Source organism: Athene noctua, chromosome 2, assembly GCF_965140245.1.
Source record: "Athene noctua chromosome 2, bAthNoc1.hap1.1, whole genome shotgun sequence".
NCBI classification, from domain to species: Eukaryota; Metazoa; Chordata; class Aves; order Strigiformes; family Strigidae; genus Athene; species Athene noctua.
In genome coordinates this window covers 63,704,601-63,776,689 of record NC_134038.1, presented here as the reverse complement: position 1 = coordinate 63,776,689, position 72,089 = coordinate 63,704,601, and positions in this window count along the sequence as shown.

The window sequence follows — 72,089 nt, the reverse complement described above, 5'->3', positions numbered from 1 at the left end:
TTCCCAAATTACCATGTGTTAACCAAATTTTCCCAAATGACCATTGTGTTTCAAGTCAAACTTGTGCTCTGGGATATAAATGGCTAAAGTAGAACTTTTGTTGGATGTAAATGTCTATGTCTAAAACCAAATTTCAGAAAGAGTTTTCTCAGCTGGCATTTAATGTTGGACACAAGTAGTTTCCCAGATGCCAAGTGTTGTTTCTGTAAACATTTGAGGAACAACTGTAATCTTAACAGTGATGTATAGCTAAATTGCTAGCTTATACCTTAGTCTAACTGGGATCCAGAAACTGGTTTTCTTCTAAGTTCTTCATGGGATGCAAAACATGACCAACATACCATGAACAGCAGGATCAGATACAGTGATGGTAGTCACCTGAAGGAGAGGAAGATGACAATATATTCTTATTGAGTAACTGTGTCCAGAGACTAGAAGTGAGATGTATCACGGTCTTTGTCTGAAAAGTAATTTCAGCTCTGCTACCTCAATGATATACAAACCATCTTGGACATGAAAGAGGTGGAGTTCACCCAAATTTAATTTATCTGGACTTATTCAGGAATAATATTTGGTTGCTCTGTTGGTCTTGTATCTGAAATGAGGAGGGTATGTGTAGAGGATTTTCCAGTGAGGTGTAGAAGAGGTTTTGGTACTGCTGACCAGTGCTACTTGGAACTTGTTTCTATTCTTTGGGAATACAAAGGGCTTGAATTTGGAGAACAGTATGTGTATTTTCATGGTTGAGACTAATCCTACTATGAGATATGAGACTTATCAGGAACACTGCATTATATAACGTCCCTTCAACACAGGGCAGTTAACATTTAGTTATTCAAAAAAGGGTCCAGGATTTTTTATTACATTTAGTTATACTGGCTCCAAATTTCTACTTTTTCCCCTGCATTTATGCTCTTCTTGTATTTCCGGGCAAGATACTTATGAATCATGAAGACTTGGAAAAATGTTGTGACTGAAAGGAGGATGGTGATAATGGGCAAGTTTTTAGTCTTTAGAAGGGTATGGGAAGCTGTCATGGATGACATGACAGTCAAGAAACACTGAATCTTTTTGCACAGAGTAGAATTATTTCTTCAGAATGTTACGAGGAGGCAGGAAGGCTGGATTTCTTTTCCATTGTGTCAACAGCATCTGGAAACAACTACTTGTTTTCACCATGGATAGACATGTGCTGCAGTTGGATGGGCAATTTAAATCCACTTTTAATCTAGCCACTTTGCTTATAGTATACAGGAAGGACATGGAATACAGTTCAGAATGGCCCGAGCGTCTGAACATAAATTGCATGTTTCATTAATATTTTATTATACTGCTGAACTCACAAGAATAGAGTCAACTTGGACACTTATGTAATAATTCAAAGCAGGTTTCAGAGCAGGTATGCACTGCTGGCAGATATCAAGAATGGAAATGGAAGGAAAGGTGGGCAAGAAGAAAAACAACAGTAAAGTGCGGGAGTTCTGAAGGCTTAATCGGAGCAGAAAGCGGGATAAACTCTGAGGTATCGATCTATGCTCTTGATGAGAGTTTTAAAAGCCCTCCATGTTGGTCTAATGCTACTTCAGCTGAAATTAACACTGCCAAAGATGGAGCAGCTTGCAAATACCCAAGACTTGTCTGCAGTGTACAGCAGGATTTTGCAAGAATTCTCGTTCTATAGCAAGGTACATGGATCTGTAATCATTTTATAACAGGGCCCCTGACGTGGTCATTGAGAACAACAGGGCGGTGTCACTGTTGGTTTGCTTTGGCAGTAATTTCAGAGATGGAAGTCTCCTGGTGGGTGAACTCTCTTGATTTGTTCTCAAAATTGTTAGAGCAAAAGAAGTTTGTGAAAGTGGGCTTCATTTGCGTTGCACAGATGAGCACTCAGAAGGAGACTGTGTTATAGAAACAGTTTATTAAAGAACCAAAGCACAATGCTCAGTTTCTCCAAGCAGTCTGTTGATGATCATAGAGCATTATCACATTCTCTGTATTTTGACTGGACTTCTTTTAAATCAGGGTATTTGACTGAACTACAGCAAGATTTTTTTTCCTCTGCCGAACAGATTGACTACTGCTGTTTTTAAAGCCAGGTTGTCAGGCTACACAGCTTAAACAAACTGTCTACTTGGAATTAATTTTCCTTTATCTCCTGTTTATACATTTTGGCAAAAATCTGAGAATGTAAACTTTTTTTTTTTTTTTTAAATTTCTGTAAAATTTTCTGTTCCCAGTGGTAGAATCACGTGAAAGAAAGCATGATTTTTGCGCTGATGTCTTGAGAATTTAAATCTCTGGTTTCTAGGACTGCACTCCTCTCTTTCTTTTTAAATTTCAAAATCTGTCTATTTTCATACATTATTTCATTGCTAGGCAGCCTTTTACTCTTCTAGCATGCCTTTAACCAATTTTTAGTCCATTAACAGTTCTACAGGACATAATCCTTCTTTCATATTGTTGCAAGATAACCCAATAAAAGCAATTATACATCTCAATTATTGCCTGGTTATTTTTGATCAAGATTATTTGAAGACATCATTGTGTTCTACATTTTGTGGGAAAAATGACACATTCAGTTCTCTTTTGCATTTTATATGATTTCTGTAGTCCCCATGTCTGAATGGACAGAAGCATTATAAATGTCTCTGTGAATAACCCTTCTAGTAGTTTGGGTTTATTCCTTTGCGTGTAATACTGGTTTTTACAGCTTTCCATCCCTCACGTAGTGACTCTGAAAGCTTTGTAGGAGGTAGATTTGCATGAACTTCCTTTTTCCTTCTCTGGCTTCATCCTTCCCTCTTCCCTTCAATTTTTCCTTCCATATTGACAAAGTGATTTGACTAGAATGGTTATATTAGGAACCTTTAGTCTTTGTTTTGTATCAAATGATTATGACAGATACTTTCTATCCTTAGAAGTGAGATTCCACCTCAAATGCCACTACTAGCAAACTGATGATTTGAACTTGCAACCAGAATAGTTTACCAAATGTAATGAAATATTTATGTTATAATTGAAATATTTATGTTGTAAGTACTGCTACATCGTAGCAGTAATGTTGTAGATTAGAAATGAGGACAGATGACTGGGAGGAGAGAGGAGAGGAACAGCTATGAGCAAAATAAAAGCATTTTTTTTTCCCCTCAAAATTAAATTAATCCTTTCATTCTAGATGTCCAAATACTTATAATCTTCATTATTTTTGCCCTACTTTTATAGTTGTGCCTGGATCTGAAGTCAGGAGGAGAAAAATAATGTGTAAATTGCTGCTTCTTGTTCTGACAAACTAGCCGGAACCACAGGTTGCAGAGGTAGCTATGGAAATACAGTGATCATAGTGATTACATGAAAAGCAAATTCTACAAAAAGTCAGACTGGCTAGAACCTGTGGGTTTCTCCTAGTGCAGAGCCCTGTCATGGTGCCTGTAGATTTATTTTAGATTTTGTTTGTCATTTCACTAAACTTAAAAGAAGGCATTTTCATTTAAACAACAGACCTGCTTGCTTTTCTTAAAGGGCAAAAGCTGTTACAGTAAAGCGGTGGTTTTCCTCTATCATTTCTTGCAAGCAGCATATATCAAAATCGTATTACTAATGCGTACAGTTTGATTTTATCTTCAAGGAAGGGATATGAAGGAAGCTTTGTAGCAGCTTTCTGTGTGTATAGTGTCATTATCTTTTGAAGTCAGATATGGCAAAAGCATAGATGCAAGGTATTAGGCTCAATGGCACTACAAAAGAGAATGTGATCAACCAGGTTTGGTTTTACATCTCTGAACAGCCATCAGAGAGAAAATCAGAGAATTATCAAAGGTATTGAAAGAGATACTCACTCATCTCAGACAGGCACTATATGTACTCAGAAAGAGTAGCCACTATTTGGCTACTTTGACTGCCACACATTGCAACAAACTTTAAAGGGTAGAGACTTAAATTTGCCGTGTCAGGCTAAGTCTTCCTGGAGGTTAAAAGTAAACATTGGAATCAAATGATAAAAAGTTGTGATTTAAAAGTAAGCTTTCAGGAAAAAGTTGAGCTTTGTGGCTGGATTGGTAGGGAGAGCGACATCATGCATCAGAGGAAGGATCTGTAATTGGTCAGAAAAAAGATCTGGGTAAGAACACCTTGTGTAGTGAAACCCACTTAAACAGTGGATTACAACATGTTGTGCAAACATATATAAAATTATCTGAACATAAAATCAAGCTCTATGAAGTTTCCAGAATAAATAAAAAATAGAATTTTGCTGCTGAGTAGGAACTACGTTTCAGATGTTATTTTCTCATGCTCAATGAAAATATTGTTCTGCATATGTTTATCCTATCAGAACAGTTGTATTTCTGTTCTCTGTCGGTTTTACTTTCCTATTCTACTCTTTTCTCTCTTTTGTGTACCTTTTTCTATATTCTTCTCTTGCCATTTTCTCTATTACAGCAGTTTATTTCCAGCAGCTACAGGCTTCACAATTATGCTCTTATTTATCCCACTAAAATAATAAGCACCAAAACATCTATACTAAAGTAGACCCTGTTTGCACACTATCATTAGAATTCAGAAACTATGCCCAAAATTAGCTGAATGATCCATATTTCTATGTTTCAATGAGACTAGTTAAACACTAAAACAGTTTCTGCAGAAATGTTGTAGCATCTCTGTGTTTAGAAATCTTCAAAAGTTGACAGAAAAAGACCCTGAGCAGTCTCATCCAATTTTGAAGTTAGCCCTGCTTTGAGTAGTAGAACATCCAGGTGTCCCTAAAACTTAAAATATTGGACAACTCTAGTGTTTTTTTATTCTAGTTTGAATAAACATCAGAAATATAACAGTTGTATTGGCTTCAATCAAAGCAAAATGGGAAGCTTTGCTTTGTCAGAATCCATGTACATGAAAGCTAATAGACTGAGGAACCTGCTGGAATCATGTGGCCTTTTTACTATATCTAACACATCAGCCATTTGCCATCATGGTTTAGCTTTTCTTCTTGTTTTCTATCTCCGAAAGTGAAGAATGTCATCTTGTATTCTAACAGGTATTTGCTAGACTTTCAATTCATTTAAATAAGCTGTTTATTCCATTGCTCTTATTTTAATTTAATGAACTACTTGTAATTTTCTTTTAAAATAATAATAATATAGCAAAAAGGTGGGGGAGAGGAGAGAGTGAGTGAGAAGTTCAGAGAAATTTTTCCTTGGATATGAATATGCATACCCTACTAAATTATATTGATGAATCAGAGCAAAAATCAATAGCAAAACAAACAGTTCTGTTTGTCCTTACATGTCACAGAGGCATAATAAGCAAGGTTATCCTAGCAAAGAAATTTTCCATGAAGAATTTTCCTGTGCAGAAAAAAAAGATATTGGGAGAAATCTTACCTCCAATAAGGAGACCCTAGAAGAATAAAATTATGGTAATTTTCTGAAGCTGATTAAAGCTTTTTGATGATGTTCAAGTGGACACAGTTATTCCCCTAGAGAAGCCATATGGAACTGGAAGATTTATTAAAAGAGTCTTTATTAATGGCTATGACTTGGACATATTTTGGATTACTAGTGGAGAATGCACTATGACAAGCTATTTTGTAATTCTGCAGTCTCTGTTGTGGGAATGAGCAATTCACAATAAAACAACAAAAAGTGATTAAGGACCTAAATATTTCAGATATTTAAATTGCTTTAATTTTCCATCTGTTCACCCATTAATAATGTCCTAATAATTTTTAGGAGAAAAGGCATTTTTGTAGCAAAATGACCTGAAAGTGTGAGCATTGAAGTAGTATTTACCAACAGGGAGAGTTTTTATTACCAACTAACATTTAGGTTTTTTGAAAATAGTTTTAGAACCTATATTAGACATGTGCCTTCATTTTACTGTAGGTTTTGGAAGCTGCTTGAATAACTGTCAGGCTGGCTTGTATTTGGTTCAAGGAAAGTCACTTCTAGCAAATAGCTTGAGTAGTATTTTAGGTTTGGGCATGAGTCTGATACTGAGAGAGAGTTTTGTCACCACTGTGTGATATCATGCTAAATCATGCTCTCTAGGATGCATAAGTCTTTGAATAAATAAGTGAACTGTGATCTTTTCTTTCCTTAGTCACTGTGGTAAAGTTTTGCAACGAATAGACTTTGTGTCTGGGTTTCAAAACAAAGCTACAAAGAGTGTTATCTCTTAGCAAAAAACTTGCTGACAGTTCCTTGATGCCTGTCCCATCACAGATGTGATGATGAAGAGGATGTCCATATAGAAGAGGGAGGAACCTGGCAGAAAAGGGGGTTTAGGGGAAGAAGTGCTGACCTGCAATGTTCTGTACTTTCTTGCTTCCATGTGGAAACAGAGGCATGGGAAGTATTGGACAAATTAATCAGGCTTTATTAAACAATAGCGAGCATAAATGCACACATTTGAGAGGAGAGAGGAATGACAGCTTGGATGAAAAGTACAGAAGGGTTGATCCAGGCATTTTTCCTTGATTTCTCCTGGATGATGGTCGTATGTTCTGCTCTTCTCTCATTCAATGAAAGTAGAAAAAATTTAATCGAAATAACACTGTATTTGTCCTTTATTTTTAATATGTCTATAAAAATGCAGTTGATATCTTTCAGATTTAAGATGACTCATTTTTACTGGGTTGATGCCAGTAACTGAGGTTGTTAGTGGCATAGACTGGGAAAAAAGTAGTAGTTTAGAAAAATCTTTCTTGGCACACAGTTCTCTGCATCATCCATAGACATGCAACAGACTTTCTGCTAGTCCATCACAGAGGTTGCAAAAGCAGTAGGAAATATTTTTTAAAAACAATGACCAAATAAAAGTATTAGCTATGTATCTTTCAACTTCTCTTTATATTAATGAATTGACAGGCAGATAGTACATTGCAGTTTATAAAATGTTCCCATTATTTTAAAACATGAAACTGGTGATTAGTCATTGAAATAAATTGTAATTAAATGACAACATTATGATTATATTATGCTAATGATAGAAGTGTGCATTAAATGTTTGCAAGTTATTCAAGGGAATGTATTAGGCAATTAGAAAAAAAAATAGTGTTTTTCACTCTGAAGCTATCAAATGACTTGATTTGCATTAACAATTTTAAAGCTCTGCAGTCTCATTCATAATAAATTGCTGCTAAGTAGGAGATTTTCCACCAAATAGAAGTACAGGAAGGAAGGAAAGAAGGAAAGGCCAGAATTTTTATTTTAAGTGTAACATAATTACTAAAGCAGTCTTGAGAAGCTGAGGGATTTTGACTTTTATGATAAGTTATTCATTAATGATACAGCGTTCTTTCATAGCTGTCATGCAGTTCTGTAGGACCTCCTCTGAGAATTGCTGGAGGACCACAATAAACATGGGTTATCGATGTTTTCCAGTTTGAAATGTATGAGAAATATTCTGTGGAAATATCTTAGTCTTGATTCTTGTGGATGTATTATAAACAATAGATTTAAAAATACAACACTTGTAGATATTAAAAAAAATCAATAAAATATCAATAGATTATTTTTAATATCAAAGACAAATGACCACGAAGTAATGAATTTCTGTATAAAGGTTTTGAAACAAGAAAATAAGTAGAAAAGAGTGGGAATAGGATACATAGTAAAAACAAATTTTTATTCTTTTGAGGTAAACAACAGTAAAGAGGGAAGAAAATTATGTCAGAATAGAAGTTTTGAATGCTATTCAAAGTAAGAATATGACTGTCAAACATGTGCAAGAATTCTTCAGTTAGACCAAATTTTTGTTCTAGGCCTTCTGTGTTTATAACCTTTTTTTTTTTTTTTTTTTTCTGATACATAATTAGAAACAATCTGAAGAGAAAAGCACTGATATTCTGTATGTTCTTAAATTCCCATAGTCTGCATCTAATATAATTGTCTTTCTGCAGAAATTAGTTTGAAGTTGATTACCTGTTAACTATCTATTATTGATGCTTCACATATGTGAAGAAATGGAAATAATTTTTAATTTTCAGCGTGTAATAGATAGTAGACATACTGTAGGAAGGTTGCTGCCAGACTTTCCTTAGTTCATAAAGTTCCACATCACCCTAAAATACAGGTCATTCCTGGTATAGATCCCTTACTTTTGTGGTGCAAAAGCTCTGGTGAATGTTAATATCTGGGAGAAAGATGCTAAACTGTTGGAATGTGTGTGAAAGAGGTGATCTTAGATTTGCAAAACTTCCTAGCTGAGTTTTAATGAGATGTGGAAACTTTACTTTTTTTCCTTATTCTAAAACTCTACAAAGAATATTTCAGGGCTTGTTGCTCTTTTTTTCCTTCTTTTCTTGTTGTCACTCTTCAGTAATGTTATGTTGCTAAGAGCTAGTGGAAATAAAGGCATATCATGTTCTAGATTAAAGCTTGCAAGAACTGTATAGGATAATGTCTGAGCAAGTGAAATGGCAATGTTAAACCTTTTTGATTTTTAAAGTTTAAAAACTTATTAATGAAATTCAACTGAAATATGCCATTGATGGCAATGGTTTGGGGAATACAACATTAGATGCAAAGATAGTGTTGCTATCAAGCACAAGGATTTTGCAGTTGGTAGCCTGAAAGCCACGCAAATCAATAGAAATTTGATTATTCTACTTAACAAGCCTTGGACATGCAGACCAGAAAAATAATGTAGTATCGAGTCCATAGTATGATAGTGTCACAGTTTTCTGTGGTAACTTTGAGCAGATTAAATTCTTTACTGTGTTGGGTTTGAACTAATCTGAAATGAATATATTTAATGAGCCAAATTAGGCCTAACTGTTTGCTTGGGAATAATAATTAAAACCGTTAACGCATTAATTTATATCTTGGGGTATTTTTGTTCTACAAATAGAGCTAACTAGGAAGCACTTTCCATTAATCATATTGAGGGAAAACAAAGTAATTTAGGTCTTTATAGGACATGGGAGATACAGATTGAATTCCCTGTACTACCTGAATAATATAATGTATAAAGATGAGATCTGTTACTCTCCCATTGAATGTTGTGCTAACCAGCTGTTAGCTTCCTGTTGGACTTGTACACTGTACGTATTATACTGAGCAAAATTTTATATCTGGGTCTTTTCCATCTCACTTGGTTTTCCATGCCACTAGCCTAATATGTAATATTTTCTTCAAATACTCTAAATATTTATATAAAAATCAAATATTGACATATAAGAACCTAATCAACATACTGTAAAATACTCATTGATGGAGATCTCAAGCTACTCTCAGATAACCTAGGCCAGATATCTGTTTTACTGATTTTATTTACAAGCTCTATTTTAGACCTAAAGACTTTGTGATAGAAGTTGACTAGAAACTAGAACATCTTGCAGCCAATCCATAATTCAGCATGTGATTATTTCCAAATAGATATTTATTAAGTGTAACCCACATTTTGAAAGAAACAAAAAAAATAGTGAAAGTGGGTGGTGAAATACCAGAATTCAGATCCTAATGTGTAAAACTGTATAACAACGAAGCTGTCTCTTGTTAAACATTTACAGTGTTCATTCATGGAAGGCTATGTATCTACATCTGTCTTCTCCAAAAATTGTAATAAGTCTGTATCAGAAATTCCAGAAATTATAAAAAACTTTGTCAAGGAGCAGATTTCATGCTGGAAAAGTTAGTTTTCTCATTTACAGAACAAAGTACATTATTGACAGGAGTGAAACAAACTTCATTTCTGGTTTCTACAATTGATTGCTATGGTTTTCTCTTATGCTGCACACTATATAGACTGATACGTGGAGAGAAAGCAGTCACAGTAAAGTTTCACGCAATGGGAAATATCTGAAAAGAGCAACATTCTAATTTTAATCTTGGTATCCTATGTATAAATATATACACAACTTTTAAGCAATGCTGCAGGCAGATGCTGTAAGAGGATTCCTCAGACTTCTCTTGCACTGACAGCTGTGATTCACCTCTGTGATTGCAGAGTAGCTGACATAATGTCAAGACGAACTATAAACTGAAGAACCATAGAATCTAGATTAATTGTATATCGTTGCGTAGCACTTTTCAGTCATGTACACAACCAGTGTTTATTAGATGTGAGGCTTTATCTTTCACTGTGGGCAGATTTTAGTAAGTTCTAGAATCATTTGCGATGTTAATGACCCAGAACATTTGACCGATCCTGTAAGAGATGGCTGTTCAGTTGCATTGTATTTTGTGACATACATGATTTATTAAGGCCAGTATTATAAATAATGTAGTATCTGAAAATGAAATACACCATGCAGTCACAAGGGTAAAGTGACTTGCTTTTATTGTAAACCTTTTAGCGTGCGAAAAGACATGCCCAGAAAAAGTCAATAGAATATCTATGAGCTAGACACCCCACAACGTAGTGTATTGTCAGTGAAAGGGGCTGACTTTCAATGAGATTTGTGTTTCTGTATCCTTCATGATGCCTTGAATATTTTAAATTTGAGACCCACTTCCTGTCTGGCTACTGATACTCTCCTCATTATATCTTTGTTCTCTGTTTATAAAGTAATGATTAAACCCCCCAAAGAATTTGAGGAGGCAACTGTGAAGATTAATTTGTTCATGGCATGCGGTGTTCTGAAAATGCAAAATGATACAATAAAAACCTCTGTATCTTATTCAATATTTAATACCGCTCCTTCTCTCCAGATAACTGCTTTTTCCCCAGGTAAAGAGCCCATCACTTTTTTCCCCATCTGATCTTTGTTAACGGATTTATGTGGAAAATGGGTCCTTAAATTGCAATTTTTTTGTTTGGTGTGTGCTGTAATTAGCCTACAACACATTATTTGAGATTTGTCATTCAGAGAAAAGAATACCGAAGTATCTTGTAGTTTGCCAAACAGCTTCAGAGACTGTACACCTATTATTGTGCTTGTTATAGTTACTCAAGCATGACCAGTGTTTGGTTGAGTGGTGTAGAGGCTTTTTAATGCTTGAAGACTTCTAATAGCGCATTTGAGAGAGTTTCCCTGTTAACTTCCTCAGGATTCAACTGATTGACATTTCTACAGGCTCCCGTACAATTATGCTATGGCTTTATGGAATATTTCATGGTTCATACACTGAATCAGTGTTCTCTGTATCTGATATTTAATCTTGTATCATCAAAATTAAGAAAACAGCTGAGGTTTTAGGGTTTTCTGTCTTTATATGAGAATGTCAATTTGGTAGGGAGAAAAATGTATTCTCTCCTATTTTTTACATTAAAGATTAACTGTTTCTCACTCTAAAAGAAGGTTTTAATTAATTTTGTTGTTCCCAAATTAATCATCTGGGGCTGTTATGAATTGTCATTGTACATTTATTTATTTTGTTTTTAGAGGTTTTAAATTCACTAGACTATATTATGCGCATCCTCCTATGTAGATCTGATGAACCGCTTTCTCTCCTGTGGTGCTAAAATGAGACTTTTTCAGGTTAAGCTGTTACAGTATGTTGCTCTATGTCAGTGGTGAAAAGTGGAAATTTCCATTGCAAGTGTGTGGTTACATCTGATATGGTTGTGAAAGACAATCTGACATAATTACTTTTTTAGATTGTTTTTTAACTTGGTATTATTAAATATGTTGGATTGATTTCAGGTACCAAGAATTAATTGGTCTTGTTACTGCTGTCAATTGTCCAGAAGCTGAAGATAAGATCTGTAGGATTTTGGGTCTGTTTTCCTTGCACCTTTGCCCTGCTTTTTACCACTGTGTTGTCCTTTGTTTAGCTCATGTTGCCTCTATGTGCAGCTCTTCCTGGAAAGCTGCACACGTGATTGGTATAGAACATGCAAAATACATATCAGTTAATATTGTTTGAAGATCACTAAAGATAAAAAATAACATCATTTTCAAACGTGATTTAACTGATGTTGATCTTAGCATACCACTAATTCAGTATTTAGCACTTTGAAACTAGATGATCTTGTGTGTAAATTCAGATTCAGACAATAGAATAATTTTCTCTAGGTACTACTTGGACTAAACTACCATGAACTGAAGAACATACGAATTGTAAACTTAAAAGAAAGGTCAGTTTTGCATTTTGATAAGACAGAAACAACAGTAATATTTTGGTGCAGGGTTATGGACTTATTTTGAATGGCATGACCTGCAGCAATGGCTGTATGTCCCAAAGTAATAGCTCTAGAGCAGACCTTGTGATAGTTTTTGTAATGAAGCAGCTGTATTTTTCTTAAATTCTGAAGTAAGATTTGCTAAACCCCCTTTTTTACCATTTTATACTATCTCCTTTTTACCTATTTTTATTGGTATGCAGTCTCAAAGTAATTTTAATAAGATACTTTTCTTCAGGCAGAACTTGCAGCAGTATCATTTTTTCTTTGCTTTATATCCTTCTTTCTTTTCTTAGACTCCTCCCCTCACTGACTGTCTTCCAACTTCCATTTTCCCCTGATCCATGTAGTTCATAACCATTAATATCTAACAGGTTTGCAGAATTGCCATCGCATCACTGTTTAAACTCTGAGCTCTTCAGGCTTCTCAGGATCTTCTAAGTTTTGTAAATTCTAAGCTCCAATTTTGATTCAATAATTACTAGCATGCAGCTAAAAAGTAGGTACAGAAACCAGAATCAGGTGAATTCACACCCCTGTTGTACTAGAGCAGAAGAGAGAAAGTATCATATATGTGATCGAATTACAACAAAAAACCTTGTTCCCTACATGCACTATACAACAAACCTTAACCTAACAACGGTATTCTGGAATCTAATTTGAATTTTGTTATCTATATCACAGTTGCTAATGTTCTTCATTAGTCTTTTTCCATGTTTTTCTGAGAAGCTTTTGAAGTCTGTGTAGATTTAACCAGTCTACGCACTCCTCTGATCTTTTATTGTAATTTCTTTGAAGCTAATTAGATTTATCTCATATTATATCCCCTTTTGAAATCCCCACTGAAAATTTGAGGATTTTGTATATATCTGAGTGTCCTTTTCTTGGAATATTAGGTCTAATGCTGTAACCAAAGAAATCCTATTTCTTATTTCCTTTTTATATAATGGTGTTATGTTGAGTTCCCCTTGCCACATTAGGGAAAAATCCCATACAAAATCCACTCAGATTTGGAAAAAATGCCTGCTCTCAGGAAATCTTTACACAATTCTGTCATATGGAATGCATCACAAGAGTACTGTCAGTTGCTACTAGCTCAGTGAGTATGGCACAATATCTTGGAGACCTTTCACTTAAAAAGAAAAAAAAGTGTATTGTGTTGCTTGTTTATTTTTGTAGTCACGTTTATTTTTGTAGTCACAGACGTTTGGTTTTGGTTGCGAAGGGTAAGCAGCCCATAGCCAACCTGGGAAAGACTCCTGCTGCATACGTGCATATTCTAGTACCCAGGATGATGCATGAGATCTAGAGGAAAGAATGTCAGTAAGTGTAGAGAAGTCAGGGCTTGTTAGGAAATGTTTTTCCTATCCTATAAACACCTACATCTTCCTGGAAATACCAGTATGAGTTTATAAGTGTATTAGGTGTCTATATACTTCATCATCACTTGTTCACTTGATGTGATTAGTGCTTTTCATGCTTGCTAAAAACAGCTTCTTAGAGAGTAAAGCTTTGGGACATCTGCAGTTTACCTCAGGGACAGAAGAATTAGTCGTATATAAAGTTTTGCAGCCACAGAGTGCTGTTTATATTAGTTACAAAGAAGATTTAGTTTTGCCCTAGAAAGAAAGCAGTGGGAGATATCTTGCAGGACACTTTTTTATTAGTTTTCTTGCTGACAACCTCTTCCTATCTGTGTGGCTATTCTGGGTCCTAGATGTGAAAGGCCTTGAGGAAGCTGAAACCTTGTAATGAAAGAGCGTCTGTGTAGCTGCTCTTAAGTGAGGCAGGCATCCAGATCAGGCCTTGGTTTCCTCTCTCCTCTCAGTGCCGAGGATTTAAAAGCAGTATTCAAATGCAGAGCTGAGTGATCACATCTCTTGAACTGCAAGAGTCAATAGTCCACTTTACCATTTTGTCCTTATTTTGATAGTGAGGCAGACTTTGAATGACAGGTACACTATTTATTAAACAATTATTTTTCTTTAGAAATAAAGTTCTCGTATCATACTTCTTGTGCAGTCTAATGGTATTTGCTTGCATTTAAATACTGATTTTGGAAAAACTTAATAGATATCTGATTTTATTGTCTGACTGTAAACAAACCTGTTTTTCAGTAAAAGGATCACTTTATTTTCGAATCTGCTGCTTGAATTATTTCTAGGAAGAGTTTTTTTTCTTGCAATGTAAAATCTCTTATCTCTAACTGATGTATCATTTCTTTTCTATAAATGTCTCCTTTTAAAAGTCTTTTCACTGCAGGCTTCCTGTAAATTTTGTGCAGTGATTTTAAAGTCCTTTTTCAAGGCCCTGAGTGGCTGCAGTATATGACTAAATTTCTTTTCTGTATTTTCAAAGCTGCTAATTACAGTCTGAATCATAAGGTTACTTTTTTTTCCCCTATACTGTAATTTGGTGAGTTGTGAGTCATGAAGTTTTTGTAGCTTTACCCTTTTAAAGATATTGCAGGATCCTTCCCTGCTGCCCACTTGGTGTTCTTATTTAAAAATAAGATTGAAGAAGGAAGTCTTTGCTGCTACTTTTAACTCACTAGTTAGCTGTACATGTTTAGTGCTTTATAACTTTGGTTTTTTGAAGGATAACATGCTTTTTTATTGTTAGTGAGTTCCATAATTTATTATATGAAATATAAGATGTGTAATGACATGTATGTAGTGATACGGGCAAAATTGTTCACTAAAATCTTTTTTTGACAGATTTTTTTGTAGAATATTGTCCAGTAAAATAAAAATTTCATTATTTCCTGACATTACCATAATTTTCTCATTATGTTTGTATAGCATAGAATCATAGAATGGCTTGGGTTGGAAGGGACCTTAAAGATCATCTAGTTCCAATCCCCTGCCATGGGCAGGGACACCTTCCACGGGACCAGGTTGCTCAAAGCCCTGTCCAGCCTGGCCTTGGACACTGCCAGGGAGGGGGCAGCCACAACGTCTCTGGGCAACCTGTGCCAGTGCCTCACCACTCTCATAGTCAAGAATGTCTTCCATATAGCTAACCTATATCTACCATCTTTTAGTTTAAAGCCATTACCCTTTTCCCTATAACTACATGCCTTTGTAAAAAGTCCCTCTCCAGCTTTTCTGTAGGCCCTCTTTAGGTACTGGAAGGCTGCTGTAAGGTGTTCCTGGAGCCTTCTCTCCTCCTTGATGAACAACCCCAACTCTCTCAGCCTGTCCTTATAAGGGAGGTGCTCCAGCCTCTTCCTCATCTTTGTGGCCTCCTCTGGACTCTCTCCAACAGGCCCATGTCCTTCTTGTGTTGGAAGCCCGAGAGCTGGACACAGCACTCCAGGTGGGGTCTCACGAGAGTGGAGTAGAGGGGGAGAATCACCTCCCTCAACCTGCTGGTCATACTTCTTTTGATGCTGCCCAGAAAACACAAAGAAAAAGCTGAGTGTACGTGGAAGGCATGGGTTCTTCATAACCCATGTAACTGTATCTCTAAGACTGCAAAATTTATTCCAGTTATCATATTAAAGCTAAGCAAATTGTTGTCTTTAAAAGTAATATCTCTTATTGGCATATCCAAATGCTTGAGGTCCTGTCTTCATTCTTATTCAGAAAAATAGAGATATATTTGCCATTACAAGAGAGTAATTCAGATTAAAAAGTGATAGTTTTGAGAAGCAATTACAAAAGAAACCTGAAATTCATACATTTGATTTTTTTCATATTGAAAGAGGAAATAAGTTTAAATGTTGATAGAGAATAGAGGGTCTAACTTATTTATGTGACGGAATGTTGATTAAAAATGCACATAAATCTAAAAAAAGAAAATAAAAACAGTTTTCATAAATCATAATTCAAACTTTTCTTCCCTTCCAAGATTGTCTTAAGAATATTTGATTTTCAACATTGAGGAGAATATTTGTTTTTTTGGTGTTTTCCACTTATGAACTTAAAGTTTTTTATGTTTTTTCTGAGCATGTTTTTGGGTATTATCTTGGTTTTAGGGATGGGAGATTTCAAAATAATCATAACTGTGTGACACTTGAGATAATTGGTGTCAGCGGAACATAAAAAAACCAACGGGATGCATACATTTCTCACTTGCCGTAATAGTCTACTTTACTCTTTTTCCACTATTCTAAGCCTGATAGTAACCACTATATTTAACTTGCCTAACATTTTCTTCTATGAAAGATGTTTCTGTTCCTCTTGAACAGCTTTGAGGTTTCCACTATTAGCAGTAGGCCTCTGTAGTTTGGTGGACTGAGATGCTGAGGGCTAGAGGTGGACTGTGCTCTCTTCCCAGGAAGTTCTGCTGGGCTTAACTGAGGGCTGGCGTATATAAACAACTCATTACAGGTTAACAAGGTTACCTGAGTCAGCTCACCCACTGCAACTGTGCATGTGAAACCTCTTAGCCTAGGGCAAGCATAAAATTTAAATAGTGAGTCAAAGAACAAAGCAAAAAAGTATTTATTAAACAGAAAACTAGTATTTTATTCTGCAGAGGGACAGATAAATAGATAGCTACAAACATTTAGTCTGTGTAACTGTATTACTAAAAAAAACCTATAATGCAAGTAGTGTGTCTAGGGGAAGGTACATGAATCCTGTAGCAAGTTGCCTTATTCCACCTATGAGTTACAGCATTGCTAATGTGAAGCACTGCTATTTCCAATTCTAATCCATGTCAGTGATCAATAAGACATATTGCATGCTTGATAACTGTAAAATATTGAGAAGGTTATCTTTTGACATTACTGAGCATTAAAACTTCACTTCTTTCATCCTATCTAATATAGAAAGATAAGAATTAAAATTTACATGCTTCCCTAAACATGCCACCAAAAAAGAATGAAAACTGCTCATTTAGGCAGGCTAACCAGTGGAGGTTGATTTGTATTACATGACACATGTAAGTAGGGGTTGACATAAAGCAGCTCATCCAGATTTCCTTATAATTAATGCTGGGATGAATAGCTGTGTGCAACCTTTGACCTAAGTCATCTTTAGAAGCTGTTTTCTAGAGGGCAGCAAATAAAACTCTAATTTGGGAACTCCAGGCCTGTAAGCAGGAAAACTGTTAGATGCTATAGTAGAAGACGATTAGTGAATATCTTGGCAAACATAAGCTCCTTAGAAAATGACTTCTGAAAAGTGAAATCATTCTTTACAGCCTTTGGTAATTATTTCTGAAAGCCAACAAACTTGTGGCTAGGAATGATCTGATGGATATCATCTTGTCTTTCCAAAAAAATTTTGTCAAAATCCTTCACCTAAAGCTTATAAGGCAATTAAGTGGTCATGGCATAAGAGGGAATGAATGATTCGGATAAGAAATAAATTGAAAAAAGGGGAACAGAGATTATGAGCAAATAGTGATTTTTTGCATTGGGAGAAGGTCATGCCAGTGGGAGGACACTGTGCTAGGATATATATGTCATAGATCACCCAGGAAAGTAGGTTACCTGTGAGATGACATGACCTGATGATGGTAAAAGTTTTTCAGGGTAGGTAGAATGAAGACTGAAACCAAAGTATTGCAGAAGGACATTAGGAAATAGCATGAATAGGCAATAAAATGACATTAAATTTAGTGTCGATCTCTATAGTGTAAGGTACACTCAGAGAAAGTACTGTGTCTTCAGAGAGGTCAATGTCACTAGGGAGTGATACCTTTGAAAAGTGTGGTAAGAAGTGGTTCTTCCCACAATGATTGTTAACCTGTTCAGCACCTTCCCAAAAGATGTTGGAGAGATATGAAACTTTATGTGGGCTCAGGGGGGTGACTGTACAAACACTTGGAATGAGAATCATTGTGCATGACTAAATAGACAAACTGCAGTATGCTCAGGAAATTTGAACCAAAACTGGTCAGATTACGGGAAGAAATAATAGGGTAAAGCATTACATAGCTTTGCTCTGCTCTTACTTTTCCCTAGATATTTGCTTATGGCTACTATCAGAAGCAGAATAGGCTAGATAAATCCCTTGGTCTGATCCAGGAGGCTGTTCTTTTGATATTGTTTTGACTTTTGGGATATACTTAGAACACTTACATAGAATAATTCAAGACAGCTTTACCTTGTGCTGCCCTTTTGGCTCAGTATGAGCAGAGTACCACACTTCAGTGCCATACTCTGCCATGTTTACCGGACTAACAGATACTTGCACAAACATAGGTGACTAGATCAATATTTCCTATATCAAGCCTATGTCACTTGGGATGCCTTAGCCTTTGAAAATGCTTGTGGGCAGGTCTTTGTTCCAAGCAGCACTGGCATTAGATGAGGGGACAGATGTGTGGTCTTGTTTATAAACCTCCTGTGTTAAAATTCCTTTTCTTTCCTCCCACCAACTTTCAGAAAAAAGGCTAATTGGCAATAGCTGGAATATCTGTAAACTAGGAAAAACAAGAAATAGTAGGAGTTTGTTTTCTGAGGAAGTATGGGATTACCAGTTAAGCCTTCTTTGTAAGAGGAGCTGTTTTCTATCTTAATTCTGGAGTATCTGTTACACTTAAAGTAGAAGCAAGTATATTATTTTTCATTGTGCTTACTTAATCTTGAAAGCTAGAAGCTAGATTACCTTTTTTATACCTCTTGAGCTTGCAAAGCCCTCTGTAGTTGTTTATTATTCAGGTCTAATGGGCATCTTTCAGATCAGTTGCACATTTTCACTCTTTATAAATTATTTCACAAGGAGAATGAGATCAAGTTTGAAAGAGAATTTCTTATAGCCACATAATAATTTATCAGTCTTATTGACATGCATTTTGCAAAACAATAGTATTGTACACAGCTTTAGTATGAGCAAATAAAATTACTGCTAACATCTTTTTTTAAGGTTCTTGTCGCACACTCTCCCCTCAGTCAAACACTCTTAGCTCACTAATCAATCTACTTGTCAAAAATGCTCTTCTTTGGCAGAAGAGACTGAGAAGTTTGACAAAGCACATTAAGTTGGTGATGTTGATTAATGCTTTTCAGTTAGTAACATTTTGTTGAACACTATAAATTAAGAATTTTGATGACAGTTGGCTTTTCATAAATTACATACAAGAGGAGCTTATCATCGCAATGAAGCAATTTATTTTTTCTCTCTAAGATTTCTTATGACTCTGCTTCATGTGAGTTTCTCTCTTTTTCCTTTTTTTTTTTTTTTTTTTCCTCCTGTTAAAGTGTAAACGACACAGTTGGAAGTCCATAAATCTCTTTGGCAAAAAAGAAATTGAAAGAAAGAAAGAGGGCAAAGAAACTTGATTCTGAAGGTTTCTGGGTACCCTTGAATTTCATCAAACAACTATAGGAAGGAAAACTGAAGTTCCAAGAGGTGTAGGCCTTTTTGTTATTTTTGGATATCCCAGACATTTGTCACCTTCCCTGAGCGATTTGGAAATGTGAAGAACTAACATGTAGGCAATGGTCCACAGGAGTTTCCTTGATGATTATCTCATTAAATGTAGGAGTTTTTCTTGCCTTTGACTGCATTCCCTTCAGTGTGCTCTTCAGCATTCTTGATAGAAATGACATCCCCAGGGTTCATAAAAATAATTTGCCTCTAGAAATGTTTTACCTACAAAAAGCAGACTTCCAGGATGCTTTCAGTACACATTTAAACAGATCTTGTCTAGGATGTGCTTTGTGAAACATTAAGGTATTGATAATCTTTCAGATACTTGTTTTGCAACAAGAGCCAAGAACAAGGTATTTATGGTTCTTCTTGACAAATATGAGAGCTTCGCTTAAATGCTACTCAGAAATTGAGAAACCCTGAATGCTGCTTCTCTGAATTTTCCCTTCTTAGTCTGCGTAGGAACAAAGAAAATTGTATTTGGGGAAAGGATCATGACTAAAAACTTGGAAAAACACAGGCACAGTGTCTAAAATAAAGAGATTTTAGTAAATCAAAAATATAATACCATTTCCCACTTCTAACAAGAAGTATTCCAGAGGTAATCATCAGTTCCTTGACTCACTACACATCAGTCATGCAACATCACCACTTGCAGTTAAATCACTCAAAATAATCCAAGTAGTGCAGAGCTACACCCAGTACTAACATGTCTCTCATGTCACTAAAAGACACTGCCTTCTAACCATCTAACTTAGTGGGGTGGTCTTTTGGGTGTTTTGGTTTTGCTTTGGTTTGTTTGTTTGTTGTTGTGGTGTTTGTTTTTGTGGGGTTTTTTGTTTGTTTGTTTGTTTGTTTTTTTGTTTTGTTTTGTTTTTATTTTTTTTTTTTCCCTACTGTTGAAATGCTTCTTTCTAAAGTCCCAATTTGTGCATACTTATAATGACTCCAAGAGAATTAGGCAGGTAGCCTGTACATTAAACCCTATGGAGGCTTCATTTTCTTTTTAACCAGTAAAAGAGATAAAAAATGCTTTCCTCCTTGAATTTCTGGCAGTTTTAAGTTATGCTTGCTGATCATTGTTCTAACTTATCAATATACACATAACAGTTTTTTGCAAACAAAGTATAAAGATTTTCTGCACGTGTACTTATAAATTAGTTTGCAAAAATGTGTTGCTTTTGGTCACATTTAAGTCAGTAGATACCTTAGCCATTTACACTTTGGGTCTGAGTATGTGTCTATTTACCAAACAAGGAGGTATTTTGGAGACTAAAATGAAAAATATCTGAGAAACACTTGTCGTAGCAAAAGCACAGCCATGTCCTGGAAACCATGGAAAGGTAAAAAAAATTAGACTTTGCCAACAATCTGAACTCCAAACAGAATTGCTCATAGTATTAAGCCTAGTTTGACGGATTTTGTTCCATGAATAAGACTGGTATTCAGGGTGAAAATTACTATACACATGAATGAAAGTGTTACTTAAAGTGTAATTTAATATAAATATGATCTTTGAATCAGTGACAATTTTGAAGAGAAAGTTTTATGGTTGTGGAGGGTTGACCTTGGCCAGCTGCCAGCTGCCCACTCTGACATTCTGTTAATCCCTCTCCTCAGCAGGACAGGGGGAGAAGTTGAGGTGAAATAGGTGGTGGGTCAAGAAGACAAGGAGATGACCTACCAATTACCATTATAGGCAAAGCAAAGTCAAGTTGGGAAAAATGTGTTTAATTTATTGCCAATTAAAATAGATTCAAATGGTGAAAAACAAAGGCAAAAATGAAAACATTTTCCCTTCATGTCCACTTCTTCCCAGGCTCAGACTCACTCCTTCATTCCAGACTCTTCTACCACCTTTCCCCTGATGAACCATGCAGGAAGAGATGGGTAATGAGGGCGCTGTGGTCAGTCTTTAGCAGTTCCTCTCTGCTGCTCCTTCCTCCTCACACTGTTCCCCTACTCTGGCATGAGCTTTCATGGTCCACAGTCCTTCAGGATAAACCTGAAGTGTGGGCCCTTCCCACAAGCTGCAGTCTTTCAAGATAAACCTACTCTAGTTTGGGGTCTTCATGGGCCACAGTTCCTTCAGGGAATAGCCAGTTGCTCTGACATGGTGTTCTCCATGGGCTGCGCTGTGGATATCTGCTCCAGCTGCTGGGAAATTCCTTCTCTACCATGGCCTCTTCCATTGGCTGCAGGAAACTATCCCCTTCCCACTTCTTCCCATGTTTTCAGGGTTGTTTCTCACACTTAGTTTTCCTTCATTCTTCTCTCTGGCATTTTTTTTCTTTTTTGTCTAAATATGTTTTCCCAGAGTGCCACCAGCTTCATCAATGGGTTTTGCTGTGTCCTGCAGTGGGTTTTTTGTGGAACTGTTAATGTCTGGCACAAAGCAACTCCTGTCCTCTTCTCCCACAGACAGTCCTGCAGCCCCCCCACTGCCAAAGGTTAAACCAGCTGCTATGATTTCAACTTTTTAATATGACTACCCAAACAAAGGAATTCTAGCTGAAATTTTAAACTGCTTTTATATTGATCAAATTAGGCAATAATACACCTGTTTTATTTACAGATTGCCAGAACAATGGCTTCTTTATGGTTTCATCTATGGTCATTGCTATGAGCTCTGCTTTAGAAAACAAGGAATAGTTTATCTAACTGCAACTGCTACAGGAACTTAAATAAGGAGAATGTAATGACTTGAATTGCAATTTAAAAAGAAAATTAGGGCTACCACTCCTAACTAAGCTTTTGATTTGACAAAAAGTAAAAGTCTTACTTTTCTAACTCATCTAGATTTTAAGGTATTTTATTCATAAAAGCAGAAAGGAGACAATGGAGAAAAAATGACAGTCAGTTTCCAGTGCTTCCTTAGTTTTACTGAACTCACCTATATAATAGTTTTCCACTGAAGTACTAATGAAACCAGATACTGCTTTGCTTCCAAACGGAGCAACAGAGTTAAGAAATACATCTGTAATAATGTTTAAAACTATTATGGTAATCAGACATTTCTCCTATTGAATAAGTGTGGTATATTCACTGTAAAATCTCACTGATGTATCTTGAGCAATGGTATTAATCTCAGTGTTCAGGCTCCCAAAAACCCCTGAAGGTTATTTAGCATTTCTCACAAAGAAAAATTTGGTATGTTGATACTTTTGATTACTTTTTTTTCTTTTTTTTTTTTTTTTTTTAGTTACTTTACCAGTTATATAGTTTGGGATTTATATTCTTTTGCGTAGAAATGAAAGATCATTCTTTGATGTATCTTTTTTAGAAGTAAATTGAACATACTGTTGAGAACAATGCAGTGTTTTTACCCCATGCACTTTGTCATCCTAACATTTGGATTTGCTTTCATTCCCAGGCTGTAGTGTGTCTGGATTCCCCAAACAAAATCTCTTGTGTGGTCGAATGTTGACCTTCACTCTGGCTGCAGGCATAAGTATTAATAAAAGTAGGAAAAAATGAGTAATTTTATTTTCTTTCCCACTCTCAATCTATACTTTTTCAACAACTTAGCATTTCTAGGAATGAGAACAGACAGCACTTGAGGACAAAGCTTCTCTGACTCTGCAGAGTGGAAACAGCGCATTATGAGGATAGCGCAAGCAGAAAGTGCTTGCTAGCTATGTATGTAAACCATGACACTGAAGGTATTGTTCAATTGATAAGCCAGTTAAGTCACTGATTTTCCTGTTTCGTCTGTCATCTAGGCTGCTAATTTTTGAAAAAAAATGCTTTCTCAGAGGAACTGGACAGATACCATTTTCTTACTTCCTATTGAGTATCTTACAGTAATTGTTACAAAACTAGATTAAGCCAAGTTCATTAGAGGTAAAAATCCGATTTACTGTCATTGGTTGAATTATCTCCAGTTCCCTGGAATTCTGTAATACTCTTCAGCTCTCTTTAAAGTGCAGGGTAAAATGAAAGGGAATTCAGAGCAAGTGATACATGTAATTAAGGCCCCATTGTGAGTACATCTCCCATTACAGAATTAAAATATTAATGTAGATGTCTAAGTCTGAAAATTAGATTATTAAGCTTTATATTTCTTGGCTTTTTTTTTGTTTTGTTTTAATTTAGCTACAAAAAAGGTTTTGTTCTGGGTCTTTTAGTTTTGTTGTTGTTGTTGTTACTTTAACTTTCTTTCTAAATTAATTTTTATCTTCCCAATCTGTCCTAAGGGAACACCACTCTTGACTTTTATATCCTGAAAACTACAAATTTCTATAATTTTCTTTGCAGTGTTGCATATTACTCTAGTGAAGTAACCCTGGTGGGGTGCATTTCTATAAAGGGTTTTCTCTTATTTTATTGTGTTCATTTTAGATACGTAACATCGAAGTGGGGAACCTTCCTGAAGGAACTAAATGGAAGAAATTCAGCTGTGATGAAGATAATTCTGAAAACATTAATGTTCATGAGTCTGTACTTGTGAGGTTGCTCTTTAGAACCACTGGCTTTTAACCCTTTTAGGCTGTAGCAATCTTCATAATACCACTGAGGTGAGCAGAATTTCTTTCATCTGAGAACAGCTCCTCATGATGTCTATGAGATATTTAAGCAAAGTATTAACACAGAAGTAGTGAATATGTTCATTTTGCAGTATGGTAAACTTCATTTTAGTGAACACAGAGGCTCCTACCGACAATTTATGTCTAAACATGGAAATTAAAGAAGACACAGAGGAACATAGTGCCACTAATTCTGTTAGATATTTAAAATATGCACTTAGGTTCCTGCCAGGTGGTCTTTGCACACTGTATGCACCAAATAACCCAGAAGCTATCCCTGCAGAACTTCATTTATAATTATACTATTCTTGATTATTTTTGAATCTGTTATGTAATTTCTCTGTAGACCTAGACTCAATAAAAGAAATCCATGAATTTAATTAGTACTCCAAAAATATGTATCAGATGCTTTTATGATGTAGTAAACCCAAGTTTAATTTATGTAAAAATAAAAGCATACATTTAAAGCCAATACTGTGAAAACATGCATTTTGCTGAGAGAGCACCTATATATTTATTTGACTGGACACATTATTTGTGTAGGATTTTTTCCTTTCATTTAAACTGAATTCTTAGAAAATTCATAAACAGGATAAAAAAGTATAATCAGTAATAAAAACAGTTGTTCAAAAGTTGGTGCATATTAAGACATATTATTATGCAATATTCTTAGGGTACCTTAATATGCAAGATGAGACTAGTGACTCCATTTGCACTGGAATTTTTAATTGTTGAAGTCAATATTGTCCTATATGTAGATTTAGTTCCTTTTCATCTTTTTAAGTATGGGAAGAAGTCATTTTCCCATAGCTTAAAAATAATCCTTGATAATAGAATGTCACTTGTAGGTTAAAGAAAATTTATATAAAACACCCATTATCATTCCTTCTCTCTTTTCATAAAATATTTACTTTCCTATAAATATTTAATATAATTTATTTTATAGTGACAAAGTTGCAGGCTCTGAAGATGGAAGTTTTGAATCCTTCTTTTGCTTGAGGATTGAACTACATCTGTCATCATGTGCCAATACAGATTATTGGCTGAAGAAATGTCTCATAGTTTTTCCCAATTGAATCTTATGAAAAAGGGACCTCCAAGGTCAAGGGAGAGTGAGGGGGAAAATGATTCTGAGAAACAGCTAGGAGTCTGCACCAGGGAACAGATTCCAGAGAATATCGCAGTCTTTAACTTACTAAGAGATCAATACAGATACTTTAAAGAGTTTAATGAGGCCAAAGAGGTTAAATAACAGAGCTTATTTTAGTATTACCAATCCACTATAACTACAGCTTTCCCCAGAAAAGCTTTATTGCATAGGAAAAGGCCAACAGGTACATTATAATCCTCTGAAGAAATTATAGTAATGGGAGAAGAAGAAAGATTCATCATGAGTCATTATAGTGTTAAACGAAATTCTGTCTCCTGAAGGAATACAAAATAGATATTTCCATATTCTCAATGGTCTTTTAAGGCCTTATTAAAGATTAATGTTACAATAAAGCTACAACTATGATTTAAAAAATGATGGAGATTTTCCTCTTCATCCTTCCATCTCACCTGAAGGCATTTGGAGATGGATTTGAATATTTCATGTATTGTCTCCACCTCATAATCTCTAAGAGTTCAAGCTCTCTTGCACATGTTAAAAGTACAGTTATTAATGACAGACCACTTCTCATTCCTACAGGTTCTGATATAATTTAGCCTAATTTTATTTGCAAACACCTGTAAATGTAACACTTTATTAAACTCACTCAGGTTAAATCTCTACCCATCTGTGCAAATCTGCCTATCTGGTTTATTTGTATGCCTACTTTTTCCTCTGTTTCTGAGCAACATGCTGCAAGAATTGTTATGTTATTGCATTTGGGAATTGGAGGTATGGAGAAGCTGTGGAACAGAATTACACAGAAGGCAATGTTGGAGGAGGGTATAGAGTCAGTTTTCTCAGGTTTGTTTTCTTTGTTTTCTCTTTCCATGCCCTTCTCTGTTGCACCTTTTTAATTTAAAAGTACGTGTGAGTAAAACTTTTTTTTTCCCTTCTCCCCCTTCCTCCCCCTCTTTGCATATGTTTTTCTCTATCTGTAGAATCATAAGTAGTACATTTTAGATAATTTTTCTAAAGGTTTGTCTTGAAGAAATCTTGTACAGGAGACAATAGCTTGCATGAGAAGGATCTTAAATTTATTATCAGGTAATGGGAAATTATTTTATGTCCTGTATGGTGATATAGAATCGGAATGGGTGCTCTTTGTTACTTTCTGAACTGAGCAACAGTTAGATAATTATCTGGGATGGAGCATAAAGTCTTAGCAGAGCAGTACAGTATTTATTTTCTACAAAGAAGAGATACATAGAGCTTTATCCTTTGTCAAGCAAATATTGCTCTTTTTGTCTTAAGCAGAGCTATGTGAAAATAATGAATACTTTAAAATAAACGATTTCCTTATTTTTATAATAGAATTTCATTATGAGGAAGGAAAAACTAATTCAGAGTAGCTTAGATTTAGATGTCAGCTTGACTGTGTTTCCTACTGCATGACAGCAAGAACAGCAGCAAAGTTCTTCCTCTTCCCCCTTCCCAGTTTATTTCCTATTTTTTGTATTTGGATGGAGTGAAAAGCTAGATGAGTGTATTAGGTTTTCATGGCAAGATTTTGGTAGAAGGAGGGGTACAGGGGTGGCTTCTCTGAGAAGATACCAGTATCTTCCCCCATGTCAGACAGAGCCAATAGAGCTAGCTCCAAGATGGACCTGCCGCTGCTCAAGGCCGAGCCCATCAATGACAGTCATAGCATCTCTGGGATAACATATTTAGGAAGAGGAAAAAAAAGAACTGTGTAACAGTAACAGCAGCCAGAGAAAGGAGTGAGAATATGTGAGAGAAACAACTCTGCAGACACCGAGGTCAGTGAAGAAGGAGGGGGAGGAGTCTCTCTAGGTGCCAGACCAGAGATTCCCCTGTAATGAAGACCATGGTGGGACAGGCTGTGCCCCTGCAGCCCATGGAGGTGAACGGTGGAGCAGAATCCACCTGCAGCACATGGAGAACCCCACGCTGGAGTGGTGCCTGAAGGAGGCTGTGACCCCATGGGAAGCCAGTGCTGGATCAAGCTCCTGACAGGACCTGTGGACCCACGGGGAGAGGAGCCCACGCTGGAGCAGGCTTGCTGGCAGGACTTGTGACCCCACGGGGGGACTCATACTGGAGCAGCCTGTTCCTGAGGTACTGCATCCTGTGGCAGGGACCCACGTTGGAGTAGTTTGTGGAGAACTGTATCCCATGGGAAGGACTCACATTGGAGAAGTTAATGGAGGACCATTTCCCATGGGAGATATCCCATACTGGAGCAGGGGAAGACAGCAGGGAGGAATAAGCAGCAGAAACAATGTGTGACTAACTGACCACAACCCCCATTCCCCATCCCCCTGCTCTGCTCAGGGGAGGAAGAGAAATTTTGAGTAAATTAAGTCCCAGAAGAAAGGAGGTGTGAGGGGAAGGTGTTTTGAGATTTGGTTTTTATTTCTTATTATCCTACCCTTATTTGATTGTGAATAAATTAGATTAATTTCCTCAAGTCACATCTGTTTTGCTCGTGATAGTAATTGGCAAGTGATTTCCCTGTTCTTATCTCGACCCATGAGGCTTTAGTCATGTATTTGTCCCCCTGTCCAGTTGAGGAGAGGGAGTGATTGTGTGGCTTTGATGGGCATCTGGTGTCCAGACAGGGTCAACCCACCACAATGAGGATGCTCCTTTTCCCCATTTAACTGGATAATGCATAATCCAGATGGTGATATACATCTTTATCTTTCCGCTTGCTGGGGGAGACAGAAGCTTCTGGGTCTATGTTTACTGTTTCTGTGTGAAGCCATTGAGCTTTAGGCATAGCATTTCCTCTTTGAACTTGGCATTTCCTTATCCTCCAGGGAAATGCTGTTGGGCTGACCTGGTCCAGCCATTGTAGTCGACTGCTGGTTCAGTGTGTCCCACTCAGGGTCTTTTACATCATTATTTGGTGAACTGTTAATTCCCCTTGTGCTACCAGGTCTACTACAGGAGTCTCTCATTGATTTATAAAGCCTTCAGTTTGTTAGGCCATGTTATCTCCCTGATGAATCTCCTTCCAGTGTAGCATTGATTATCTGACACTTGTTATTTCAAGTTTTCTCAAAAGTAAGTTGTATTCTCTGGAAACTTTTCTCAAAGCTGGATGTAGTTTTGCTTCAGCCCCTCATATATCCACTAAAAAGAAATTTATTTCATGGCAGTAAATGTGAAGAAGTGTTTCAGTTTTGTCAAAAACACCTCACAGATAAAGCTAAAGTTGTATATAAAGGTGACATACTGGCCAAAATTGAGAATCTTATCTTGAATGTTCATGTAGACTTACATAATTTGTTAAAGTAGATCTGTTTATTTTGTTCTTATTGTTTGTTTGTTTTATCTTGCAAGAAATGCTCAGGAATTAGGAAATAGACACTTCAGAAATAGAAATAAAAGTAGTTAGACTGAAATATCCACTATAAACCTTCTCAAGCTGGCATGTGTCATGGACTCAGGAATGGGTAGCTTCATGGAAAATACCTCCAGTTACTAGCAGACAGCCAAAGTTGTTCATTGTAGACAAATCTCCAAGTACGAATCACTGTAAAAATAGCCATTCACAGTATCTGTGTAGGCAGTAACAGGGAGTGATAAGGGTTTGTTGAGGAACTGCCATAATTATAAAATTATATGAAGGTGACAGCAGGGAGAAGAAATCAGCACACAAAATCAATTTTTCTGTACATTTTAAGTCCTTACTGGTCACAGGAAGGAATAAATAGATTTCTGAGTGATAATCTTTGTTCAACATTAAATTTGGAATTGGACATGGAAAAGGAGTGATATTGTAAAATACTAGTGGGCCATTAATTCAGGATGAAATATTCAAGTTTATAAAACCAGAGTCAAAATTCAGTTCTATTATGCATAAATAGCAAAACTGAGTTTCATGCTGCTGCAATTGGCATTTCATTGTATGAACAATTATAGAGCTTTTACCAACTGCAGATATCATGGTTATTTACAGAAATTGTAATAATGGCTAAGAATCCCCTGTTGTGAATTAGGATGTTGCTATGAGATGACAATACTGAACAGGAAGCTTATAATTTATGTTGTGTAGGAACTCTTTGAGTGTAAAACATCTTTTCACAAATAACTAAATGGAGGCACAGATAAACCTTAATGGACTCATAGACGTAGAATGGTTTGGGTTGGAAGGGACCTTTAAAAATCATCAAGTTCAACCCCCCTGCCATGGGCAGGAACACCTTCAACTAGACCATGTTGCTCAAAGCCCCATCCAGCCTGACCTTGAAAACTTCCAGGGAGGGGGCAGCCACAACTTCTCTGGACAACCTGAGATGTTGTAGATGAAGACAGACAACAAATAGTTCTATGTGGTTATTACAAGGCCCAGTTGTCGTACACTAGAAGAAAATATTACATAGGGAAAATTATTTCAGGTTATTTAGACTTGCTTTTACAAAGGAAAATCAGATTCTTCTTGGTATTGTTTGTGTTGGATACAAAATCTAGTTAAATATCTGCTAAGAATCATGAAATTCCTTCTTCATTGCACGGAACCTTGCTGTCTTTAACATTTGGATAAGGATTTTCCAAACGAAGTTCCTTCATCTGCTCCTGGTTATTCCTTTCCCTATTATTTTCACTGTTTCAAAATTCTTCATCTATGTCAGAGGATAAGATTAAAGGAAGAATATATTCTTACAGACATTTCTAAAACAAATAAACAAACCCCCTGGACTTCAAAACCCTTTCTATTTTTTTAAGAATTTTGTATACTTACAAGGCCTTTGATTGTTTCCTAACTTTGCTTGCTTTTAAACCCTTTTTTCATTTTCATTTATTAGTCTTTGTCCGCAGGTGTATTACAAATATATAGAGCATGCATACAACTGCACATTCATACATGCTGAAAAAAAAGTGCATAAAGACCGTTCCCACCTGGTTAATAGCATCTACTATAGATCACAGTGAAAAGTGTAAAATGGCAGTGCTGCAACCTAACAATAACCATTTCCTCCAAGTTAACAACCTCCAGGTTCCATGTTGTAATAAACCCAGGATAGCTCATGTTTATTCTCTGGGTGTGTGCTCTTATTTTTATCATGTCAGTACCATCTTGTTTGAAATTAATTTAATCATAAAAAAAGGCAGCTAAATTAAATGATTTTAAAATATTACCTAAATAGAGAGAGATAATTAGGGGTTTCATGGTAAGGTACTTATCATTATAGATACCCATCATTATACCCGCTGTTATAATATATTTTAAGAGTATAATCATATTTCCTTAAAAAGTCACCTATTAAATATTTTGTGGCAATCTTACATGTTATCTTCTCTCTTATATATAACAAAATGTAAGCAATTTTACTGAATTCTTATGAGAACTCTTGCTGAGCATGTGCAATCAACATAATTTTAATTCCTATGACAGTATTTCACTTTTACATTTCAAAGAAAGCCTTCTGTGTCTCAGCAGCAGATTTAGGGAACTCGAGCCAGTTATGTATGCGGAAAAACAGAGCTGAATTTTTAGTGTACCTTAAAGTAGAAGTGCAATTATGTGTTTGAAATACACTGTTGAAGTTCTATCAATGTTCCTAATGCTGGATATTTGGTTTCGTGTGTTCTGTGGATCCTCAGGGACTTTTGAGACTGATGAAAGACAGAATGGAGAAAGGAAGTGATAAGAGAATTAATGAACAGGTAATCATGAGCATAGTATTTTGAGACGATTCTGGAGGTGATCTGTGAAAGGAAAGTTCATTCAGGAGAATAAAATCCAGGGCATGTATCTATGGTCTGCAAAACAAGTTATTTTGAAATATGATGAACATTTTAAATAAAATTGACTTATGCATCCTGCTTTTGCTTACTACAGTGTAGACTGACTGTAAGGACTTACTGCATCTTAGAAGCTGAAAGCTAGAACTTTACAGATTCTTTGTTCACCCAGAGACATACAAAAACCCCACATTATCCCTTTGGAAGATACTATTTTGTAACCTTTTTTTTCTTTAATCTGAATGGAGTTTATATGAAAACATTTGCCTTCATAAAGAGCATCACAGACATATGGTGAAAAGGGATTCTTGACCAACAGCACCAGTGAGGTTGGCACAATCTGAAGAAATAGTGCTTGCTAATGGACTAAATCTGCAGAGGCAGCAAAGAGCACAAAGCACTTCTTGTTTCTGTGAGCTCAACAATACAAAGCAAGAAAGGCTTACTCGGTTTAAATAACACTGCAGTGAGTTAATTAAAAATAGATATGCAATATCCAGCCAACTCCTTCCATCTCACTCTCCCCTAAATTCAAAATAATGTTGAAATAATCAATTTCTTTATAAACATGTTGATTAAATGGTTTTATACTGCTGCTGGAAGCTAACTGGTATGCATAAGGAGTTAAAAAAAAAGATGTGTTAATGATGAGGAATTTCAACAATCTCTTCAGCGATGATCTCTGCTTAGAGTTCTGTTTACAAATAAGATCTATTTATGCTGTGAGTTTTGAAGAATATGAAAAGCAAAGGGAGGCTTCAGGTGCCTTCATTTTTGGTATCGCTTGAATTTTAGTTTTCAAAAATAAGAAGAAAAGGACATTTCACAAAACTGTGACCATATTACCTCCCTAATGCAAATACCCAAGAAGGAATGACTTCTCTTTCTCACCTCCATAATCATTGCTAAGTTTAAAAATGTCTGAAAAACTCTAATTCTGCCCTTTAGAATATCTATTTAGTGTCACTGGTTTCTGAGCCTGCAGAGCTGCAAAAAAGCCTGTTCAGATTTGTACACAAGAATGACACTTGGCCCAATGCATTCAAACCTTTTGAAGAGAATTAGATGCAGGAGTCTACATCAGGTTATCATATCCTTATGACAAATGTCTCCGATATGCCACAATGATTGATAAAACACCACTCTGAGATACCCAAGAATCAATATCATTGATTCTTAATTGAAAAGGACATAAAAATATCCAGGAAAAAGGACTAGAATATTATAAATGATGTGTGCATTACTTATACAACACATGTCTAAAGGATGGTCTTCCGAGTAAGAGAACAGCTTAGTGGAGAAGAAGCTTTCTCGTAGCCTAAAATCAGATAGCCTCACTGGTTGACAAAGGTATTTGGTAGCCCAGCAGCCCTACCATAACTTTTCTCTGGAATTCCTCTTAGCCTCCAAGGATGATAGCTGTTTTTTTTGTCTGTTTTGCAGACCGTTTCTCACAAAGAAGGTCAAAACCCGTGTGCTTTTAATGCACCAGGCTGAACCTGCCCAGTTTATGGCAATCTGGAGTGTTTGCTCCATCTGAGGAAGGTGTGAGCTGAATATTATCTGCCTTTTTGCAGTGTGTGCAATTGACTACTTGAAAGGCAGGAGTTGGCAGTCTGAATCTCTCCTACCATATTATGATTATTTTCCTCAGACTGAAATCAAGCTGCCAGTTTTAGAGAGACTCTTCTCGCAGCAGGTAATGCCAATAAATGAAGTGCTGAGAAGTGACGGGAATAGCAGGTATGCCAGATCAACCACATCATCATCAGAGGGTTGATGCTTTTCAGCTTTTGCCGCACTCTCCTTTATCTGACCTCTGATGTCAGAGGAGGTGGCTGGTGTCTCTGCCTCACTAATCATCTCTGACATGTGGCTGGCACTGGCAAATTTACTCAAAAGGATGTGCCTGCTGTGTTCTAGATTGGTCTTCACTCATGGGAGGGGAATAAGCACGGTATATTTTGAATCAGGGATCTAAAAATGTAATGAGTGCTTTGTGTACTGCTCTGCTTTCTAATTCTGTTTCAAATAGAAGCCCTTTCTTTTTCAGACCAGTAAATAAGCTGCCCATTCAAAGTACCACAATAAATCATAAATTCTTCAGGCTGCTCTTGCAACTGATACTTTTTGCTTTGTCAAGATAAAAACAGATGAGTTCAGAAATTTCATTCAGAAAACAGCATCATTTTGGAGTATCCTATAGTTAAAAATATTTAATTTTCCTTTCTTAAAAAAAAATGCATTTGGAGTGCTAAAATAAAAATATTTTCCATAAAATTTAAAGAAAAATTTGCCTCTAATCTTCCTTCAAGTACTCCTTTTCTGAGGATTTGTATGAATTTGAATGATACACCTACAGAGAGGACCAAGGCAAAAGATTTGTATACCTACTTCTTCATATTTGTGGTGACTTAGACAGGCCCCTTCAGCTAAAATTCAAAATGAAGAAATGTTTGATTTTTGTATATTGTCTAGTGAATTTAGTTAAAATTGTCTCTATGTTTGGGCCCAGTAGGAGAAGCTTTTAATAAGCCTTAATAAATTCAGTAATCATGTGCATGCATTTTCATTCTTGCTTGCTAAGACTAAACAGCTGTTTCTTAACTCCATTTCTGCTAGTGAATCACAGCAAGGATTTAAAGTGGTGAGGGGATTTCTTTATTCTGCATGATATAATAATTAAATTCCTTGATTAGTGTCTTTTTATCAATGAACACTTTGAATTTCAATTAGATGTTTCCACTGAGGAAACCGTGAGAAAAAAAGATGAAGTGTTTCAGTAATCATGTTAGTCAAGTGAAACAATGTTTTTCAGGTTGAGTGTCAAACAGAAATATTTGCTTTAACAGCATGTTTAAATTTTTGAACCTTTGTTTATGTGCATTCATTTCCAAAAGTGTGAACATACATTGGCAGATGACAATGCACAGTTATAAGCTTGGTAGGAAATCTATGTACAAAAAACTGTTCAGCGTCTGCTTGGTTACAGAAGAAAGGGACACTTCCATTGCTGCCTGCTGTCTCAGAGGTTGAATTGACCACTTTGTTTCAGCTGGCTACCTGGTTTGGAAGAGTCACCTAATTTGGAATCTTTTTGTGGTGCAGACTTCTTAAAGTGTACATCCTCCTTTCCAACTAAAATTATGCAGACTGAATCATTGGCACTGAGCATCTCAGGACAAAAAAGTTACTAGTGCCACCTGCAGTTTTGGTTAAAAGAGAAAAAGGTGTTTGCTGGTCTGTGTGATATCAAAGAAGGATTTAATGGGGATAAGTTTAACTAGCAATATTTCATTTTTATATTCACTATTTCTAATTAAACACAAATTATATGTATATCTGTTGGTTAGAATACAAAAGATATTTTTAAACAGGTTTTGTATAAAATGACCTAAAATAATCAGTGATATGAAGAATAAGAAGTGGGGAGGAATTCAACATAACAAATCACTGTGCTTCATTGTCACTTCTAGTGCCTCATAATAAACTATGGCTTCTTCATATTCTCTTTCGGCGTGCATGGTTCTTGAGATTTTCAGTGAAATGGTTCAGTGGTAGGTTGGCTGTTGGGTATGGCTCTCTGTCTTTTCCAGAGGATAAATATAGGAGAAAAAGTGCATGTGGATGTTATGCAAAGATATTCGAGCTAATTTCTGACAAACTGGCTGGAATCTTAGAGAAAAGGCATACTTGTTCACTCCTCTGCCTTAGCTGAATTGCCCTGAAGGAGAGGTGGTGCTCTTTTCTGTCACAGAGCACTGTACTATGGAGAAAAGTACTCCATGTTTTCACTGGATTAAATTTCGAGATGTTTGAGTGGCTAAATAACCTGCTGCCACTGAGCTTCTTTAAAACCCTACCTTACACTGAAATTAAGGCATTTTCCCAAAGCTAGATCTTACCTAGAGAAGTCAATCTAAGAGGTATCTTGTATCATCACATCTGGCCTCTCAGTAGCTTTGAGAGTCAATAACCAGCTGTTAAAAGGGCTCTCCATTGACCTAATTTAGTAATTTTCTATTCTGACTTGGTCCCAAACTCTTAAGATATTGGAGATTGAATGAGTCTTTCTCAGCCTGTCTGACTGAAACTGTTTTACTTTATAAATAATAATAATAATAATAATAATAATAATAATAATAATAATAATAATAATTGTTATTATTATTATTATTATTATTCTTCACTGGGGTCCATAGACTAAAATCCTCAAAAATTATTGCAGAGCTTTATATTTAAGAGATTCATTTAGGCAATAAAGATCACTTACTTATACATGTGAATCAAGTTCAGTGGGAATTCCCTCCACAAAAATGCTTGGTATTTTGTTGCTGTGGTACTCTTCTGGGATATAAAAAAGCTGAGATCAAATGCTGTTTCCCATAAAGCAGGAAGGGGGCACTCAGCACAATCATCCCCAAGGTGAGTGCTCTGTTGCCTGGTTCATGTGGCAGGCAGGGCGAAGTATGAGTGGGATGCTCAAGCACAGATCAAACACTTACAGACATTTCTCTCTTAGTTAGCATAGGTAGTTCCCTGTCAGCTCACTGGCACCTGTGAAGCCTCTAATTGTTTCTATGGGGGGCATTAAGGCTGCGAATTTTGGCTGGTGATAGAGACCCTTTGTGGATCTAGTTTTTACCATTCCGTTTCTTTAGTTCCCAGGAGCAAAATAGAGGAAAAGAACACTTTTCTGTTTTAGGACTGTTGTGAAAATAATTATATTAAAGCTTGCGTGGTATTTGGATATTAATGTAGTTATACATATCTAAATAAAGTAAGAGTGAGTCACGAACTACGAATCTTGTATGACTGTTATTTAGCTTTATGCATTCATACTAACCAGCTAGAGGGGAGTCCAAACCACTAATCTGCCACAAGGGAATCATACATCCCTGAATCAAACAGATCCTTTGGCCAGTGTAGGTGGGGATTTTTGTATGAGAACATTAATGATAACTCATTAGGACAAAAGGAAAGTACAATTATTTTGTGCTGTAAAAAGATACAAGTGACTATAAAAGTCCTACCACACAATTCATGGCAAAGGTAGATTATTACAACTTTATGTGACCATTGCCATTAACTTCAGGTAATGTATTTTTTGTCCATCATAATCTTCTGTATGTTGGATGAATTTAATATTTTCCCCTCAATTTGAGGGACCATGTCCTGTTTCTCAATTTTCTGTTCTGATGAACCATGTTGTCAATAAGATCTTCTTTAACTCCTTGCACAGCCTATTCTATTGACTTCAGTAGGTCATTTTGTATGAATCAGGCAAAAGACTTTGTATAATTTCTGTTACTTAGATGCTAAGAGATAAATATTGTCCTGCTTCCACACACATAATTCTTCATCAGAAGTAGATACGTTTTTATTAACGGTATAAATATACAGAACAAATTTCAGGGCACAACTGGAGTTTTAAAGTCAGGGAAAAAGAAGAAAGGAAGGAATAAAACAAAGAATATATTAATAATTTTAGATAATGTGGTTCTAATACTGATTTCACTTATATTCTTATTACAGTAAAAGGGCATTACTGATTTTAATAAAATAGTTCAATATTTACCTTGCATTATTTTTGTGTGTGTGTTTGAGTGGGAGGAGGTGGTCAGAGAGCTACATAAAGCTCAGCTTTCATCCTAGCATAGCTAGCACTTAAGCTCTGCCACCCAGTGAATGGCTCATCCTGTGTCATCCAGAAAGTCCATGAATGTTTGTGCCCTAGGTAAATGAAGAATTTCCCCATACCCAGTGTTTTCTTGAACATTTAATGTATTGCGATCAGATCACATGTTGTAATTTTCAGTTGTCTTTCTGGTATTTCTTAATTGAAAAAAATTATATGGTTTTATGCATCTGTCCTAGTTTCAACCAGGATAGAGTTAACTTTCCTTGGGCTGGGAGGGAGCACAGCTAGAGGGCTGGGCCCAGACTGGTTATTGGAGTGTTCCATATAATGTGACGTCATGCTCACATATGAAGGAAGCAGGTGTTCTCTCATTTCTGCTTCTGGTTGGCACGGCGGAATCTTTTCTGTGTTGGGATCGCTACTAGGGGTGGGCTGAGTACTGGTCACAGAGTACTCAGCAACAGCACAGTAACAACAGGAAGTACAGTACAGTGTTTGTACTTCCTATTGTTAGTGTTGTTTTGTTACCATCACTAATTATTTTTTTTTATTCAGCCTAGCAATTCTTGGGTTTTTTTTGTCTCTCCACTACTTTACTGGGGAGAGGGGAAAAAGTAAGTGACTGGCTGCACGGTGATTGTCTACCAGCTGAGTTCAAACCACAATAGCATCCAAGGACTCCAGGATCACCATTGTTTATAATAAGAAAGTAAAATTCTATCATGCCACTTCATCACTGACATAGTAAAGTTATGTTTGTAACTGTTCCCTGATATAATCCTCTTCTCCTTAAGGATAAGAAAATACTGCAAGGTAGCAGAAAGAAAGTGTAATTCTTTATGCACTGGGGTTTCTTTACCTTATTCATTTTGGTAATTTATGAAGCAGGTTTTGACAGCAACTATTTTTTCTTCGAAGACATGGCAATACGCTTTGTTAAAAACATACCACCCATAGGCTAATCTAGTATGCTGCTTGTTCAAATACCTGTGATGGTAAAACTTTGCTGTTTTCTCCGGAGTGTTTAAAAATGAGTAGAAACTCTAATCTAAATGAAAATGGTTAAAGAAATGTCATTGGAAATAAGAGATATGTAGTCATCATCTAATTAAACTGAGGAGCACGAGGCCTAATAGTGCTAGACTAATTTAAGTTTCAAGTGTATTAGAGGATGGAGAGGTGTGTATAATAGGTGGTACATAAAATCTTGTTATTAATTGCTAAAATGCCTTTCATGGTTGAACACTGTAAAGTGACTATGTGTACTATATTTTTTCCATCTTTTGCATCTTTTAAAGAGGCTGGCACCTCATAAAAATCAGTTTACGCTCTTCTTCATGTATCTAGATCATGATCAGAGAGTATTTAACCTCATTAGCTGAGACACTCTCCATCCTTTCTCTCCATAGGTATGCCTCTCTTCAGTATGTTTTTTCTGAGCATAGAGAAAAATCATAGGAGGTCTTCTGAGAAAGCTGGATAGAGAAATAAGAAGTATTCATTAAAAGAAATGTTGACCTGAGGAGAAGGCAACCATCAGAGAACAGCGTTGTAACCAAAATCCAGGAGCATATCCGACTGAAGGCAGCTGACAGATAAAGATTAATGAAGGACAGAGTCTGAGATTAAAATAATTAATTTGAGACTTTAAACAATTTTTTAAGGGTAGAATGCAAAGATCAAATCCAAGAAAATAAAAAAAGGTGCCTGCAAAGAACTGTGGTCACTGTTGTCGTGGTTTAAACCCAACCAGCAACTAAGCCCCACACAGCTGCTTGCTCACTCTCCCCAGTGGGATGGGGGAGAGAATTGGAAGAGTAAAAGTGAGAAAATTCATGAGCTGACATAAAGACACTTTAAAAGATAAAGCAAAAGCTGAGCACACACGCAAAGCAAAACAAGGAATTAATTCACCACTGCCCATCAGCAAGCAGGTGCTCAGCCATCTCCAGGAAAGCACGGTTCCATCATGTGTAACAGTGACTTGGGAAGACAAACGCCATACTCTAAATGTCCACACCCCCCCCTTCTTCTTTCCACAGCTTTATATGCTGACCATAACGTCATATGGTCAGGGATACCCCTTTGGTCAGTTGGGGTCAGCTGTCCCGGCTGTGTCCCCTCCCAACTTCTTGGGCACCCCCAGCCTACTCACTGGTGGGGTGGGGTGAGAAGCAGAAAAGGCCTTGACTCTGTGTAAGCACTGCTCAGCAGGAACAAAAACACCCCTGTGTTATCAACACTGTTTTCAGCACAAATCCAAAACATAGCCCAACGCTAGCTACTATAAAGAAATTAACTCTACCCTATCCAAAACCGGCATAAATGTAAGGAATAAGAACTTAATATTTGTTTTAAAAGGGATTGAAACATGTTAGATCTCTTAAGACATTTTAAGGATTTCACATGTATAAAGGAACAGTTTCTATGTAATCATTTGTTGAAAGCAAGCAGATTTTGGTTCTTAAATATGATTTATTGGTCTAGACCATCTTATATGAGCTTATCACATATATACTTACAGGTTCAAACTGTACATCAATTTCTCATATTTTTGAGCTCAACAGACCAGTTTTGCTCATTTCAGTTTCAAATGCCATCTGCCTCCAGATGTAACCTATGAAATAAGGCATGTTGGAGAGGAGAGGAGAGAGGAGAGGAGAGGAGAGGAGAGGAGAGGAGAGGAGAGGAGAGGAGAGGAGAGGAGAGGAGAGGAGAGGAGAGGAGAAGAGAAGAGAAGAGAAGAGAAGAGAAGAGAAGAGAAGAGAAGAGAAGAGAAGAGAAGAGAAGAGAAGAGAAGAGAAGAGAAGAGAAGAGAAGAGAAGAGAAGAGAAGAGAAGAGAAGAGAAGAGAAGAGAATGGCTACATATTGTAAAAAGTCTGTTTGGGTCATCTGAGCATACAGTAAATTAGGCAAGGTTTAATAAGAAAAATGAAAGTCTTTATCATATATAAAATGTGAAATTTTAGGGTCTCAGAAGAAAGTGAACGTCTGAAAGTCTTAGATTTTAGTGTATTACAGTGGAATTTCCCTGAACAAAATATACAGAGAAACAACAACAATTTACATACAGTAGAGCTTAATAGAGTAGATTTGAATGACAGGCATGAATTTTATAAACAATAAAACAGCAAAATAACCTCTTAGAAACAGCTCTAACATTTAATATGGGAAGCCTTAGATGAATAAATGTTTATGAATGCAGGCATATGAGCTTGGGTACTTGGCACCGTGCAGTTAATATATGGTCCTGTATGTCTTAAGGATTTGTTCCACCCAGAACTTTTCTTTCAGTGTCACTAATGATTAATAATATAACGCAAATAAAGTTCTTCCTTCCTGACTTCCTCTGTCTCTGTTATTTTTCTGTTGTCTTCTGATTTTGCACTGTTGGATAATGAATAATGTTTAGGGGATGGGTCTGATTCAGTTGTTTAGACCCTGCTCCAATGAAAATGTTATCACACAATTTAATTTTAAAATTATTCCTTCTTCTTTTTGCCTTTAGGCATACCTTTCAAATCTGAACTGGTGTGTGGAACCTAGAGCTTTTATTTATTTTTTTAACAGCACAGATTTTTGTTGAATTAGAGGTCTCATATTTCTCTCAGTTGCTTTCTATACAGTTTCAATGTAATTTTTAAAGGATATCCCTTGGCATGGGGTGCCCTGGTTCATGAGTCAGTTATGTTTTTAAAGAGATGACTTGTGATAGACCAGTCACAGGATTTTATTAGCCAAAGAAGCTCTACAGAGCACCCTATCATATGCTTGAACACTCACAATTTTCCTCTTCTGCCCCAGAGACTCTGTTGCCAGGATCATTTACGTGTGCTTAGCCCATTTCTTCCTATGTGCCAAATCACTTCATGGAGTTATCCATGTGTGTATTTGTATACTCATTTACATTCGATGTGGCAAACCAGACAACATATTGTGTAGATTGCTGGGGGACAGAGATATTGTCCATTGCCTTAGGTGGTACATATAAGTCCACCAACACGCTGGCGTACTAACTGCTTCTTTGCAAGCTCCATACAGCAGAATGGCTTTATGAAAGAGTCTGTATTAGCATGAACAGGCTATATTAGCACCGCCTTCCCTCCACTCATCCTGCTGCCTTCAACTCCCCTTCACAGCCCTCTCTCAAACAACTTGAGATACAAGATCCATTGTTTGTAGGGTGCCCTTTCAAGTATGGGAAGCATAATAAAATGTTCCATTAGTATACCTGGAGTCTTTTCTGTAGCAAAAATAAATAAACTAAAGGCTCAAGACAAAAGTTGTGACTCAATGTGAGCTTTTGAGAAAATGATAGTGATTCTGGTAATGCAATACTCTTAATTCAGAAGAGCTGCTATATGGTTCAAATGTGTTCCCTGAACAGCAGGCTAATGACTGTTCATTGCTTCTTCTCGTTTCAGTCACAGATTTAATGGTGAACCTATGGAAGGAAAATATACATAAAAATTTGAGGGGGGTGGGGGTGGTGAATGTGTATTTTGCTGGAGACATTTATTTGAAAAACATCTTATCCAGAACTGAACTTGAACAAATATTTAAGTTTTTAACAACTTTATTCCTTCTTTCTTCCCTCTTTCCCTCTATTACAGAAATGTAAAACTACAGGGACTGGTAGTATAGAAAGACTAAATTGTTACACTAGTGTTTTAATTTGGACTATTTCTATCCTCGTCAAGCTGCAGAAAAACTGCAGAATATAGTATATATATATATTTATTTTATATATATATATATTTTTTTTTTTTGCACTTTTGCAAAACTCAAATATCTTGAAAGCCCAGGAGTGGAAATATTTATGTATGTGTGTCTTGGTGTTATTCGGACCATGAAAACTCTCTTCTTCCTTACTTGCTTTGAGTTACATTCACAAGAGAGCAGTGAGATAAGCAGAGGGAATGATTTACACTGAAATTGTGATAAGCCAGTGCTTTCCAATATAAGGCACAAGGGTTTCATTTTTAAAATAATATTTTCAGGAAAGATTTTAGAATTAATTTGGATGTAGTGATATTAATAAGATACTAATAAGATATATCTAATTAGGAAGTTCCAATCTGATCTCAACATGATGAAATAACTACTGATTTTATACTGAGAGTAAAATTGGTATTATGAAATACACTTTTTTTGAGAGAGAGTATAGTGTTGTCTTCAGGACACAATGTAAATGTTTTCACCACTGGGCTTTGTGGATTAGTAGCAGTTGAATTTATTGGTATTAAATCATGAAAACAGGAGAGAGCTTTTGTTTCTTAAAGGAAATAGAAAACTATTGAATAAACAGCAAAGTGATTCCTCAGCTGAATTCAAAATATTGAGCTTCTGTAAAAATTATCACATGAAAAAAATCTTTAATGCTGCATAAAAGATTTTGTACAAAACCTTTCTGCATTGTATTGAATCATCAAAGAAATGCTTTCTTTGTTTTCAGTAGATGGGGAATGTTGTGGATAATAATAATTTCTATAAAAAATGTAATACTATTTCAGTATGACAAAAGAAAGGAATAAATTTTAATGACTGTGATTCAGAAGGAACTTCTGCTATAAAGAAGTGCAAGGAAAAAAAGAAACAAAACAAAAACAAAAGGCAAATTTCTTTCCTTTTTAATAGTCAGTCTGTGTAGACAGTGATGCTCATTTGTATAAAATATTTTTGTTATAATCACATATCTTATGCTAACAGTTTAGATTATCTTTAGGAATTTAATATAAACAGATTCAAAAGGGAATGTGCGTAGACAAAGGACATATATAAGTTTTATAGATGGTGGAATTTCTTTGGAAGTATTAAACATCAGCTGCATTGCTATTAGGTCTGCCTGGGAACTGCCCTGTCAGTGTCCCTTTTACTGTAGGGCATCCCAGGTGCAAAATCAATGAGTGATCCAGGGGGTCTGAACCCATGTAATTGGAAGAAGGGAGCTTGGTGAGACCCAGGTTTAGGTGACCATTTTCCTTTGCTTATGTTGAATTGCACATATGAACATAGTCTAGTTTGATTTTCTGGGGGAAAAAAATGTAGTTTTTTATAAAGTCACTACACAAAGCAGTGAATGAAGATAAGCTGTTGCAGTGTTATGAACTCCTACTCTGATCTGAGCAAGGAAACACTGATAGTTACTTGTGATAAACACTAGACAATACTCTCATATCAATATCAACACTGAACTGCAGATGGCAAGAAGGTGTCTGGGGCAGGTGTTTCACCAATGTCCAATATTAAAAACCCATTAAAAAAAGAGTGGAAAGTGAATAAGAGCCTATTAGATCATTGGCTTATTCATTTTAAAACTGGACAAAACTGTAGGACTGAAATATTCTACAAAAGCTGTCTTTTTGCTTCCTATTTTCAGAGTGAATGAATTCTCCTGGTTCCGTAAGACCCAACCTGCATTTTGGGGATTTTGAGCTTATCTATCTGTACTTATAGTGTAGAATACTATAAGACTATGGAGTATAAGAGTACCAAGGAAATATTTAATCAAGATATATCTATTGCTGTCTCTGAGTTTATATTACATGACATTATTGACAGTCTTTATATACACGATTGTTACCATCTTCATCTGTACGTTAATTATTAAGTTCCATGCTGATTAACTTCTCAGAGCTATCAACCTTCTTATATCTAGCACATACATTTGAAGGATAGCTGTTATGGAAAGTAATTACAGCCAGTGTTAATAGGACATTGCAGTCATATGAACTGAAAGATCAGGAAGAAATAGTTTATGTTAAAGAAATTTTTAGATGTGATTTCAAATGAGGTAAAACAAAAGTCAAATTAAATTATTTTATTTGAGTGGGTAAGAAGTCTTTTTTTTTTTTTTTCTTCATTAAAACATTATCAAAATGTTTTTTTTAAATATTTTTTTTTTGTCTCTAAATACCACATAAGTTTAGCTGTATAGTGGACATTATCACCCAGGCTGTTTCAGATTTGAAAAATGTTTTAGTCTAAACTGAAGGGGGAAGGATTTTTGAGTGAAAAATTTCACATTGAGGTTATTGATGAATATAATTAATTTTAAGACTGTGAAGCTCACTCTGTCCTGAACGCTGAAACACTTAGTTTACGGTGTAACTGTGCTTCAACCAGCCTGTAGGAATCATTGATAGTTATACAGACTGTCTTGGAAAGATGTATGGATAGTAGAGCAGTGACCTACAAATTTTAACATGTTCAGAAAATTTTTGCTATTAATCTTATTTTTTAACAAACTGAATCTAATGTACTTAATGAAAGTGGGGATGATCCACATTAATTTGTCTCTTTCTTTTAACCAAAAATACACAACAGCACTATGATGATATACATCATCAACATTATGGTAGGATCATGGAAGGGGAAAATGAAAGAAATCAAAACCAATTTTAAATCATCAGAACAGAAAAAAAACAATCTTCTAATAGCTGCGTAAAGACAGTACAATTATTATTATGACAAATCAATAAAGTTGATATGGATGATTTAATGTGTGTTTCTGTATTTTAGGTTGCTCACCATCTTCGCTCTTCTGATTGCGAAACAAGATATTATTTATTCCTCTGCCATAACTCTCCTGAATGCCTAAAAACTGTTAAGGTCTTGATTCAACAAAGCACCATCAGCATGTTTTACTTTAAACATGCAAAGTAATTCATTGACTCTAGTGTGGATTTGCTTAAGACTATGCAAAAGATTAAACATTTTACTGAAACAGAGCTTACTTATGTTGACTAGGTGCAGCTCTAATCCACCCAGAGAACTGGAAGAAACTGCAGCCATGTTTAAAAATAGTCTTAAAAGAATTGTTCTGGGGATTTTTTTGTTAAGTTTTTATAAAATGATACAATTAGAAAAGATGCGCTGAGTGCAGATTTCACAAAATGCTGGGAACTGTAACCTTGTTGTAAGTTTCTGAATTGTGTGTTAGTGTCTTACTGCCTTTTAGACAAATTTTTTTTAAAAAATCAGTTTTTATAAAATACTATAAAGTACTGACAAAAAATTGTTTCATTATCCATGGGCTATACACAGTGTTAGCTTGAGATGCTGGATGGATGTGGGAACCATTCATTTTCTGTCGTCAAGTCCAACCTCCGCTACCTGAAAAATTTAAGGTCAAGAAAATTGTTCATCATCTTTGCTTGTTCAAGACATCATTGAAAGTGAGTTAATACTAAAGTTGGGGCAGGATTTCTTTTCTGATGCAGATTCATGTTTATCAGGGAGATGTAAGCAATCCTTTTCACAGAAGCTACTTGAGCCACAGTGGTGTTTTTACTGGTTTCTGGACAGGATGATGTTAGAGAAGCATATGAAATATATAATTTTTTAATATGATATATAAAGTATCTGGGGTTGATTGTGACACCTGTTTACCTACTGAAATAATAACATATGTGTGACTTTGGAAGATTTTACAAGAACTACTTATTGCTTATAAGAAATAACTTGGACGCTGCTTTTTCTGCTACTTTAGAAAATTTTAAGCATGCTGTAATGTGTTTATAAGTTACACTGTACTTATAAACTTTGCTATTTATTTGAAATACTTTCCATGTACATAAAATGAAATGAATAGGAGGTAAGGGCAAAATCTTGGCCCATATTCTGGCTTAAGCACTTCTTTTTGTCACAGGACTTCAAATGAATGGTTATTATGCTACTAAGCAGAGTACCACTGAATTAATAATTGCTGCCTTGTTTGTCTGCATGTTTTTGTCCTGTACTTAAGATTGAGAACTGTTATTTTGCTTTGCTTTCAATGTTAGTTATATTAGAGGAGTTTCAGAATATGCAGAAGAGAAAGGACATAAAAAAAATAAAAGCAAAACTTTCAGTAGCTGGTGTTGCAGTTTTGAAAAGATAGGGAGCTGTAGTTCCCTTTCCCACACCGCAGATTAATTAATATCCTAGAATTCTTAAGTTTTAAATTTACATGCATAATTTGGAGATTTACTATGACCTTCACTTAAGTGATTAGAATTTCTTTCATTTCTTTTTCTTTTGATGCAGTTAATTCCAACTATATAAATGCCAGTCAGCTTAACTCTTCTGGTAGTGTCTATGTCTACATCAGGAAGCATGACAGAGGAGAGAAACAGAATAGCAGCTCAAAGTAGCTGGTGCTGAGGCCTCTGACACCATCCTGTGTCCTATTCTGGGGATTTACTTTGTACTAGATTTAGTCTGTTTTCCTTATTCAAATGACCTCACCATACATGCAGTTTGAAGTCAGCTGAAGCACTGACCTCTGATTAGGACCTCTGTGAACCCATTACTTTCTAGATTGCATTTGGTGCATGCCTGGCATGGAGTCTTCACTCTCCTCCAAAAGGAATTGAGTTTGCATAAATTATAACTGCCTTGTAAATCAAGATAATGCATTGTAAAGAGGGATAAGATAATGAAATTCAGTTCAAACCTGCAATACTCTGAACCAGAGTGCTAATGTAGATCTAACCCTTGAGTTTCATAGATTCGTTAAGTTCAAGTTCAGAAGGGATTTTTATGTTGCGTGCCAACGTAAAAGAAGTTAGACAATATCTTCCAGTAATTTCTGCAATCTCCAAACTTCTCTTTTCAGTCCATTCACTTATTGGACAATTCCAGCTGGAAGACAGCTCAAGAAGTCTTCAGTCCAACCCCCCACACGCTATAGAGCCACCTCTGAGACATGGGGCTTTGTTCAGTCAGGTCTTGAAAACCTCCAGGGGTGGAGACTGAACAGTCTCTCTGGGAAGCCTGTCCCACTCCTGGACTGTCCTTATGCTGAGAAAGTTTTCTCTTGTATCCAGCCTTGAACTTCTCTTTTTTCAATTCATATCCATTGTCTCTCATTCCCCTTCCATGCAAGGCTGTGAGCACCCGGACTCCGCCTTCTCACCAACCTCTCTGCAGGCACTAAGGAGCTGCTGCTAGATGTCTCTGAAACCATCTGTGCTTCAGACTGAACCAGCCCTGCTCCTTCAGTGTCTTCTTAGAGGTCAAGTGCTCCAACCCCCATCCATCTTGAGAGCCCTCTCATGGACAGCATTAATACCATATCTTTATCTCTATTTTGACAGCAGTTTGCTGACTTTGAGTGTCATCATAATTTAAACAGCTTTTCCTCCGATCTCTGAAAAGAGGAGACTGTGAAGGTACCATACGGAACTTCTCATCTGAAGAGTGCGATGAAAGGATTACAACGTAAGTAATTAAAAGGAAGAGTGAAAAGTGGTGTGGTTGCACCCACCCAGTAAAGGAAAGCATATACAATAGCTTATTTTCACATTAGTTGTAATGCCTATCATCTGCAGTTGATGTCAATGTCAAGTATCTTGTTTCATGTCAAATATCAAGCCTTGGTGATATGCCATTAGTGCTGTTGCCTTCAGCAGGTGAGATACATATTTTTCCACAAGATGGAATGGCACCTCTTTATTCTCTTCTTTCAAAAAAGTTAAAGATTTCATGTATCAGACTGGGTCTTGATACACTACAGCTTTCTGTAAGGGAAAGCAGCTTTTGTACTTTTTGGAGTAAATGCATGTTTTTAGCACCAGTAGTTCAAAGCTACAAAAGATTCCAGTGCCCACACTAAAAATTTGTATTAATCTGAAAATTACAGTGAATATCTCTACAATATAATTTTACAGACATATCAATTAGAAGGTTTCTAATAAGAATAAAGTCATAATAAACAAGACAAAGGTAGACACAATATAACATTTTTAAGAAAAATATTGAGTCTGACATTGTCCAAAAGAATTTTCTGAGCTAAATACTAGAAACAAAAAGAATTTGAAGTAAAAGTTATATATAGCAACTCTACACATATATACTGCAATGAGGAAATACACATGATTTTAGAAGGATAGAGTTGTATTCTCCCACACAGCAGTGTTTAATGTGTATTGAAATTTATGCAAGACAGTCTCATCATATTTCCATAGAATGGTCCTGGTTTTATTACATCAAGACTTAAAACCATGAAAAGGAAATTCCAGGCACCTGAGTTCTGGTTTGTTGGCTGTGACTTGTCATTCTGACATGGGCAGTGGTTGTCTGCCCATCTCTCAGAGCCTTGCATTCTTTATCTACATGGTGGACTTTGAGATGTCTGCTTACTTCAGTGGATGTTGTAAACTACTTTGATACCCATAGGTCAGTGGTCCTAATCTTACTGAAACTATTGATCTCCTTAGGTAGATACTCTTATATCCATTATTGAACACGAGTTAGCATCATTAGGATCATGAAATGTGTTTCTAACAACAACAAAAATTCTGTAAGCAGCTTAGCTTTGTAATGAGAACTGAGCAAGACAGAAACGCTATTTGGTGAATATTGATCTGAACAATATTTTTTCCTATGCAGAAATGAAGTCACATGGAAAGAAAAGGAAGGAGGATTTAATATCTAGAGAGGTTATGATTGTGCCAGAAATGAGGTATTTTGTATCAAACCCTAAATAAAAGCAGGACATATGGTTCTCATGGTCTCTCATACTACAAATGAGAGTTGTTCAAGGAATGAGTTATGAATAGGACTGAATTATCCATGCATATTCTGCAGGTGATAGATAATCAAAATTCTCATTTGTAAACCAAATGGTTGCTATTTCAATTACTAGTGGGTATCCATTTGAAAAGCTACTTTTATAGTACTTGGGTTAGATTAAGTATCATTACAGGAAATTGAACTATGAGAAATAACAGCTCATCTAAATACACAAGTGCAATCTTGTTCAAGATACACCTATAATTGAAATTTTTTATTCAAATCATGGGTTGTAATATAAAAGTACATGACTTTAATATGAACATAGAATTCAGGTCCCGCATGCTCTGGTGGCAGAGTCTGGATATATGGTCATGTCCGCCTAACTGCTAATTAAAAATTTATGTTAAAAACGGGTATCTATAATTTATAATTAAAAAAAAAAAAAAAAGCAGACATAGACATTAACACAAAGATTTGTTATTGTAGACAGTGTCATATATGGCAACAGATGAAACCGTAGAGAGAGTATGTGACCTAAGTTTTCTTTTTTAACTTACTCTATACGATTTTGCATCACTTTTGAAAACACCATTTTAAAACATGATCGGTGTCTCTAATTCTGTATGCATAAGCACTTGGACATGATACTTCTGTAATCCATGAGAGGGGAAAACCTATTTCTAGGATTTATACACACATACTACCTGGGTGTGCTTAGCATTAATGACACTTATCTTTTACCAGAATAGTAGTGTATTTTGTAATCCTATATGAAAGATTTTTGCAAGCACAGATGGTGGCAAAAGGGAGACCTGTATGAAGACATAGTTCTAAATAGATTAAGTTAGTGATGTGAAATGCCCTGATAACACTATATATCTTTGAAATTTTTAGAGTCTTTATTTCTAATGACACATTAAGAATTCACTTACTGGTCTCCAGCTTCCAGATTTATTCTGAATACATTTTTAAAGGGTACTCAACCTTAACTTTTATTGTGTGGGCACAGATTTATGCTCCATGAAATACTTGGCTGTGTAATTTTGGCTTCTGTATATCTGGTTTATTTGTGGAATGTGTCTGAATATGATTTTCTTTGCTTATAGTTTACTCCTGTGTCATCACAGGCATGTGCAAGCAGCCTTGTGTTTCAAAGGCTGCAGTTGGCTGGAGGAGGGGCACAGGAATTTCAGCCTGAAGCAAAGAATACTAGATGAGAAAGTGTGGATAAAATAAACTCTGTGTTGTGATAAGAGAGAAATAGCCTACCATTTGTAACATTTACTTGGAGGAATTTAGAAACTAGCAGGGAGGAAGATTAGAGAGTTTAGGAAGAATTAGAAATCTGAGAAAAGATGTAAGAGGATGGACAATACACCTCAGGAAGAATATGTCTATATCGTATTTTCTAGAAAGACAAACTTACATGGCACTTCATATAGATATGACCCCGGCCCTACTCAGCTATAAGGTTTATCTGCTTGTATTCCAAGCCAGCTGAAAGCTCAGCTTCAGTACTGGATTAAATTGATTATGTTGCTTCCCAGCTAGAGCTAGCTCTGATATGTCCTAAGGCACCAGTTTTATTAGCAGCTTTTTGGGGATAGCAAACTATGAGTGAATAATGATTTTGCTTAGAGCCAGAAATAATGAAAAGCTTGATTATTTCCAATTCTTAAACTCTGATCATTAGAATATTTTGTAGAGCATTTCACTAATATTATCTATGTTAGTCTCACTGATGGGGAGACTTCATTGCTTACCCCTGATGTATTTATTTGAGAAAAATTTGTATGGCTTCTGACAAGATTTTAAGGGTATAAAGAAAGAGGAAATGTAGGTAAGTACAGTATTTCCTTGTTTATTAAGCAAGCAGTGTTTTTTCTGTGGGATGGTTTCATGTGGAATCACTCTGATAAGGATACAAAGCCACTATGTTGGTTGTCATTAACACAATGTAAAATTTTCAAGTGTTCATTTCAGACTGGCAGACAGGCAGTGAGGCTTCTAGCTTATATATTTGGCTGTGTTACTGGTCTTTTGTACGAAATGCAACAAGTCGCTTTATGTCCCTCTCCCTTTCCAGCAAAATGAGGAAACTACTACCCTATATCACCTGAGAGTATTTAGAGGTTAATTTGTTAGTTTATTTGACCTAGCAGTTACAATAAAGTTGTGCATACAGAAATGTCTAGTTACAGTAATGCTGTCAAGCAGCAGTCAATGTGGTTATCATTTTTAGCTATATTAGTTCAAGTTCCTTGTGCCTGAAAATGGCATGAGGCCACCGGATAGCAGCTCATGTGCTTTGACTTGCTTCTGCTGACAAGTTCCCAGTTGTCTGACAAAGTAAAGAGGCTTTTTGGTAAAATATTATTTTTGTTATTGCACTGAAATGGTGGCAGCAGCCGGGGGGTGCAGCCATCCCCACAGCCCTCAGGAACCGAGCTCAGACAGCCCACGTCTGAAGCCTTCCCATCAGTCTGTGAACTGCATTTATATGTGCCAACATGATAAAAGATCTATTTCCCCACAGGCCCCTATTAGCTGCCTGGGTGGGTAAGAGCTACGAGATGTTCTTGTCCCTCTTCTGTTTTGTAGGGAATCACCACAAAGCATGTTTCACGTGAGGGCCACCGGCCTCACTATTAGTAAGTACATCTTAATTTTGTCTCCAGGTCCAAATAGGTTGTTCAGATTAGCAAAAGGAAGACAAAACTAAACAAAGTATCTGTGTGAGAGAGACTTTCCTTCCTCCAAAAAATTCTGAAAACAATGATGGGATTTGCTTTCCAGGCAGGCACTTGGTATTGATTATGAATCTGAAACTATAAATCAAACATGACAAAAACTAATAAGGAAATGAAATCACACACACATTCAATAATAAATCAAATTTTTAAAAAATCTTCAAATCTTAAATGCAAGAATTTTACAACTACTGAATTCACAGGTGGTAGTATTGTATTTACTTAAATGGCTTATCTGTTCTATGTATAACCCAGTATATAATTTCACTATTAGAAAATTATGGAGCAGCTTAAAGAAAAATAAATAATATTTTTTTTCACGATCATAACTTAAAATATACCTTACAGCCTGTCATTGTGAAATACTCATGACTATCCTCTTCTCAGTCATGGATGAAGCTGGGTCACATGATGCAGGATGCTGGAACAGGTAAGAGGAGCAATTTCTGTCTCTGTGTATGCTTCACACAGTCCTGAACACAAAATCTAGGTCTGATCTTCAGATGAGGTTGTTGTGTTGAATAATCTGTTATCCTTTAATTTCTATTCAAGACTAAAAATTCAGTAACTGAATACCTCAGGATCACAAAATAATCAGAACATGAATGGAGGCATAAAAAATTTCTTTCCTACATCCTTCCACTTTGGTTTATTTTTTTTAAATCTTCTTAAAAATACCCAAAATATGTTATGTATTTTTTTTACCATTTCTTGAAAGAAACATTTTGACTGATTATCTGAGCTTGACTTTATGGGGTAGTACACAGAATTACTTTTGCCATTCACAAAGTTGCAACGTTCTTTAGGGTAGTTACCCTGTCCACAGCTTCTTCTTTACTGGATTTATATGACAAGCAGGTCTTATTTCCCATGCAGTTAATCAGGCAGAAGGATACTACTTATGCCTAAAAAAAATTGATTTATTCTTCATTCTTTGTTACTGTTGTTTGTCAGCTTCTTCCTATGAAGAATGGAAACAAGGGTTCTGCAGTTTATGAGTGCTACCGCTGCCTTTTCTGCATAACTGGATTTTGCAGACTTTTCTGTGCAATAACTGGATTTTTCTGACTTTTCCGTGTCATAACTGGATCTCATAAAAAAAAAAAAAAGTTATACCCATTTTACATATGCCAAAATCAACATTCCCAAATATGAATACTTATACTTGTCTGGCCCTGCCTTGGTACAGAATGCAGCCACCACATGATTGCAGTGCTAGCACATATATAAGATGTGATCTGTCTTAGGAGAAACAGCATGGTGTGACTGACTTTTATCACAATGAGAATAAAAAACCCTGTATCTTTTAATTACAGAAGGATTCTATGACTTCTTTATAATTTTCTGTCATTTTTCAACAAGATTTTTCAGCAAAAAGGGCAGGGTTTTACAAGGAAGGATATTTTTTCACTGGAAAGCTTTCCTTCAAATTTTATGCTGAGAAAAATTAGAGAAGTATTTAATTTCAGAAGTTCATTGGGTTTTTTTACTTAAACTATTTTACCTTGTTGGAGAAACAATCCAATAAATTTTACTTTAGACCTAGCAATTGTTAATCAGACATTATAAAGCTTGAATGAAAGATGATCCTATTTTTGACTATGTGGTTGTTCACTGGCTGGTTTGCATTTCCATGATGCATTGTCTTCTTGGCTGAGCATCTTGCTTGTTTTGGAGATCTGCTCTGGATAAGGAAAATAAACTGTGAGTGCTGTTAAACAAGACATGCATTTTAAACCTGATCTGAATGCTACTAAGCAGTTCAGTAAGACAAAATTAAAACACCAAGCACACACAATTTTAAAAGATTGCCACATTTTGCCTCAGTACAAAAATCCAAATATAAATATCTTAATCTTTTATCCTCTCTTTCACATTATTTTTAGTTCCCATATTATTATTCTCACCCTTTCCTTACTGTGTTAACCACAAACAAATCTATCTTAAAATAAATCTTCCTCTTTTAACTGTATAACACAACATGCATTCCATTTTCCCCTGGCTCTAAACTGGAACTTTTGAAGACTCTGATCTTACCCTTCAACCAGAAAGAGGAGGAAAGATCAAAGAACTCAGTCCATCACCTTCAGGTACACTGCTTTTATAACTATAAAACATTCCATGTGTAGGTGCTGAAATCTCTAAAGACATGTCTCTGAAAGTATTATTGAATATCTAATTTCTTATTATTTCTGTAGTGCTGCAGTAAAATCTACACAGTTAAACCACAGAAGTGAGTTAAAAATTAAATCCAATACTTTGGAAAATGTGATAACTTTTTGTACTAACTAGTTAAGAAATAATTTCATTATTTTATCAGCCTGCAAGTACTCATATGTTCAAGAACAATTTGGAGCAGGTGATATGTCATTCATACAAAATCTTCCAATAGTAGGAAAAACTTTTCTAGTCTGTTAGAGCAGAGACATTTTGACAAGATTTGAAATATAAAAATGAAATAGCTTTATAAAACATATCTGTGAAGCTACTTACAAAGTCCATAAAGAAAGATTCTCTCTTTGCTATAATAAAATATATAAAGTTTCAAGACCTGTTTGAGTATTGCAATTGTTATAATAGGAAATTCTGCCTTCAAAAAAGTGATGACATTATACACTTCTTCACATTTATGGCTGTTTTCAGAAGAGGAAAAGTAATTCTAAAGTTTTTAATAAGTTATCCTTTATTTCTATACTGGCCAGTTTTTACATGCATTTATTTTAAATAGCAATGCATTCAATGTTTATTTGGTGTATGTTGGATGTACAAATCACAGAACCATTTAGCATATCAGTAAAATAGTAGCAATCAATTCATTCAAATTTTAACTTAAATTTGCAGGTTTAACTCTTTACATTACTATAAGGTTAATAAAAAATCTAATAAATATAACAACAAATTAATAAATCAATTTGGTATTATAATGCCAAGTAAAGTTAACAGATAAAGATACTTGCAAAATAACAATGCTAGACACTGTGATTGTAGAAGGAGAGCCTTCTGAAAATATGGATGAAAACCAACACTGAATTACAGAAAACCCTCTCACAGTTCCAGCATCAGTTGCATAAAAATAAAAGGAGAATCTTTATGAAATATATAGGAATAGAGAAAGGATGAGAAAATTGCCCTCTGTAATACTAGTAAGATAAGATACTAGACAGTGATACTGAAGATGACATCTTTGACAGAGCGTGTCAGTGTTTTCCTCTTTGGTCTCTGCTTCTACACTCAGCAAGAAGCGCTTTCTTAGTAAAAGATGACAGTGAAGCCTATGGAGCTCCACCACTAGTTTTTCTACAGATTCTTTGAAGTCCTGAAAACAAATAGGTGTTGAAGAAGATAGAGAGGAGGTGATAAAAAGAATAATATCATTTTGTACATGTATGGCAAAAAAGCTTCTTCAAACAGACACCAAGGAGGCAGCATGAAAACTTTTTTTTGACCACCTAAAATAAAGTTGTTTTCACAGGTTTGCTCAGATAGAAAGTAGGGAGCCAGTGAAGAAAAGCAAATATAAAAGTGACTTAGTCACAGCAACAAAATACATTTTTTCTGATCAGCGTAATCTATGTATATTTGTGGAATAAATTTATGTATGTTTAAGCCAGGAGAAAAGCTGCTGAAGTCAGGTCAAATCAAAGATAAGATCCATATTAAAGGTGCATATCTGACTGAAACAGGATTTTAGATAGGTGAGCTTCCAATCTGTTACTGTTGTGTCTACATTCCATATTGCTTGTGCATCTGTCCACACAATTAAGGAGTGGCCTAAATTGCAATTGCAAAGATACATTCAATTGCAGAAGGAAGATTTTGGGATTCTAGGAATTAGGTAATTTGAAAGGTAAGTATTTCATCTCTGGTGGGATAGAAAATTGAACCTTTGATCCTTTATCTCCTCAGTACTGTTTCTGCTTGTACTCTACATTTTCTAAGTGGAGTGGGTAACATGACACCTAAGAGGCAGGATTAAAATGGTCATCCTTGTAGGCAGGAGTACAGACTCTCTTCTAATCAGTGAATTTCAGAAGATTTTAAGCTATGAACTTGAGGGATCTTTAAGGACTTAATAATGTAAATAATACCGCATGAATGATGGCACAAACTTGGTCACAGAGGTGGGGAGAAGTAAGCTCAGCAGCAAAGGGTTTGTTTTTTTTGTTATTTTTGGGGTTTTTTTGGTGTTTGTTTGTTTTTTTTTTTTTTTTTTTCCACAGTAGGAAAGTCTGTACGGTTGTCCTGCCCACAGTGGCCGGCAACATGGTGGGCAAGATGTCAAGGAGAGGAATGGTTTTGGCAGCCTGACATTGAGGCCATGCTTTCTAGTCAAATCGTGTTTTATTCAGACAGGACAATTCATGTCTAGAGGGCCAAGCAGAAGCATTATAGTAGAACTTATTAAGTATTTGTTGGTGATTTTTTTTCAGAAATAAAACATACAAGAGGAGACAATGGAACCAGGGAAGAGGTACTGTGGAGAGCCACAGAGCAAAGTGGGAAGAGAGGCAGAGTGTGGTAAGCTGTGAAGACCATCTTCCAGAAAGCCTATGGATGAACATTTTGGGAAAAGGAGAGATTGGAGAACATGAAGCTGTATGCACAAATGATTCAAGAACTTTGCATAAAGGTAGTTACATACATGTATTTGTAACCTGACAATAATCTTATGATATCAGTGGTAAACTTCCATTGATTGTTATGATCAACCATCAATTCATTACCCATATGTGCATATATTGGATTTTGTACTTTTAAAATGCATAAACACAGCTGCATTGGTCTTAAAAAATATCTAGCTTTGCTTGTTATGAATTTTCTGTTTTCTACTCATGAACTAGAATAAATGACAGAAACATTTATACACAGTCCCAAAAAGCAGACACACTGGCAATTCCTTACTTGGACAACAATGATAAATGCTCTCTACTTCATATGAGATCAGGAAATCACTTGCCTTTAAGCCATCCAATCTAAGGGTATTAATTATGTATTACGTCTCAGGAACCTTCTAAATTTAGATAGCCTTACAGGGACTGGTGTGATTTATTAATACACTGACAAATAATTAGCTGAGGAATGTATCATGTATATTTCATCTGTAGCCTGAAACTTCAACCTCTGCCACTAGGGAACATGAAAAATCTAAGAGTCTGTCTATCACTTCAGTAGTTATTGAAGACTCACTTTTTTGCCATTTTGTTTAGCTAAAATACAACATGAAACACTGATGTTCAAAAGTGATGTTTCAGCACCCCTATACTGATGGTGTAAATAATGTTATATAAAAGTGATGGGTGCTTCTGAATCAATGCAATTAAAGGTTGTTAATGAATGGAAGGCTCTAATAAGCACCTGGTTATGGGTTTTGGCAACTACTGAATGCACTTGAACCAATGCTGCAGGTGGTTGAACTGCTGTTGTGGGAACATAAGAAGCTGTTTTCAGTACTGTAGCCTAAAGCCTTGTGACTATTTTTACTGTAACAGCTATTAAAAGGGTTGCAACTCAGCTTCATTAGCAAATAGATAGTTTTGAGCAAAGATTATCAGGGACAGAAATTGGGGATAGGATTGCCAAAGTAATTTCTGTAGCATAGAAGGAATTCTGGAGTAGAAATACTTAGCCAGTCTGCAAGTTACTTATTGGATGTGTCAGCATCTACAAAACTTCATGTGTACCAATACCGCATAAACAATTAAACTTTTGAATTCCTGTTAGAAGAATATTAACAGTGTAAAGTTGATCACCACAAATCAGAAAATGTGGAGCTATCATTGGTTTTGTGCCTTGCAGAAATGTGTGTTCCACCGTTAAAATCATAATACCTTCCTTTTTTTTTTTTTTTTCTGACAATTCATATTTCTCATAGTAGATTGTTCTTCCCACAACTTGTTTTTGCTGTACCTGTATTGTCTGACCCAGTCCTGTCCTTTGTCTTTTATTACTCCAGCTGTCCTGTTCACTGTTTCACTTCCAGTTGCTTCCATTAGAGGCAGCTTCATCAAAAGCTGTAATCAGTCTTTCATCACCAAATCATAGCATACTGGGTCCCTCTGCAGGGATGCAGATTCCTGATGTCTAGGAGCTCTGAGCACATGCAACACTCTCAGTACAGTAGGAGCTTCATCTCAGCTCTCTGTCAAGCTCTTGATAGTCCTCCCACAGCACATATGTAGACTGAGGTTTTTCAAGCTCCTAACTTGAGCTTGAAGTATTAACTGCATCTCAGAGGTGTATTTACTTTAAACTGTATATTTATAAAAAAAGATCTCGAGGCAGGCTCATGCACATTCAGGAAAGAATGACAGCATAACCTTGGAAAAAAGCCAAATGTCAAGGGAACTATTATGAAGTATTACTCTAAGTGGTTAGTAAAGTGGCAGAGGGCAGGGGAAAGATTTTCACTGATAGTTATTCTCCTTTCATCGCTCAACTGGTAATCACACTCTTCAATCTAAAACACCTTTAGTTTTAATGCTCTCGGTATTTGCTAGTCACCTTCCTCCACTGTCATTCTCCAAGCCACAATTTTCCTATAGTTGACTGCAGCAGTTCTGAATCCAGACACAAGGTTTTGAAGTGCTGTTTCCCATTTGTAGTGAAACAAAATACCCCCTTGCAACAAAGTACTGTAAATAAAGAAAATTTTTTCTCTTCAATCTATGTCAGCTGTTGTTGCCTAGCCAGTATCACTGTCGGTAAGTATTCAGACCTTCACAGAAAAATAGATAGGAAAAAACTGAAAGATAATTGGTTGTTTTCAAACCAAAGTCACAAGGTTCTGATGAACTTCCTTATAGAAACTGTTTCAAAAACAAAACTCCAGAGACTCTAACCACTGAAAATTGCATCCAGGCTGTGGTTAATGGTGATGAGTAACAGAAATTACTTCCTAAAGAACAGCAAAAAACTGTTTTAGCAGAAGTTCTGAAGATTTTAGCCATAGAAAGATGTCACCTTTCTATAAAACAGATGGGCATAAGTTTGGAATATGGAAGTAATTTATCTTATCTTTTTTAAGGGCTCCCCAAATGAACAAATCTTAGGCTGATTAAAGCCCTCCATTTCATTTTGCTGTTGATGCAGTTTTCCTGTCCATTCACTACTTATGTTGAAAAAAAAAAAAAAAGTTTGGTATGGTAAACAAATTCCAGTGGAATGTGCTAATTGTATGACTTGCTTATTAGGATGACTAGTATTCAATAACTTACTAATAGAGGGATATTAAAAAAAATGTATTTTATGATAAGGACAGTGGAACTTAACTTTCCTTCACTATTTGCTATATAAACCAAATTAACAACACTGCACAACCTCCTACATAGCAGCATAGGCTACAACATTATGTGTTTAGTGTTATTGTTAGCCTAGAGAATCTGTCAGCACTTTATAACCTTGTCTTTTATAATGAATCTCCTGGAAACAAGCCCACATATGCTACAAATAAGGTTATAGGTAGTAAGACACATTCAATGAAATGGAAAGTCCAGATACATGGTCTGGTTTACTGGTGGATACTGCTGCTGAGCAGACACTGGTGTCAAACTGCATGTTGCAATGCCCACGGCGGGGGGTGGGGGGGAACGGGACACGGACATGCACGCATTTACAAAGCCTCCAAAACTTTGGCTTCCAGCTAAAGGTGAACTGACACTGTTCTCTCATTAGAAATGTGCTGCTTGCTTTGTTTGGAGTTGCTCTCATGGCCTCAGAGAGATGGGGGAGTTACACAAATAGATTAAACCAGCTCACTCATACTTATCATAAACTATGGGGAAGATTCCGCCTGTCTCTTTAAAACAAATACCCGCAAATTCCACTGTAAAGGAATATAACCTTCATTTTAATTAGGCAAGACTCTTAAAAACTCTCAACTCTTATTTTGCAAAGTTTGTTCCCCAAAGTTCTAAACAAAGATGTATCTGAAATTCCAGCGCTTTGATGTGTCAGAAGCATCATTGCCTCACTCTCCTATACACTACCATCAGTTACCACTTCAGATATAATACAAAAGTTAAACAACTGTTGCCAGAAATTTGGACATTGTTGTTCCCTGAGTATTTTAGGCTAAACTATGTTTAACTCAGTTTACCCACAGAATCAAGAAAAATAGAATCATAGAATCATAGAATGGTTTTGGTTGGAAGGGACCTTAAAGAACATCTAGTTTCAGCCCCTCTGCTATGGGCAGGGACACTTTCCACTAGACCAGGTTACTCAAAGCCCCATCCATTTGATTTCATCCCCTTGAACACCTCCAGGGAGGGGGCAGCCACAGCTTCTCCAGGCAACCAATTGCAGTGCATCACCACCCAATTAGTGAAGAACTTCTTCCTTATATCTAATCTAAATCTATTCTCCTGCAGTTTAAAACTGTTACGCCTTGTCTTATCACTACATATTGCGGCGGGCGGAGGAAGCAAGCAGCCGATTCAATATGAATGATAGAGCAAGCTTCAACTTTATTGAAAGAAATCACACCTTATATAAGCACTCTACAATAATCATGCATACTACTCACAAATCTATTGGATACATGTAAAAAGCTACATTATAATGTCCCAGCCCCTTGTGGCATTTCAGATATGTCACAACATCTTCCCTCTTCTGGCCTGCCTTTTTTTTCCCGAGGTTGTTTTTACGATCAAGGCCATTGTGTACCTCAGTTTCCTCTTTGTTAACATAACAGTCCTTTGTTAGGCATAACTGTACCCTGGGTTTTTTCCTTTGTTTACCTCAGGTGGCTGTGACCAGCTCCTGCAGAGACCCATGGCCTTGCTCTCTGCAAGCCGTTCTCCAACAACATACCCTTCTAAAATGTCCCTCTCCAGCTTTCCTGTAGTCTCGCTTTACGTACTGGAGGCTGCTATAAGGGCTCCCCTTAGTTTTTTCTTCTCCAGGCTGAAGAACACCAACTCTCTCAGCCTGTCCTCATAGTGAAGGTGCCCCAGCCCCTGATGATCCTTGTGGCCCTCCTCTGGACCCTCTTGAGCAGGTCCATGTCCTTATGTTGGAGGCCCCAGAGCTTGAACACAGTACTCTAGGTGGGGTATTACAAGAATGGAGTAGAGGGGGAGAATCCCCTCCCTCGACCTGCTGGCCACACTTCTCTTGATGCAGCCCAGGATGCAGCTGGCTTTCTGGGCTGTGAGCACGTATTGCTTGCACATTCAGTTCTTCATCCACCAATATCCCCAAGTCCTTCTCTGCAGGGCTGCTCTCAGTCTACTCATGGCCCAGCCTGTATTTGTGCTTGGGATTGGCCTGATACAGGTGCAAGACCTTGTATGTGGCCTTGTTGAACTTCATGAGGTTTGCATGGACCCACTAGTCAACCTGTCAAGGTCCCTCTGAATGGCATCCCTTCTCTCCAGTGTTTCAGTCGCACCACACAGCTTGGTGTCACTGGCACATTTGCTGAGGATGCACTCAATCCCACTCTCCATGGTGCCAACAAAGATGTTAAACTGTGTTGGTCCCAATACCGACCCACTGAAGAACACCACTCATCACTAGTCTCCACTTGGACATTGAGCTGTTGACCACAATTCTTTGAGTGCAACCACCCAGCCAGTTCTTTATCCATGGAGTGGTCCATCCTTTAAATGCATGTCTCCATTTAGAGATAAGGATGTTGTGCAGGACAGTCTCAAAAACTTTGCATATGTCTAGCTAGATGACGTCACTTGCTCTTCCCTTATCCACCCACACTGTAACCCCCTTGTAGAAGGCCACTAAATTTGTCAGGCATCATTTGCCCTTAGTGAAACCATGTTGGCTGTCACCATTAACCTTCTTATTTTACATGTTTCTTAGCATAGTTTCCAGGGGGATCTGTTCCATGATCTTGCTGTTCCATGATCTTGAATTGAAACTGACTAGCCTGTAATTCCCTGGGTTTTCCTTTTTTCTCATTTTAAAAATGGGGGTTATATTTCCCTTTTTTGAGTTAGGAGGAACTTTACTGGACTGTTACAACTTAAATAGTGTGGAAAGTGTCTCAGCCACTCCATCCACCAGTTCCCTCGGGAACCACAAGTGTATCTCATCAGGTCCCATGGACTTGTGCACCTTCAGGTTCTTTAGATGGTCTTGAACCTGATCTTCTCCTATGGTGGGTGGTCCTTCATGCTCCCAGTCCCTACTTTTGCCTTTTGCCTGTTGGGTGATGTGACTGGAGCACTTGGTGGTGAAGACTGAGACAAAAGAGTCATTGAGTTGAAGCCCAGGTGACCAGGTCTCTTGTTTCCTTCTGGACAAGGCCCACATTTTCCCTAGTCTTCCTTTTATCACTGATGTACCTACAGAAACTTTTTTTGTTGCCCTTGACATCCCTGGACAGATTTAATTCTATCAGGGCTTTAGCTTTCCTAACATGATCCCTGGGTGCTCAGACAATTTCTGTGTATTCTTCTGAGGCTACCTGTGTTTGCTGCCACCTTTTGTAGGCTTCCATTTTTGTGTTTGAGCTTGTCCAGGAGCTCCTTGTTCATCCATACAGGCCTCCTGGTGTTTTGCCTGACTTCCTCTTTGTTGGGATGCATTGTTCCTGAGCTTGGGGGAGATGATCCTTGAATATTAGTAAACTTTCTTGGGCCCTTATTCCCTCCAGGGCTTTATCCCATGCTGCTTTACAAAGCAGATCCCTGAAAGCTAACATCAGCTCTCCTGAAACCCAGAATAGCAAGCTTGTTGTTCACTCTTCTTGCTGTCCTCAGGATCTTGAACTCCTCCATTTCATGGTCACTTCAGCCAAGGCTGCCCTTGAGCTTCACACTCCCCACTAGCCCCTCCTTGTTGGTAAGAACAAGGTCCATCATAGCACCTCTCCTTGTTGGTTTGTCTGTCACTTGGAGAAGGAAGTTATCACCAGTCCATTCCAAGAATCTCCTGGCTTGCAATGATGTGGTGTCCCTCCAACAGATACTGGGGTGATTGAAGTCCCCTTGAGGACCAGGGCTTGTGAATGTGAAGCTGCTCCTATTCATCTATAGAGGGCCTCATCTGCTCAGTTTTCCTGCTCGCGTGGCCTGTAGCAGACCCCCAATACAATGTCATCTGTCTCTGCCCTCCCTTTAATCCTGACCCATAAACTCAGCTGGGTTCTCATCCATCCCCAGGCACAACTCCATGTACTCCATCTGGTTGTTGACATTTAGAGGAATAATGCAATATTACTTTCTTTTAAAGGCAGTAATGACATTTCCTTTCTCTTTGGTTCAAGCTGTGAGTCTGCAGGATAAGGAAAAGGCATGGACATGTGGAAAGTTTTATGAGTCCTGGGAGGTAATAGAACTGTAGAATATTTCTTTTGGATCCTTATTCCAATAGTTTGTACAAGATGACTGCTTAATAGTCTAGAAATAAACTTTGATGAAGAGTCTAGGAATACCTTACAGAAATCAATAAAGCAGGAAGGAGACCATCATATGCGAAAAGTGGGACGGGGACAAGTCAGTCCACCAGTTTCATGTGTCTATCTATTCAGCAAGTTGCTAGATGAAAGTGATATCAGAAGGTCATAAAGCAGTGAGTGCTTTGCATGAGGAAAGAACTGTGTTAGGCAGTATTTCATGGTGTGTTGGAGGTGTGAGTTTGGATGGTGAATCTTGTTTTGAGATTTTTCTCTTTATGACTCCATGTTATTGAGTAAGCACTACCTGATTGCTCAGGCTTTTGCATATATATTTCCTGGAATAAGGCTGCTTTACTTTTAATGTTTGAGTTTATAGTTCTACAGGTAAAAGTCTTATCAACTGGTATTTTAACTTCCAGTACTTCAGTTTCTCAGGACTTGAAAAATTTTATCTCTTTTGCTGCTTTGATTTAGTCATTCCCTCCTGTCCCGTAATCCACTGGGTCTTTTCTATTGCATGAAACAAGATGGCAGATTTTCTTTATCACTCTCCTACATATTTATCACTATCTGTACAGATATCAACCTCCCTTCTGATCAGCCCTCAACTTCAGCCCTGTAACCCAGGAGATAATTGTGTTTAACTAGTAGTTCTCTCTGCTGACTTTCACAGGTTTTTGCCAGAAGCATCCCCAAAGCTACTTCCTTTAAATTTCTTCTTGAATTTCCCTTTCCTATAACGCACCCATGAATTTTACAATACTGGTTCTCATCACACTAATAATCTGACTCATTATTTCCATGCAGTCCCCTGGAAATCTGCGTCAATCTTACACTCAGCTTGTAAACTTCTTTGTAAAACTCTAGATAGACACCATCTTGTTCTTTGTTTTTATGGAGTTACTTACAATGGGATCATAGCTTGTGACAGAAGCTGCAGACAGAAATGTAAACACAAATAAATAATAACTAGTGCTGGGCAGGTGTTATGCTACTGCAAAGAAGGCTGAAGTTGAACGTGTAAATGAAATGTGCCATGCTGATTAACAAGAAACAATTAGGTTAGCTAAAATTCTGATTAGAGTGAACACTATATGCAAGTTTTTCAGAGGTCATTTCTGAAGGATAAATCTACATAGCGCAAGACTGATATTCCCATCTAAAAGGACAAAGTAGGACTCATCATTTTTGTACTTTTCTATAATGAGTTCTTAAAAATTGAAGGGTTAAGGACCTGGCATCTAACTGTGCTGCTGCTATTCCTGTATGATATTATCTGCTTACTTCTCTTTCAAATCATGTTTCTTATTTTCTCCTGGGACTGCCCCTGTTCAGTGGGCAGGGCATGGTTATTGGCAGTTCTTTGGGTGTGATGTAGGATCTTGTTGTAAGGATGGCTGTCAGCATTAAAACCATTAACCACATGTAGGTGGCTGCTGTGTTAGTCACTTTGCCTTGAAAAAGGTGTGAGTATGAGTTAAATATTACTGAGACCAAATAAAAACTTTTAGATCCATTACTGTTTCCAAAAAAGTAATAAGTAAAGATCTGTGATGCTGAAGACTAATAATTAACAAAGGAAAGAGTAATTCAGATTGTGACGATATTTACCCTTATTATGGATCTGTAGTACCAAATATTGACTGTTTAAGCCAGCTAGTAGAAAGACAGGAAAGAAGTTCTTACAAAAACAACAACATAAATTTCAAATCCCGAATTTTTGTCTGTTGCACTCAAACTTACAGTAGAAACTATAATGACAATCAATTTTTCTTTAAAAAATTGAAGCCTTTGTGGGTTGTTTATTGGCAATATTTTATTTCCATTGTAGAAGATGATTTGATTGTGGCTTTTCTTATAGTGGCAGTGAAACTTCCTTCTGATGATGTTAAAATTTGAAGATTTGTCTGAAATTTTTAACACTTGCATCTTATATTTGGCTGAAATTCTGGGAATTTTTTCATAAAATAATTGAATTGTGATTGAAAATGAGGATAGGAGAGGTATAAATAGTATGACTAGTTTAAAGTGTTTTTTTGATCCTATGACATCTATTTTTTTATATAAGTGTAGTACAAAAGACAACAGCATGATACAGAAATATATGTAAACAGTTTGTTAGAAGAAGCAAGGAAGGTTCAGGAGGATAATTATCTGCAAGGGCTCATTTGCTCTGTGACTGGTTGTGAAACCGCAAGTGTTAAGAAAAGATGGAATCAAGATGAACTGTTTTGCCTTTTCAGTTATATTGCACAGGGAAAAGAGAGACAGCAAAATTTTTGCAGAAGGGACTCTAAAAACAACATCCATATTTTATAAAGCAAGAAACAATGCCTGCTTGCCTTTCTTCTCATTTGTTGTTGTCTTAGTGGGTTTACATGTCATTATAATCCTAATTGATGGTACGTGGCCTATCTCCTTTCATGGTACCATGAGAAAAAATTTTAAAGGAAAGTGAAGGAAAAGTTCTGTACCAACCTTACTGGTACATTTTTCTTTTTACTTTTTAAAAAATTCCTTTTTAAGTTCAAGGAAGAACCATCATGAGCTACTCTAACTTTTTGAAAGGCATAGGCTTTTCTGAATTAATATATTTTTTAAGAGTGGGACCTGAGACTTAACTGGAAGATATCTTTTTGAAAAATATTTTTTTTTATTTTAAAATTCTTAGCAATAGGGAATCTAACATGTATCATAATTTTTCATGCTGTTGATAATTAGATCTATCTGAAAAATGGGAAAGTTATTTTGGTTTTGTACTAAAAATGTTGGGTTTTTTTTTTCATTTATTTGTAGATCAAATCAATGTGACAAATTCCAGAAGGTATGGACAGTATGGACAATGTACAGAACATTGTCTTTTCATAGCCATTTATTTTGGTTTGGATCCTTTGGTAAACACAAAGAACTAAAACCGAAGAGCAGAAGAAACTTGTTTTGAAGTTATGTGAATGATTTTTTTAAAAGAAAAAAAAAGGATAGTGAAATCAATGTGTCTACTCAATTCACTGCAACAAGGTAACTGCTTTTTGCCAAGATGACTGTTCCTAGTAGAAATTGTAAAAAAAATTCAAGTGCCATCGCTACTATGTTCAATGTGCTATCAATTCAGTATTCATCGTACATATGTATATACACGCACATGCTGATATATAAACTGTAAACAAAATAACATAATTTATTCTTTTTTTTTAGCAGAACAAATAAATTTATAGTCCATTAGACATTCTCCAGTTATTTTTGAGTTTTGAACACTAGAGCTACATGCAGCATTTTAGTAACTTTCATCTTAAAGCAAATACAAAGGTAGTAATATCCTTCTGTATCATGAATTTTAATCCTTTTTCAGAGCCATTGCCTACTAACATTCTCCATTGGTTATACTTCCTACATTAATGTTAAACTTTGCCATAATGCCATGTGATGCTTGGTTTTAGCCACCTGATTGAAAAATTAAGACTGCTCTTTATTTATTACCTATTCTCTTCTGTATTTTCTTTTTGTGTCATTTACAAACTTAACCAGTAAGAATTTCATTGTGTTTGGGTTTCATTGTTTTTTGGTTGCTAACAACCTTATAAACAGAGTAGAATCAGGAACTAATCCCTGTGGGATCTCTGAGATGAACACCTGCTCACTGAGGAGTTTTCAATCTAGAATTAATTACACTTTGAGACTTGCTGGTTATTTAGAACTGAATGTGTGAAATATGTATCATGGTGATTTTCTGGTCTTCTGACTTCCTAGTAATATGTCATGTATTACGAAGTCAAGCACATTACTGAAGTCTAATTTGCTTACACTTAACCAAATTTTTCATTTCATCAGCTATTATCAAGTTAGCTAGACAGGTTTATTTTTTTTTTCTATGTCCTCATTTTGCTAAGCTTGGAAAATGAAAGAGTCTGCCTCAGATACAGGTGATGTCAATGTATTCCTGCTGCAATTAGAAATTGCTTAAACCACTAAATATTGGCTTTTTATATAGAATTGCATGGTTAGAGCTTTAGTCATCTGATGTGCACCTGGCACCTCATTTTAGTATGCAGAGGTACCAGAGCAAATAAGATGAGATCACACTGCTTTAAAAATGTAATCTACCATGTCAGTAGATAAAAATTAGCTAGCTTGTCATCTGCTTCCACATCTATCCTTTGTAAGAAGTTCTGTTTCGAGAATGGGACCATTTCATTAGGACTGTGTCTTCTGTGCATTAGAATTTTAGTACTGAAACTCACATATGCCGAAAGATTCAGGATGATGCCCTTGAGATCTATTCCTATGTATGAACTATGAATAGAGGAAACAGTAAATAGCACAGCTGCTGAAAAGTGAATCAGTTTTTTAAGCTCACCTATGATAAGTCAAAATTATTAAAAATTTTTTTCAGGCTCTATTCCCCACATTTGCTTGCATATCTTTGAAATTACAATTTTTCAAACTTACTATTTCTGTCCATTTTACTGGACAAGAACTTTTTGACTTGCAGGCTATTTTAATTTCCCATATCAGTCACTTCTTTAATATTAAATTTTGACTTAGTATGAACACCAGTGATCTGGATAATATTTTTCTTCTATTCTGTATTTCTTCACATATAGATTACACTATAACACGTATCAGTGATGGGATAATAATTTTCCATCTCGTTCCCCACAATTCCAGTATTTATCATTATTTTTATTACTATCTGTCTTGTTTCTTTAGCTGTTGTCTAGAAAAAACAAAGACAGAAATGGCCTCTGCTATGTAATTTCTAATTTAAATTACCATTTGGATTTACCTTTTTACCCTAACTGGTAGCATATCCATAATGTAAAATAATGACCTCTGTCATCCATTGCCTCTAGCCACTTGAAGAGTAACTCCACACTGAATAAGAGGGCAGAGAAAGAGTCAGTGGAAGCTGAGTGACACAGATATGGCTGGGTTTGGATGTTCTGGGGAAACCATAAAGTTTTTTTTATTTAATCTCCCAAGACAGAGTTAGAGTTTTCTGCTTTATCTGAATTTGAGAAGTGACAAGTAAAGCTTTTTTTTTAATGAGGATTTATGCCATCTACTTCAGTATCTTTACAGTATCTATCTAATCTATCTATCATCTGTATTTCAGTATCTATCTTTGACTAGAGATAATTATCTTACTGCCATATCCTAGTAAAATTACTGATGTCTCCTTCATGTTGACTAAACTTTCCACTCTCCCAACTAGAGTTCCTTGGAATATCAAAGAGAATACAATTTATTCTTATTTCCATAAAAATAATATCTAATGGGCACCTTTTCCTACTTTCTTATGTTTAGCAATGACTGTAAGATATGCTGAATGCTGGTTTTAATGTAGTTGCTCTGGTTCAGACTGTTGCCTCCAATGGTTTCAAACCATTTGAGACTCACCATTGCGAAAATACAAATTCTTTTAAGCTTGCAACACTGGCACCATTTCTGACATTGCCAAATAAGGTGAGAAGAGATTCATATTGCAGCAGCAGCAAACCCCATTAATGATGGGGTTTGCTGATGCAAATGATTGATGTTTTCTAGAAAGAGGAGAAAAAGCTGCAATAAATGGACTTAGCTTGTTGGTAGTGTTACACTGAAAATCTAGTTATGGGCAAAAATTGCACACAGCTTATGTGTGGAGCCAATGGGACATTTAGTTGGAGTCTTATTTTAATGGTAATGGTTCAAATTTTTCAGAGGGCTGTTCAATGCACATAGTCTCTTCTTCTGTGTAGTTTTCAAGAATCCTACTGTGGAAAGGTGTTTCCTCTAGATTTGGTACTATTACTGTCATGTGTCCTAGGATATTTTGAAGAAGAAGATCTAACTGCTTCTGGTCTGAATTTTGAAAGGTCACCTAAGATAAAATCTTATGTTCCCAAAGTTGTTTTTTGAAGTATATATTGAAATTATTTTAATCTTCATGAAGACATGATAATCATGTGGTCCTTGGTGAATCTGTATGTTTTATATCTGAGTGAGAATGTAATTTTAAGGACTGGCATACTTTGGAACAATCCTTGTTTTGTTCCATGTATGAATTACATTCTAATTTTGCAAGCCAAAGAGCTATATACTCTAATTACAAAACATATTCATCAAAAGAGAGACATGATATGTATAGGAGAGAGTCATTAGCAAAGGAAGATTTGCAGGAAAATTACAAGTTAACGGTGGTCTATTTTTATTGATCTAAAGGCATGTCTGAGATGTGTGGAGCCATAAAAGTTCTTGTTATAAAAATAGTTTAATTCAGACTATACTTTTTATTTTGTGAATATATTTAATTGTGCTTTAAAATTTCAGCACTTCATCAGAATATTTGGTGAGCATGAAAAACAGTTGTCTCACTTTGATTGGCATAAAACCCAGTAAGAGCAGAAATGCAGTCAGGAAAATAATAGTGACCTCTACTCCTCTACTCTGAGTAATCAAATAGAAAGGAAACTAGCTGTTTGCAATTTTTGTTTTTCTTGAATATGTCAACCTAATAATGCACTTAATATTCTTCTTTGAGTGTGTGAACATGTTCATAATTTTTAAAATTCTAAGTACTTATCTGAACCTAGTCTTCACATGGTAAATGTGTTTGTCTAACTATATGTAAGAATTAATAGACTGGGGGCGGGGGGGGGTGGGGGGGGTGGGGGCAACTGTGTTAAAGGGTAGTAAACACTACTACTTGCAGCAGTTTTCAAGATGACTGATTCCCTATTATTCATGGTCTTGTATTTTGGATCCCACTTCAAAGGGCTGCATCTCTTCAAGAAGGTAAATAATCTATAGGTTTGCATTCATCCCAAAGCGATAACTTAATGACATTTTATCCCACTGGATAGACTGTGAAAAAAAATGCTTATCTTTGTAAATAGCACTAGAAATGAAAGGGAACATGACTTTGAAGTATTTTTCCCTAAGTTATGGAAAGCATTATATAAATCCTATATACATTCAGTAATCATTTGTTTTATCCTTTAATGTGTTTTTCCATGGAACATTAGAAGAATAAATATAACATTCACATCAATGGAAAAATGTTTATAAAGATCATTTTCTGAGACTAATGAATACTCAACGTAATATTCCATATTATCTGTTTGCATCTATAGTGATACTGACCTCTATATCTCTAAAACTTTAAGCATATGAAAAATTTATTGACTGACTCTTTCTTCAAGGGGAAAATAAACCATCTGTTATCTGCCCTGTTTGTATTTTTTGTTGAGGTGAAAGCCACTTTTGGGATTACCTTTAATATACAGAAACACATTTTTATTCTGGTTTTGTCCTGTCGTCATCCTTATGATGTCAACTGGCCTGAGGAGAATGCAAGGTTAGATCCCTTAGTTGTCTAATTTTCACAAGGGAGGTTTTCATAATGTCACCAGTTTCGGTTTTTATCTTTTGGGCATAAGAGATTTCATGACTTTTCCTGACATTTTGAGGTAATGAAGTCTTGAACTATGTGGTGTGTGCAATATCCTTTGCAAAGTAAGTTTCAGGATTGTTAAATTAATTTAATATTATACAGGGGGAAAGAAAGCTATTCCTCTTCAAACATCAGTCTTCATGCACTTCTTCTGAGATGCCCCAGGTAGAATATAAATAGATTAATTTCCACTGGGCAGTGCTGGGCAGGAGCACATTCACAACTGTAGCCTCACTAATATAATTCTACTGTTACTAAAAAAAGGTGATAGACTTTGTATTGATCTGGGAGTGCAGGATCTCAGGACTTGTATAGGTCTGCCTTGGCCAGAGTTGCTTTTTGCCTTTTTTTTTTTTTTTTAGCAATAGCATGGTAGTCAAGCGACCATAGTCTCACCTGGTTTAGTGTAAACTTTTTGATTACAATGTTTTTTAAAAGGTCTGACAAAGATAGCTTTGTCACTGTGTAGAAACAACAGATAATTGGGGCTGAGGGAGGGTTGTGCAAGCTGTAGCTGGGAACCAGCAAGGAAGAAGCAAAGTGTGGTAAATAAAGATCTCTCAGTCTCCTCTTTAGCACCTGCACAACGTAATATGTACAAGTTTGTAGCAAGAAATTTTAAAGAATAAAAGTAGAATTAGATTAATTGCAGAATCTTGGACTGTATTTAGATTTTAAGTCATTCATTGTGCACCTAAAATTCATATTACTGGCAGAATGTGCAGCTAAAAATATCTCATTTATTGATGATTGCTGTTTATTTCTGATAAACCCTATTCATATTTGATGCAGAATTAATGTTAATTAAGTTTCAGCTCGTCTGTTTCCAATGTAGGTAATTAAAATGAAAAATTGTTTAAGTATTGAGCCCAATGCACAGTAACTTTACTTTCTGGAGAACTCTAGCGTAGTGGACCTTGGAATGACTCCTGTTTCTACTGACATCAGAGGCAAGACTCTGTCAGGCCTTTCTGAATGTAAATTACCAGGCCCCCATACTCAGAACCCCCATCATTCTGTCACAAGGAGATTTATGTGACCTCATCTCAACTGTTTGCGATTACTTCAGGCATTTCTTCCTAAGAAAGATAAAGATGTATTTTGCTACGTGGAGAATAGCTTGTACCAGTGCAAAAGATGCCTGCCATAATGATGTACAGCTTCAGAAATATACATTTTTCCTTACCACTGCCCTACTTTATTGTCAATGTAATTAGAAGAGCTTTAGATTGATATTCCATTACAAATCCATTTTATTCCTTCATTGCAGATAATTTTTAAATTAATGATGTTGTTGACTTTCTATCTCTCAGCATTAGCTGATGCCATTATTTGTGTCCACATTAAATGTGGAAAGATGTGGAAAGATGTTGTTTTATGTATTTGATTATTTTCATTTTAAGTTCCTGGTCATGTCAGACTGACAAATGCACTAAACATTAATGAATGTTATTGACCACTGCTGTGACACAACAAATGATTTTTAGTCTTGATACAGGAAAAAGTAACAGTCTTGTTCTAAGCAAAATCATGATGAAAGCTGGGCAACTATGAAGCAATACAGATGCATCTAATGGGAGACTAGTTCACATCCTAAGCATATGCCATGGCTCTGTATTGAAATAAACTGACTGCTCTGTTGATTAAATAGACCTTTGTGGGGTAAAATGTCTTATTTTTCATGTGGAGACATGCGGGAGAGCTGAGCACGCACACGACCAATGTGATCAAGCAATGCCCGTTTATGACAACTAAGAAAGCCCTTTTACAATGTTCTCCCGCACACATAAGTAACATGCAGTACAAGTCCTCAAGATTGGACAGTTAACTTAGCCCGCGCTTTAAACCTTCTTATGATTGGATAAAAAGTGCCACATCAGCCTTGCCAGGCTTCCTGCCTTGGGTAACTTCCTCTTCCGTCCCAACCCCTTCCGGGGGTTGTTTGTCTCGTCGAGTTTCTCCCCCCTCATTCAGGGTCACATCCTTATCACATTCTTGCTTGGCTGAAGCTCTTATCAGTCTTGTTCTCACACAGGATTGCTCACATGGCCATTCTCTTGCAGAAAGTCCTTAGAATCCCAACAGAGACACAAAACCATAGTCATTAATTCTCACTGGGACTGTGAAAGTGATGGCCAACAATGCTTTTCTGTTTTACCTCTCTTCAGCATCATCAGGGCTCCTTTCAAACATTCCTTTCCTTGAATGCTTACTTGTTGCTTAGAGAGGTGGTATGATGCCACAGTCTGTATTGTCTTCAGCTTTTACCAGTAAGGATGTGGTAAGAGACCTTCTTCTGAATGAGGAGTATCAGGAAAGTGTCCTCCAAGGTAAAATCAAAGTAAGTGGGAGATGATACAACTTTCATCACAGACATTGGTTTCTATTAACATAGAATGATCAGCTTCAAATCATTAATATTTGAGGATGTATTCACTGTTCTTATTCATAATTAACCCCATTTGATGTAGAAAGTCAGAAAGCAGATGAGCATGATTTTGTATGTGCAGTGCCTTTTGGTGGATACAGAAGTAATAATAAGTAAAGCAAATGATTAAATCTGTAAAGAGATAATGGCAAAGTTAAATGATCTAATGGCTATCTAGTAATAACTTCTGTCAT